At 49.7% G+C, this 61,437-nt stretch overlaps 1 long non-coding RNA gene across 1 annotated transcript; it reads left to right on the top strand.

Annotated features, from left to right (window-relative positions):
• Positions 1-25,431: 25,431 nt before the first annotated feature.
• On the top strand, positions 25,432-33,023 carry LOC118145134 (uncharacterized). The gene is made up of 3 exons (XR_004730306.3): positions 25,432-25,999; positions 26,142-26,331; positions 26,529-33,023. It is a non-coding gene; the product is annotated as an uncharacterized LOC118145134 (long non-coding RNA).
• The last annotated feature ends 28,414 nt before the right edge of the window (positions 33,024-61,437 follow it).

Raw genomic sequence — 61,437 nt, 5'->3', positions numbered from 1 at the left:
TGGCCTAGGGCTTGGGGTGGAGCCAAAGAGCACCATGGGTGGGTGTGGCTCTGCCCAACAGGAATGCCCCTACTGGAGCCAAACAATCTGAGCTAATCAGAGCCTCTCATGGCGGGGAGGGGCTATAAATATGCAGGGAAGGCTGTGCTAGAGCTCCCAGGGCACCTCCTTTAGGACAGTGGCTGTCCTGGGTCCCCAGCATGTGTGGGTGCAGCTCCCTGCCTTCCCCAGCGGCTTCTGGTGCCTGGCCAAAGTTCTGGGACTGAATTCACAGATCGTGCCACTGGCCCAACGTGAGAACTCAGAAGGTCCCTGGCCAGGGCCAAGGTTGGGCCTCTGGAGGTGACCAGAGAGAGCGGGGTGACAGCTGGTCAGATACAGGCTCTCAGTGCCACCCCTGGTGAATTTCTTGCTTCCACAGACTGTTGAAATTGTATATAGCAAGGCCTAGTGATATTGATCAGCATCAATATTTATAAAGGAGGCAGCTGAGGCTGGGCACAGTGGCTCATGCCTGGAATCCCAGACCTTTGGGAGGCCGAGGTGGGCAGATCACGAGGTCAGGAGATTGAGACCATCCTGACCAACATGGTGAAACCCCGTCTCTACTAAAAATACAAAAATTATCTGAGTGTGGTGCTGCACACCTGTAATCCCAGCTGCTGAGGAGGCTGAGGCAGGAGAATCACTTGAATCCAGAAGGCGGTGGTTGCAGTGAGCTGAGATGATGCCACCGTACTCCAGCCTGGACCATACAGCGAGACTCCATCTCAAAAAAAAAAAAAAAAAAAGGCAGCTGTTTCCATATTGGGAGTGCCTGTCTGTCTTCCAGCCCCATGAGTATTAATTCATACATAGGCTCAGGGATATCAGAGCCGAAAGCCCTGGAAACCCGAACTTCATATGCCAGAAAGTGGGCCCAGAAAGGAGCAGAGCCCAGGACCACCCAGCCTGTGCTCCTGCTTTTCATTGTATTGGCGTCAGCTGCAGAACCTGTCTCCTTCACCTAACCACGCTCCTGTCGGCGGAATCAGTCGAGGGCTGGCCACCAGTCTGCTGAGTGTGTCCTGCATGCCTGGCTTATGCTGGGGGCTTTATATGAACAATCTCTACAGTATGGAAGCCCTCGATGGCATGCCTCCTCATCTTTTTAATGAAGATAGGGGAACTGAGGCCCAGAGTCATCAGGTAATTTACCCAAGACTGGATCTCTAGAAAACAGTGGAGTTGCAACCTGTAACTCAGCTGCTGATTCCAAAGCTCTCGCCCCAACTCAGGGCTGCCTGCCTGGCCTTTGACTTGGGCGTTGGGGGATAAGGCTGGAAAGGATTCATTCGCCCATTCAACAAACGTCTCTCATGGTTCTAATCCTTTCCCTCTTCGTTTTCACGAGTTTCTTGTTTATCTACTTGCTTTCTCATTTGTCTGTGTCTTCGCCTAGAATGTGAACTCCATGGAGGCGGCGACTGTGTGTGTCTTATTCCCCTCAGTATCCACAGTGCCCAGCAGAGGGTTAGCCCTCAAGAAATGGTGGCTGATCAGCAAAGCAACACAGGATCAGAAAACAAAACACTGCATGGTCTCCCTTATTAGCGGGAGCTGAACAACGAGAACACATGGATGCAGGGAGGGGAACGACAAACTCTGGGGCCTGTCGCGGGGAAACAGGAGGAGGGAGAACATCAGGAAAAAGAGCTGATGCATGCGGTGCTTAATACCGAGGTGATGGGTTGAGAGGTGCAGCAAACCACCCTGGGACATGTTTACCTGTGTAACAAACCTGCACGTCCTGCACATGTATCCCAGAACTGAAATAAAAAAGAAAGGGTGGCCGAATGTTGAATGAATGACGGTGAAATCAGGAGGCCAACTCATCCTAGTTGTCGAATGATGTGTAAGTGACCAAGGCTGAATGAATACGTGAATGAGCGGATGAACTAGTCTGAGACTCAGCCTTCTCCTCTGTGAAGTGAGGAAGGTCCCATTAAGAGCTACTATCTTCCTGCTCTGGGGAAGGTTAGCTAATGTGTGTGGACGTCATTAGAGCTGGTCACGAATTTTCCACACCTCTTCTTGGTGCACATTAGGAATACTGTTCCCTGTCTCTTTGAAGTTAAGTATGGCCAAGTGACTTCTTTGGCTAATGAAATGTGAGTGTACATGATGAATGCCCCTTCTGGGTGAAAGCTTTTTTTTTTTTTCCCAGAGACAGTCTTGCCCTATCACTTAAGGTGGAGTGCAGTGACTTGATCTTAGCTCATTGCAACTTCCATCCCCTGGGTTTAAGCAATTCTCCTGCCTCAGCCTCTGGAGTAGCTGTGATTACAAGTGTCTGCCACCATGCCTGGCTAATTTTTGTAATTTTAGTTGAGACGGGGTTTCACCATGTTGGCCAGGCTGGTCTCAAACTCCTGACCTCGTGATCTGCCTGCCTCGGCCCCCCAAAGTGCTGAGATTACAGGTGTGAGCCACAGCGCCCAGCCCGTGAAAGCTTTAAGAACTAGTGAGAGAGGTTCACCGTGGTCCTCCCCTCCTGTGAGGACAATCGTGGAAGGAGGGATCCACGTGGAACCTCTGGTTATTCTAGGTCCCTGAAGGACCATGATGAGCCGAGCTCCTCTGCCACGCTATGTGGAATGGATTGTGTGAGTGAGAATGAGCGTTGTGTTAAGCCACTGAGAGTGTGCGGTTGTTTCTGCAGCGTGACACAACCCATCCCGACTAAGGAAGTATGTGGGCGCCGTGATCCTGGGGGCCAAGAGCAGAGGAAGTGTTTCACGAATGGCAGTAAGTGGGCCTTCTCTTTCCCAGATGCCAGGAATGCTGTCTAGGGACAATGGAGACGTTTTTCTCCAGCTTTTTCCCAGTTGGCCCTGGTGCAGGAAAGCAGAGAAACCCAGACATGAAGTCACCGCTTGTTTGCGGCGAGAGAACAAGAAACAAGCCGCAGCAGTATTGTGTTTGCCTTATTAAGGCTCATTTTCTCATTACAATTTTCCCTCCTAATTGCTAATTTTTCCAGCTTCTCCAAGAGCCATTTTACTTCCGCCTTGTCCCCCACCCCCCCACCCCCGACTCCACTCCAAGAGCTGGTGCTTCGAGAAACTGCCACAGATGGGCCAAAGAGAAACACACATGCTTGTTTTTAATTTACATGAAATCCTCTTCTCTTGCTGCTACTGGGATGGGCAGCTGCCAGGTTCTTCTGGCCACGTGGGCAGGGACTCAGCCCTGAGGACTGGCCCTACAGAGGGAGGGGTGTGGTCCATGGTTCCATGCCCTTCCCCAAGCCTCTTTGGCAGTAAGGTGGCCTTCTGGCCAGGACTTCTCAGCCTCATGAGCACCTGGGCACAGCAAGCGTGAGGACCCTGGGATGACTGACGAACTCCCTGAACAATGTGTGCACCCAGGGCGGTGCCTGGGAGCTCTTCACTGGGCCATTGTGCCTCTGCTGTCTCTTAAGTGGGAAGGAGCAGCAGTCACTGTCATTTCCAGGTGGAGAATCAGACTCGGAGAACCCAGCCACCTCCTTGGATGGCAGTGGCGGAGCGGGACTTTCGTCTCTGTCAGTCTGTCTTCCCTAGAAGCTTATTCCACACCACAGGCCTGCCCAGATCAGGGAGGGGACTGCTCTGTCCCTCCTTGAGGAGGGACGGAAACCTTCTCCTGTTCTCCTCTGAGCCAGATTTCAGTCTGATCTGTCACTGTTCACTGGCCGCAGAACCTAAGTCGATTCTTTTCCTCCTCAAGGGGCTTGGTTCCACTTTTGACAGTGGGGATAGCATCAGATGATACTGCAGGTCCTATGTTTGGGATTCCAGGCACAGTACTCTCTCAGGAGTCTTTAGCGCACTCTCAGGGACCTCCAAACACGTACGAGGCAGGGGAGACTGGGACTTCTGGTGCCATGTTACAGGCAGAGTCGGACTGACAACCCCAGACGAGTGGGTTTGCATAGAGGGGTGGTTTACAGTTGTCCTGCTGGCTCTGCCTCCGGGGGACCCGATCAACTTTATCGTCTGGAGAGGGAAGGCATTCATCTTTCCCTCACTGGTGTGGACTAAAACCTAAGCGTTAAGCTGTCCGCTCGGTGTCGGTCAACAAGTAAACGTTCCTGAAATGGCAGTTGCCACTTCTGCTTATCATCATCCCCGTCTCCATCTCATCACTGTTGTAGTTCTTATACCGATTTTTTTTGGAGCTGGAGAAAGCTACGGATGTTACAGGCCAAAAGGTCACCTGGTTTCACCTCTGATTTCTTGCAGATTGGGAAACCAGGGTCAAGAGAGGGGAAATGGTCCGCTTGGGTCCTGCAGAGCCTCAGCAGAGCTGACCCTGGCACCGGGATCCCAGCTCTTCCCTCTTTCCCTCTCCTCCTCCTCTCCCTGATGCTCTTTATGGAAAAATACAATTGTTTCCTTCCAAAAACAGCTGGACTGACTTATCAGAGCTCCATGGGAAAGGCTTCGTCCAGTGCAGTTCCTGCTGAATACCAGGCTGTCCTCATAACTATCAAGGTCACTAAAGGGTGAGGCAGCAGCAGAGGCCCCAGAGGTGGGTCCCGGTGGCTCTGCGGCTGCGTGTTCTGGGATGGGACTAATGTCATGGGGTGAGGAGGGGCCCTGACCAACATGCCTTCCTGGGACTGCCCGCCCAGCTCAGAAGCAGCTGTTCTCTGACGAACAGAAACCCACACCATCGCCGCTTATTTTCTTCCATTGCACTCACCACATCATGACATTTATTGGGGTGATCGTGTCTTCAGCATCTGTGTCTCCAGCCACAAGCTCCATGAGGCAGGGGCTTGAATTCCCTGCCATTATAATACCCAGTCTATCCAGTGTCCAGGGACTTGAAAGGATGAAGGAAATGAACAGAAGATTGCTGATGGTGTCCCTAGCATTTCCCACCAGTTTTTAGCTTTCGTTCCTTTATGTCCCATTATTATCCTTATTGTTTCATTCTGGAAGTCCCCTGAGAGGCAGAGGTTCATCGTCCCATTTTATAGAGTAGAAAATAGAGGCTCAGAATTTGAGGCTGTGTTGCCAGTATCACAGCTGTGAGTCACATGTGGCTATTTAAATGAAAACTAATTAATATTATATCGAATGTAAAACTTTTCAGTGCCTCACACGTATTAGTTACATTAGTGCTTAGTAGGTACATAGGGCTGATGGCTACTGTGTTGGACAGCACGGCACAGTAAATGTCTTCAGGTTGTGGGTGGTGGCTCAAGCCTGTATTCTCAGCACTTTGGGAGGCCGAGGTGGGCAGATCACTTGAGGTCAGGAGTTCAAGACCAGTCTGATCAACACGGTGAAACCCCGTCTCCACTAAAAATCATCCAGGCAGGGGAGGTGCCTGTAGTCTTAGCTACTTTGGGAGCTGGGGCAGGAGAATCGCTTGAACCTGGGAGTGGGAGGTTGCAGTGAGCTGAGATGGCACCACTGCGCTCCAGCCTGAGCAACAGAGCAAGACTCTGTCTCAAAAAATAAAAAAGAAAGAAAGAATTTTCAGTGTTGCAGAAAGTCAGATCACACCGGGTGAAGTGACTGCTGAAGGCTGCCTTGTCATCTGGTGGCAGAGTGGGGACGGGAGCTGTGGCTTTGCTTCTAGTCCGGGATGCTTGTCAGTTCCCCTGAAAATGGAGTATCAAGTGTGGGAGTGGAGGGCGTTGGGGAGCTCTCAGAAGCCCTCTAGCCTTGGGGTTCCCGCTGGGCACTTGGATATGGGGTCCCACCTTGCTGGAGGCACGTGGGGAGGGGTGGGTGCAGGAGAGCCTTCCATCTTCCATCTTCCTTCAGCAAGAGTGGCCTCCGTGTCCTGTTTTGTATCAAACCGGTAAGAACCTCTCTGGAAACTCCATCGCAAACGTTCGGGTCCTGTTTCTTTCTTGATGAAACATCACAAGCATGTCAATCAACAGATGTCCAGGCCCCTCTCCTGGGCTGGACTCTCTCCTAAGAACTGACCAGCCTGGGGCCCATGCACTCTGAAAGGGGCGCTCGTTCCTCGTCGTCTTCTCTTCCCCGCCCAGCTGAACAGTGTCTGTCTCTGAGCAGCGTGCTCCTGCCTGAGGTGGCCTGAGCCCTCCCTCACCGTCCTGTCTGTCTGATGGAGGAGCTGGGGTCACTGCTGCTCATGTCCTGGGCTGGCTCCGGAGCATCCAGGGAGAAGGCCTGTGCCACTTCCCCAGGTCAGACTTGGCTGAGAGTCAGCCTCCTCTGGGGCCACAGGATTTGGGTCTCAGCACTTCAGTCCCGTAGCTGGCATCATCCAAGGGCGCCAGGGCCCTGTGCTTGGTCAGAGTCTCGCTGGTCTGTGCCGTTGGGGGCCACTTCACTCTCTCAGCGTCCCTCTCTCAAGTGGCTTTCCCCCCACTTTCCTGCCCTTGAAACTGGAGTCCTGATGATCCCATTTTGCTCACCGTAAAGGTGCCCTAGGTGGAGGAGGAGGGGTCAGACACACCTTGGCCCTCAGGACAGAGGCCTCCCAGTGAAGGCGGAAGCGACTCTCATTTCCTCTCCCTGGGGCAGAGATGGAGTGCACCTTCTAGGGGGACCTTTTCCACGTACATATGGAATTTGACTGAGGGTTTAACTTCTTAACAAACACCCTGGAAAGCCACTGGCCTTGTCAGTCTACCTTGTTTTATGGAGGCTGCTCCAGATTGCGTGGGTGTGCCCGCCCCCCCCCCCACAAATTGAGATGTTGAAATCCTAACCCTCAAGGAGATGGCAAGGGCGGGGCCTTTGGGAGGGGATTGAGTCATGAGGGTGGGGTGACCTCATGGAGGGGTTACTGCTCTTAGCAAAGGAACCATGGCCGACCCTCGCCCTTTTGCCATTGGAGGGCACAGCAAGATGGGTGTCTATGAGCCGGGAGGCCGGCCTTCGGCACACGCTGCTTCCACCAGGGCTTTGACCTTGGACTTCCAGAACTGTGAGAAATCAATTTCTGTTTGTAAGTCACCCAGTCTAAGGTATTTTATTATAGTGGCCAGAACAGGCAACGACAGACATCAGTTGGAGGCTTAGTGAGGGCAGGGTCTTGTCCAAATTCAGGCAAGTGTCTCCGTCATACCTTTAGATTGTCAGAAAGGTGTTTCCTGGGGGCAGGCGAACTCCTCTTTCTGGAAAATTCACTTTCTCTCCCAACCTTAAGCCCTCTGTGTATAATTCCACCCATCCATTGGGCTACCCTGGGGTCCTCTGGCCCGAAGGGGCCTAGAATTCCTCCCTGGGATATGTGGGACTAGAGACCCAGCCCTGAGGCTTGGCTTGGAAACATAGCACCCTGAGGGGTCACAGGTTAGCTTCAAAGCTGTTATTGACCCAAACCAAATCCTGCCTCCAGGCCCCAGTTCTGCCTCCTCCTTGGCCAGGAGCCAAGCCCTTTTGCCTCCCCCGTCTCTCCTCTCCTGTCTCTGCCTCTCCACCTGGGCCATGGTTCTCTGGTTTAGTGAGTTGCCTCCTCCCTGGCACCTCTGTTGCTGCCTCCCAGAAGTCAGCAGTGCCCCTGCTGTCACCCACACAGGACCACGTCGTGCCCGGGGCCGGGGAGGGGGAGTGGGTGTGTGGAGTGGGCTTTCCTATCCTGGGCGACAGGGCTGGCAGAAAAACTCCAATCAGTTGGCCAGGGCTGCTTGCGTGGCACCTGGGGCTCTGAAGCTGCGCCCCACCTCGATGGGAAAGAATACTTTGACCCGTTGGAAGCACTGCCTGGGCCAGGTGGGAAGAGCAGTGTGGGCGGTACTCTTGCCGTCCTGGGCAGGAACTAAATGTTTGTTCCTTCTGTGATGCGCGGGCCTCTCCTGGTCCAGCCTGTGCACCTCCCAGGCCTCTTCCTCACTGTTCCTGTGCCCCGCTGTGCACCCCGAGCATGTGCTGTGCTTCCTGGGCCTCCCACCTTCCTGTGCTGGCTGCTCTGCTCTTCCTGCATGGACGCCCCTCCTTCCCTCCTCTGTGTCGGTGCTGGGGCCACCTTCTCCAGGCAGTGTGGACTTTCCCCATTGAAACTGGCTTTTTTCTGTGTGGAGAGTCCTCCCCACTGTCCCCCTCCACTGGCCAGCGAGGGGCAAGTAGAGCAATTTGGTCACAGTGACGACCATCTAACTGGAGCCAGTGGAGGCAGAGAAGCCTGTGGCCGAGCAGGACAGCTGGATTGTGGGAAGAGCGAGGAGTGAAACCAGGACCTGTCCCTCCATCTCTCATCTCTCTCTGTTCCTCTGTCCCTTATCTCTGTCCTTCTGTCTCTCATCTCTGTCCCTCTGTCTGTCATCTCTGTCCCTTTGTCTCTCATCTTTCCCTCCATCTCTCATCTCTCTCTGTCCCTCCATCTCTCATCACTCTCTGTCCCTCCATCTCTCATCTCTCTGCCCCTCTGTCTCTCATCTCTGTCCCTCCATCTCTCATCTCTTTCTGTCCCTCCATCTTTCATCTCTGTCCCTCTGTCTCTCCTCTGTCCCTTCTGTCTCTCATCTCTGCCCCTCTGTCTCTCATCTGTGTCCCTCTGTCTCTCATCTCTGTCCCTCCATCTCTCATCTCTGCCCCTCTATCTCTCATCTCTCTCAGTCCCTCCACCTCTCATCTCTGCCCCTCCGTCTCTCACCTCTGCCCTTCTGTCTCTCTTCTCTGTCCCTCTCTTGACCAGCCTCACTCTCCCTCCAGACTATCTTCTTCCACATGGCAGGAAATACGCCGCGGGCAGCTCGGAAGATTTATAGCTTACCACTCTATGCAAGGCGGCTCTTTCTTTCTCTCAGTTCTCATTAGCAAAATCTCAGGTAAGGGCAGATTGGCTACCTGGGTTAGATGCTCACCCCTAGGCCAGTCAGCTGTGGCCAGAAGGCAGGTTGCCCAAGAATAGGCTGCTCCCAGCTTAGCCATAGGGAAGGGGAAGGGAGCTTCTGGATACATGGGATGGAGCGCTGTTCAGAGAATGATGCCTGGTCCAGGCTTCCAGGTCACCAAGCCTCCTGTTTCCCCTCTGTGTGCAAATGGCTGTGCCTAGCACTGGCCAGGGGCCCAGGGTGTGAAGAAGGGAAGGGAGGTCGGTAGAGAGGGAGGGTGAGACCAGCTATGGGGGCACTGAGATTCCAGAGCTGCTGTGAGACAGGCAGGCTGGACGCTTCTCTCAGACTCCCTCCATGTAAGTCAGGATTCACTGTTTACTCAAGGCCATGCAGCCAATAGTGATAAGTCGAGAACTTGCTGTGCGCTTAGGTGACAGGTGCATAACTATCCCCAGGGAGGTGCTGTGATTACCCCCTTTTTACGGGCCAGGAAAATGAGGCACAGAGGAAGAAAATGACTTGGCCAAGGTCACAGGGTGAGTGGGCGACCAAACCTGGCTGTAAACCCAGGACTGTTTTGACATCCTGGCCCTTAGCTTGAAAGACAAAGAAGCCAAGATTGTAGCCTATTAGCTCCGTGGCCTTCCGGGCTCTGAGGGCTGTGGGCGACGGGAGGGTGGGATGGGGTTGTCTCCAAGTCCCGGGGTCACACTGGAGCGTCTCCTTGCAATTCTTGTTTCTGCTGCCCTGGACTTTTCTCTGCCTCCGTATGTTAAAAAGAAAGAAAACAATTTAACGAAAACAACACAGAAAAACTTAGATCATTTTCTGAAAAAAATACGAAAAAAAGTCTGACTTCTGTGAAATTTAATTTAATTTATTTTTATACCAGCAGCTGTCAGTTCAAAGAACAACAACAAAGTAGCCATCTGTGCCTAATTTCATCAATCCACTGTCGACGGTCACGTGAGCGTGGCTTTTGGACTGAGTCAGAGCACGTGGCCAGATCTCAGCACCCCCACGGGGCCTCTGTCCAGGCAAGGGGAGGGAGGAACTGGTGGCCAGCTTGAAGGTAGAGGGGGCTCCGCGCTGGGAGCAGGGAGCCACCGCACCTGGGTGCAAAGGGGCCACATTTGTCAAGAGCAGGGAAAAGCCGGCCGTCCCTTCTGGAGACATGATGGGTCCCTGACTCCTCTCCTCGGCTTGGTGCCTCATAATTTCATTAATTTCTTATGCCAGTGAGTGGGCTTGCCAGCTGGACAGATGGGGAAACTGAGTCTCAGAGCTGTCTCCCGCCCAAGCTAAGAAACAGACTCAAACCTTAGCTTGTTGTGCTCCCAAACCCATGTTTTTGCTACATGCTGTGGCCCCCTGAGTTTGAAGCTAAGGCCCAAATCCCTGTGGCTGGAGGATCCCTGGGGCTGCCTATTCTTGGACCACCTGCCTTCTGGCCGCAGCTGACTGGTCCGGGGGTGAGCATCTAGCCCAGGCAGCCAATCAGCCCTTCTCTGAGATTTTTCTCCAAATCCTGGGGTCACAGGAGAGGCCAGGTCAAAGTCAGAAAGGCCAGTGACTTGGGAGGTGAGGGGATGCTCCCGGTGACAGGGCTGTGCCCCCTCCTCTGGCTGAGCCGTGTACAGGGCTCATTACTTCTTGGCCAGACGTCCTCCTGCTGCCCTCTGCTCACCAAGAAGAGCGGCAGTCCATGGTCTGTGGCTGGCATCTCAGGGTCCTTCCTGTTCCCTGTTAGCAGGCCAAGCACCTCCGCAGATGGACGTGTTCATTCCCCAGGGCTTTGTCGAGTAGGTGGGCACCGTCGCCCTTCCCAATTTACAGACTTGAACCCATGGACTTGCCTAAGGCCATAGAAGGCCCATGAGGTGGAGGCAGGGTCCACTCTTAAACATTGCCTAGTTCCCAAAGGGGGCATGGTGCCCATCCGAACCACTAGAGAAGCGGTCCAGAAGAACCTGACACTCAACATCTAACCTCAGGACCCCAGGATCAGCCAGGCCCCTTCCCTCCTCCAGCCGGAGAACTGGAGGCCGGAGAAGGCGAGGGACCTTCCCCAGGTCATGCAGGGTCAGGTGCAGCTGGGACCCTGGTCTCCCCACCTTCCCTGACTGTGGCCTCGGGCTTTGCACCGCAAGGCTAGCTTGTCACCTATAGGCTGTCCTCTCTGAAGGGAGCTGGCTTGTGGGACTTTCCTGGGGCCTATTTCTTTGTGATTCAAGGAACAAACCCTGGGATGGAACGGGCTCTTTCTGATGGCAGATTCAGGAAGGTGTGACCCCTGCAAAGTCCTCCTGTCCCCTAAAAACAGACCCAAAACCCAATCCCCTGTTGGGATTCCTGGGCAAATCACAGGCATATCTGCTGCTGAATTAAAAGAAGTAAGAGTGAGCAAGTCGGAATCATTAAAAGATAGATCGCTAAAGTCACATTTTTCAATGTGCCACATTAAAGAGAGCGGGGGAGCACACCAATTGGCTTGCCATCTTCTCATTAAGTAACAGATGGCAGCTGAGTCACCGCTCCCGGCAGTCAGGACGCTGCTGGTCTGCCGCTCACTTGCTGGGGCCCAGCCACTCAGGATGAGGGGTCCGTGGGGGGCAGAGGAGGAGGGGGCCTCACCTTCTCCCACCTCTTCCTCTTCCATCCAGTCCAATTCCACCCCAATATCTTACAAAGATCTGCACGCCCGGTCCATTCCTTCTCTTGTTCACTCAGCATGAGCCCCAACGTGACCAGCCCTATGCAGGGCTGGAGGGCACAGCCCTTGTGTCCAGGGAAGCCCCAGCCTGGAGAGGGAGTCAGAAAATGGGCCAGGACATGGTATGGTGAAGTCAGGTTGTGGGAGAGGGTGCACAAGGGCTGTGGGGACCAGGAGAAGCTCCGGTCTCGGCGTGAGACGAGCAGGATCAGGGCCCTCCCAGAAGTTGGTTGGGGTTCTCCTCTCAAACCAACACCAAGGCAGATGATACCCGGGAACTCTACTGCTCCAGGGGGCCGGGCCTCCCTGCCTGGAATCGGCTCCTTCCTACCGCAGCCTTGCCACTGGGGGCCCTTCTTGCTTTCCCTGCTCCCGTCACAGTCTTCAACCCATCCACCTTCATCCCCTCCACAGAGGCTTGTGGGCACCTGCTGCCTGCCAGGCATGGGGGTGGGCAGAGGCTCTTCCCTCCAGGGGCTTCAGCCAGCAGCAGAGAGGCCATATCTGACCTATAGACAGCCACTCACATACCTTCTTCTGGACTCTGTAGACAGTCACCCACACGCCCTCTCCCTGACCCTGTAGATGGTCACCCACACGCCCTCTCCCTGACCCTGTAGATGGTCACCCACACGCCCTCTCCCTGACCCTGTAGATGGTCACTCACACGCCCTCTCCCTGACCCTGTAGATGGTCACCCACACGCCCTCTCCCTGACCCTGTAGATGGTCACTCACACGCCCTCTCCCTGACCCTGTAGATGGTCACTCACACGCCCTCTCCCTGACCCTGTAGATGGTCACCCACACGCCCTCTTCCTGACCTGCTGGCCCCACCTCTGCCGCTGTCTCCTGCTTTAGGGAGTGTTTCTCAGACCCCCTCCTTCTGGAACACTTGGGTGGCCGACACCCTCTCCAGAGCAGTGGCCATGGCTGCTGGGGATGGGGAGGGGCTGTGTTATGCTGATGACTTTTAATGAAGTCCCTTTTGAGGAGCGGTTTGACCAGTTGGGATTCCCAGCGCACAGCCGTTGGTCTCTCTTCTTGGGTGTCACAGGCAAATTGAAACCCAGGCCCAACAAGCTGGACAAGCCTCCATAGGACGGGAGACTGTGTGAGTCTGATGGCAAATTTTGTAACTCTAGTTGTATGCTCTTGTGTGAACAGCCAGGCTCCTCTTACGTTCCCGTCGTGGGCACCAGTCCAGCTTCACAGGGAAAACTTGGGCTTTGGGGTCCCACCTGGATTGTATTGATCAGACATTCATTCCTTAAACAGGTTACAATAATCCCTTGCTTAGTTCCGCACTGCAGCTTCAAAGCTGGTGCTGAAATGGGCTCCACCGCCTCCCAGCGTGGGGGCTGGGCACATTCCTACTTCTCCGCGCCTCCCGCCTGATGGGAACAGGCCCTATGCCTGGGTGTGGGCAGGAAGGCGGAGATGGGGGTGCCCAGGAGACCTGGCCCCTGGGAGGGCCGGGCAACAGTGCTTGCACTTGCCCGTCTTGAGCTGCGGGTTTCGGGTCCCAAGCACAGCAGAGAGGGGTTATTCAGAATGTCCGGGTCACCAGGATCCCTCCAGAAGCCCATCTTTGGGCCATTTGCATCCAGATGTTGCCACTTTTCCAGGGCGGTTTCCTGCCCTCAGAGCAGGCGTTGTGGAGGCGTGCGTCTGACACTGCCTGACACCAATTGGTAAGGGGCAACCTGTTCAGCTTCCCCCACTGCCTGAGAGTTCCTGTCGGACCGGGGACTGCAGGCCTCCTGCGCCGTCTGCAGGATGAATTATGGAATTCCTTGCATTTTTTGGTGTAGCAACATCTGGTCTCCTGGATCTGAGCCCCTGATGAATGGGTGTCAAGGTCTCTTTCTTGTCTACCCTCGCTGGCTCGTAGTTTCCACCTGTTTGAAATCAATATTCTCCTGTGTAAATTGTGACATGCCCTCTGCACCGCGAAGGGGCCTGGTTTTCCTCCAGACGGCTCCACAGAGCGAATGCGGGCTGGTGGGTGCACACCCTGCTGGTCCGGTCTGCAGAATGGCTTCTGGGATCTCAGACGGGGCAGCATTGTGCTTGGTGGGCATGTGGTTTCTCAGCTCTCTCCCATCACCTGGATGTCCGATCAACACCTTCCATTTGGCACGTCCAAAAAACTCAAACTCCTCAGACACCTACAATTCAGCATGTCCAAAAAACACAACCCCACTCCCCGCACCTGCTGCTCTCCGCTGTCTGATCTCTGGGAAGGTCACACCACCCAACCAAGAAAACTGTGTGTTAGATTCATGGACTTGCTTCCTGAAACCTTCTAGAACCCTCTCTCTTGTTTCCTGCTAGCACTTGGGAAGACTGTTGGAAGGACTCTCATTCCCCTGCCGTCAATCTTGTTCTTCCCTAAGCTCTCCCCTGCACGGCCACGGGAAGCATTTTTCTATGATACAAATCTCGTAGTTCTTCTCCCTGTGGCTTTTCTTTGTCTTAAAGATGGAGCCCGGGCCCCTACCTGTTCCCCTGCCTTCGGCACGGAAGCTCTCCCTCCTCCCGGCTCTAGGTGGGGAATGCCCTCTCTCTCTGCTGCCTGAGACTTCAGTGCCTCCCTCTTTCCAAACCTCTGTCCTTTCTGGACTTCATCAGGATTTCTCCTGTGCTTGCAGATACTTCTAATAAATTACCTACCTGCCGTCTGCAGCAGACAGAGCTGGGTGTGCACCAGAGCTCATGCCCTCCTGCTTCTGCACAGGGTTGTGGCTGAGAAGAGATTTTCCCAGCTCACTCTCTGCATCCAGAGGAGTCTGGTGACCAGCAACCCACCTGGGTTCTGCAGGGAGCAGTGGCCTCATGTCCAGGCAAGGGCTGAAGGGCCAGGCCTTCCAGCCTGTCCCTTGCCCTTTTACGGGTTTGATACTTCCACACACAGCGGGCGCAGCCAACTTCCTGGAGAAGACGCTGCAGCCCAGGGCCAGTGGGACTCTTGTGTCTGAATCAAAACCTAGAGGAGTGCTGTCCACTGCCCGGAGATGCCCATCTGGGGCAGCTGTATAGACTTCCGGCTGTACATTTTCAGCTGCGTTTATAGCAGCAGCTAGCCTTACCCTAAACCAAGGGTCAGCGAACCACAACCCAATGGGCCAAATCTGGCCTCCCACCTATTTTCACAGATCAAGTTTTATTGAGACTGAGCAGTGGCTCACGCCTGCAATCCCAGCACTTTGGGAGGCCAATGTGAGAGGATTGCTTGAGCCCAGGAGTTTGAGGCTGAGTGAGCCATGATCATGTCACTGTACTCCAGCCTGGGTGACAGACACTCTATCTCTAAAATAATAAAGAATAAGCCTAGGTGTGGTGGCTCATGCCTGTACTCTAAGCACTTTGGGAGGCTGAGGTGGGTGGATCATTTGAGGTCAGGAGTTCAAGACCAGCCTGACCAACATAGTGAAACCCCATCTCTACTAAAAATATAAAAGATTATCAGGTGCCTGTAATCCCAGCAATGTGGGAGGTTGAGGCAGGAGAATCGCTTGATCCCGGGAGGCAGAGGTTGCAGTGAGCTGAGATTAGCCACTGCACTGCAGCCTGAGTGACAGAGACTTTATCTCAAAAAATAAATAAGTAAAAATTAAAAATGAAAAAAATGCCAAATCAAGTTTTATTGGAACAGGCATCTATTGAGCTGCCTATTGTCAACGGCCACCATCACGTTGCGTGGTGGCAGAGCTGAGTAGCTGGGGCAGACCATGTGGCCCGCAGAGCCGAAAATATGAACTCTCTGTTTGCAGAAAGAGTTTACCAACTGCTGCTTTACACGAATGCCCCCTTCTGAATTACTGGTGGCTGTGTTTTATTCCTCTGCCGACTGAACTCTAGCAGTTAGGGGTCTCATTCACTAACTCATCTGCTGACAGCACTGAGCATGGTGTCGGTCACAGGAGAAGGGTTTGCGGGCACCGCTCAGGTGGTTGCTTTTGACTGGCACATTGCTGATGAGTCCCTGAGTAGAAATGTAAGCCTCATTCATTCAGACTTAGCTAGCTCAGCAAGTCCGACCATCCAGATGTGGGCTGGGTCTTCAAGCACCCTGTTTCTTGGTGAAAGAGGTCACAGGAAAGTGGAACAGCCTCTTCTCACCGTCATCCAAAACCTTCTGAGGGACTGTGAGGACGTTGCAGCTCCCGGCCCTCAGAGCCAGCAGACAGTACTGGCCAGGGAATGCAGTGGTGACCTGCAGAAGCGGTGGGGGCAGCCAGCACACTGGGGTGCCTCTCTGGGAGAAGGGTGATGCCAGGCAGATGGGTGGAAGGCCCCAAAGCAGGAAGGGGAAGATGGGGACACCCATGGCTGCCCACAGTGGTTGTTTTTGTGCGTAAAGTCAATGTAAGACCCTTCTGGGGAAGTCCAGATCTGTGGGCTGGAGGGTGTGTGGTGTGTGTATGCGTGTGTGGTGTGTGTATTCAGATACGCAGACGTCCTGGATGCTGTGCAGCACGGTGACTTCGTTAGGAGTTAGGAGCAAGAGACCGCAACTTGGGGCCCACGTTCGCTCATTACATGAATGTATCTGTGGCACGTCAGCCTTGGAGGTCTTGTGCGGGTCATCTTGGGGCCCAGTGAGGACGCAGAGGCTGCCCCTGCTCTCCGGGTCTCAGGATCTGGTGGGGTCTAGGATAAGGGTCAGTGGTTCCCTTTTGGTTTAATCCACTTCCACCAGCACCACCAGCACCACCACCAGGAACCTCATGCTTTGGGGAAAAAAAGTCTACTAAACACAATAAAATTTAAGGAGAATATTTGACTTGCTCTCTAGGATTTTTAAGCAAAGACACATATAATTAGTGGGTGCTGCTATAGATGGCGTGGCCAGACTGATGAAAACCGGAAGCACCTATTTGCGAGGATGAAACATGGTTGAAATGGAATCCACTCAGCCCCTTGGAATTTGGAGTGACGTCCTGGCCCCACTCTCTCCTTCATGAGGGTCTTGGTGCTGCCACCTGGCTGCGAGGCCTCTGCGCAGAGCCGGGCTTCTGAGGTGGGAAGAGGTGGGAGGAGGGGGTGACTGGCCTGTGACTTGTGGTGGGGTTGGGGGTTGAAAGAGTAAGAATGACGAGTGGCATGAGGAGGCGGATGTGGCAGGAAGGTAAACATTGTCGTTTCCCAAGTGTGCAATTGTAACTCCAGCAGTGGGTCTCCTTCACGAACTAATTTACGCAAAGCACTGGGCATGGTGTCGGGCACAAGAGAAGGGTCCATGGGCACTGCCCAGGTGGTTGACTGGCACGCTGTTGATGAGTAACTGATGTGATGAGTCCATCACATTCCGTAGGACTGAAGTCCCCAGGGATCTTTGATTGTCTTTGGGGGACAAGCACTTCCTGGCTCTTCTTCCCCTGCCTCTCCCCTGGCCTGGCAGAGCCCCTTCCTTCACTGTCTTCTAGAATGCTCTTGTCCCGCCCTCTCTGCTTAGACTTGACTCTGGTGTCTGCACCTACAGCTCAACCGAGCTTTTCCTCGGTGTTGGGTTCTGGGCCTGGCCAACTCTGAGCCCACCCTGGCTGCCCTCTGCATCCACCTTATTCAAAAGTCTGACTCTTCTTGGCTTCCCCAACTAATTCCCATCTGAGATCTCATGGGAGCTCTTCCCCGACTTGTAAAATGTCGGTGATCCCTCACCAGCCTTCCTGGAACCCCATCAGTGTCACCCAGGACATTGTGTGGAGCTCCAGCACATTCTGTAGGACAATAGCCAAGGTTATGAAACCCTGAAAGAATTTCACAGTCTTCTACAAAGTCTTGTTTTGTATCATCTCCCTAGAGGATAGTCCTCATGGGTTAAAAAAATCCAGTGGTTTGGGGAAAGGGAAGGATGGGGGAGATTTGTTAAAGGACACAACATCACAGCTATTAGGAGGAATGAGTTCTAGCCCCTGTAGCACTGTGGGATGACCAGAGTTAACCATCATACTTTGGCCAGGTGTGGTGGCTCACACCTGTCATGCCAGCACTTTGGGAGGCTGAGGTGGGCAGATCTCTTAAGCTCAGGAGTTTGAGACCAGCCTGGGCAACATGGTGAAACCCCATCTCTATGAAAATACCAAAATTAGCCGGGCATGGTGGCTTGTGCCTGTAGCCCCACCTACTCAGGAGGCTGAGGCAGGAGGATCGCTTGAGCCCAGAGGTTGAGGCTGCCGTGAGCCATGATCATGCCACCGTACTCCAGCCTGGGTGATAGAGTGAGATCTTATCTCAAACCAAACACAGCACAACACAGCACAACACAACCAAACAAAAAAACAACACAAAACCCAGTAATACGCTATGTAGTTCCAAATAGCGAGAAGGAGGATATTGAACGTTACCAACGCAATGAAATGATAAACATTTGGGAAGATATCTGTGCTGATTATCCTGACCTGATCATCCACATCATATGTATCAAAACATCCCCATGTACCCATGAGTATGGACAATTGTTGTCAGTTAAATAAATTGCATTTAGTTTGAACACAAAAATTAAAACTACGATGATTGAAAAGGGTGCTGGAGTTAAAAGGGACAGATGGCTTAGGATCCACTTTTCCACCTACCTCAAATGATTTACAATTCAAGCGGGCCAAGATGGACACATACATGAGCTACAGCCAGGATGAGTGAGACAGATGCCTCCTCTGGGAACATTGATTCATCACATGGTGCTGAGAGTCGAATCAAACACAAATACAATAGCTTAGCGGGTAATCCTAAATGCTACGACACAGCAAACCCTCTCCTATCTCCCCCATTACCACTGCAGAGTCTGAGAAAGAGTTGGAAGCATCAGCGCCTCCCCATGGCCAGTGCAGGGTCTGCGGCTGGAGGACTCAGGACTCCAGCACCAGCTCTATCAGCCTTCTAGAGCATCTGAGCTCAGGTGAGAGTCTATCCGGTTCATGGAAACGACAACACACGAGCTTCAAGGAGCCTTTGGGGTTATCTGGGGGTCCAGCCTCCTATGGGAACAAGGAGACACTGAGGCCAGAGAAAAGTGGCTCCTCCAAGATCACAACACTGGAGTCTGCATCTCTTGATTCTCTATCCAATTCACTAAAAGGGCAATTATTTAAAAAGCCCACCTGTGCATGGTGCTTAGTGTCTGACAGTTGGCAAAGCATTATGCTCAGATCCTAATGTAATCCTGTGCGGTAAACAGGGCAGGGATTTTCCTTTTCATTTTGCTGATGAGGAAACAGAGGCACGAGAGAAGACCTGGCTCCTTGGAGATGGCACCTGAGCTTCAGATACGCAGATGTCCTGGATGCTTTCTTCCTCGCCCTTTCCCGGTCCGGTGCTTCTTTCCCCATTTGGCTTGTGCCCATCCCGCCTGGCCTCTCTGCAGAGGAGACACCCAGAGCTGGATGGCACTTTGAGATCAGCTGGTCCAGAGGCTTCATGTCACAAATGGGGGCACAGACTTGAAGGGACAATCCATGAACTGCCCAAGATTCCTCAGGTTTCTAGGGTCTGGTCCTTGGGTGCCAGTCACTGTTTCTTCCACCCATCCACACGTCCAGCTCCATCTCTGGTTCCTCAGACAGAAATGGAGCCCTATGGGACACTTGGGTTGGCACTTTCTCCTCCAGGATAAATTGATTTGCCTGTCAATCATGGGACCACCTGGTCCCACCTCCTCATGCCTTCTACTCTGGTGGCCGCATTTGCTTTTCTGCCATTTTCCTTGTTTGCTGAATTAGGAGCTGCCTCCAGAGGTTGGAGCAAGCCTCTTGGAGTGACAGTCATCAGGGCCCTGCTTTCTTGGGGACTGGCTTATCTGTCTTTGAGAAGAATGATCTCCTATCATCTTCCTGGTCGAATGGCCACTGAGTTCATGTCCCATGTTTGTAGCTCTGAGACACTCTCATTGTTAGCTCCCTCTAGGGTTCCTAATGATGAATTCCATTGCTGTGCCACCTTGGCCGAGTCCCTCCCTCTCTGGCCTCATTCTTCATCTGTGTGTGTGTGTGTGCGCGTGCATGTGCGCATATGTGCACACGCGTGACCTTTTAGTGCCCACCCAGGTTTGGTAGTGCAAGGTCCCGGATGTTTCCACATCTAGGGTGAGCATCATGCTGGTGTGAAGGATTCACATATGCAAGTGGGTCCCAGTTTGCCCCGTCACGCTCTTTGCTGAGGATTCCCTGGAAAACAAGGATCTCAGGTCCTAGGAACATTTATACCAAGTTCAGTACTTCCTTAGACAGCCGATGCTTTCTCTTCCAGCAGCTCAGGATACAGAATGAACACATGTCTCTTTTAGTATTTAAACTAATCAGACTCAGGGCCCCTCTTCTCTGGGCACCATCCAAGAACTCTGGGTGCAGATGGAGCCCAGGCACTGGTCCCCGTGTTCCCACTAAATGTAACTCAGGCACTCCCCCTGGAAGCTGGAGGTCTTCAAAACAGCTGCTAGAGAAGGGTGGTCCCACACAGCAGGATTGGCTGGGAACCCTTGTTACAGCTTTTTAGATTATCCTCTTTTGTGCCAGGGTGGCTGAATCAGACTATTCCAGAAACAAACCCAGCCTCAAGAAACCTGTCAAGATTAACCTGGCAAGATCTCTTGTTCTATGATGCTTTTTCTCCTAGGAAGTCCCTGGAATCTTCTGCCAGCTGATCTTAGATGGCCATCTCAGCACCTTGATTTAGCTCTCACTTTAGCTGTCCAAAGAAGGAATACATCTCCTAGCTTTCCTTGTAGCTAAGTAAATAACTTCTGTCCAAGGAAGAGTAAGCAGAAGTGTCCTGTGGGACTTCCAGGAAGTTATCTCTGAAAAGGAAGAGCTTGCCCTTCTTCAATCCTTCCTCTCTCCTGCTACCTGGAATGTAGATGTGATGGCTGGAACTCTAGCAGCCATCTTAGATCATGAGGGTCACTCCTTGGTGATGGTGGAGCAGCAAGCTAGAAAGAGACCAGGTTCCTGAAGGGCATGTGTCTCTCGTATCAGGCCTGCATTTCATACTTCTGAATCTCTTTAATGTGAAAAAAAATAAGTTTTTCTTGTGTTTGAGTCACTGTTATTTTGGGGTTTTAGTCACATGTGGTTGAACATGATCCTAACTGATACACCAGGCAGGCAAGCTTGATTTCTAAACAGCGAGGAAGTCTGAGGGTATTTGCAGACCTCATATGTTTCCGTCCCTGTGGCAGCCATGGAGCCTGTCTTCTGTAGGGGATGCATAGATCGTTGTGTACCTTGCTTAAGAGCAAGAGACAATAGTGACAATCTGGTAATCCATCTGTTTTCCATAAGAGGGAAAAAGAGTTATATGTTGCAACAGAAATGCTAGGCTAGATAGAGGGGTCTTCCAAGTCCCATGACAGGGACATCAGGGCCTGAGGGTACATAAAGAGGATACACTCATGGAACCTACTTACAAGGGATTTATTATCTAGTGCTAACAGAGCTTGTGACTTTCAAAGCCCATTCTTATTCATTGTGACCACATTAACCCCTGCCTCTCCTTTGTCTACCAAGTACTTCCGATGACGACGTTGTGATCCCGGTTCCACAGGTGGTACATTTGAGGCTCGGGAGGTGGTGCTTGCCCAGGTAGGAAACAGTTCAGCTGGGCTGCCCCGCTCTGTTTTGTTTTGCTTTCTCTTAGTAAAGGAAGAATCATCTGGCAACCAAATATCTAAGACTTTCCAGAGAAATTCCAAGCTCATCAAGTTGGTTTTTTCCCCTCCCAAAACACACTTGTTCTGGACAGATCCCACACAGTAACTTTTAATTTGGAAAACATATTGATCATAGAAAAAAAATCTATAAAAATCATTATCCTACAAAGTAGCTTGTAGGATAGAGAAGGATATCCTTCACCTTTTCAGAGAAGGATAGAGAAAGTGCTGGGTTCAGAGGAAGGAGCAAGTCGGAGGACTTCTTGGAGGAGGTGATCTTTGATCAAGTATAGAAATAACACCGAACTGAGATGCAGTAATACTCTCTGGAGATAGAGAGTAGGTGATGAGAGGAGGTGATGGTGAGAAGATCGTCATGGAAGTTAACAACATTCTGGGTAGAGGGAACAGCATATGAAGTACAAAGACTTCATTGCAGTCCTCATGTTCCCGTCCCTGTGGCAGCCATGGGCTCAGGCATATATATCTAAAAACAATATGCACACACGTGTGCACACACACATTCAGGCACACACACACACACGCCCATGCATGCATGCACCCTGCTTCCACACAAGGAAAATATATGTCATACTAATCCAAATTTAAATAAAAAACCCCAAGATATTCAATGTTACTAACAGATTAAGTAGATTCCAACCACAAGGCAAAAAGGTCATGTAAATGACACAGAAGTTTAATCTACCATGTGGGTATAATCATAACCTCAAGCTTTGTAAGGCAAAACCACTAGAAATATTTGGAGTAAGTGACAGAAATTCATTGTAGGGAGAGCTTGGACACATCATTTTTAAGCAAAGAAAAATCAACTGAGAAAAAAATAAGGTAATGGGGATTTTAACAAAGTATTATCAACAACGTGTCTTCGTTTGCACACGGAAGTCAATAAAACACCTCATTGTGACATCTTCAGGCATCCAAGGGACACTGACCAGAACCGAGGAAACCTCCTATTGTGTTCTAAAAAACATACATTACACACATCGCATTTTGTGATCAAAACGAAATTAAACCATAAGTAACTGTAATTTTTAAAAAGCCTCTTATTGAAACACAGAGGAACAAAGTACAGTCTACAGAATATTTGAAAGTAATGAAAATGAAAACACCACACCCTATAAGAATACAGAAGTTCCTCAAGCCAGATCCATAGTATTTAATGCATTATTTACCGAAAAGAAAGCTAAAATGCGTATTTAAACATTCAACTCAATAAATTAGAGAAGGAGGGAAAAGCAATCCCAATAAAATTTAAAAAGATAAAGCCAAACTCAGTGTAGCAGAAAACAGAGTTGATGGATAAATGTGAGCTAATTTGAAAAATGAAGGAATTTCAATAAGCTGGTAACTCTAGTTAAATAAAAAGTTACAAAGTATAAATAACACAACTAAAGAAATATAATTGCAGAGTTGAGAGTTGATTTACGCAAAGGATAGCATGTATGTAATAATTGCGCTAATACTTTGAAAATATCAGTGAGGCCGGGCGCGGTGGCTCACGCCTGTAATCCCAGCACTTTGGGAGGCCGAGGCGGGTGGATCACGAGGTCAAGAGATCGAGACCATCCTCGTCAACATGGTGAAACCCTGTCTCTACTAAAAATACAAAAAATTAGCTGGGCGTGGTGGCGCGTGCCTGTAATCCCAGCTACTCGGGAGGCTGAGGCAGGAGAATTGCCTGAACCCAGGAGGCGGAGGTTGCGGTGAGCCGAGATTGCGCCATTGCACTCCAGCCTGGGTAACAAGAGCGAAACTCCGTCTCAAAAAAAAAAAAAAAAAAAAACACGAAAATATCAGTGAAAGCAGACAATTCTCTGGAACACTCTAAATTATCAAAAATCTTGAGATGGCAGGGTGCAGTGCTCTTGCTTATAATCCCAGCACTTTGGGAGGCCAAGGAAGGTGGATCACCTAGGGTCAGAAGTTTGATACCAGCCTGCCCAACATGGCGAAATCCCATCTCTACTAAAAATACAAAAATTAGCTAGGCGTGGTGCTGGGTGTCTGTAGTCCTAGCTACTCGGGAGGCTGAGGCAGGAGAATCACTTGGACCCAGGAGGCCGAGGTTGCAGTGGGCCAAGATTATGTCACTGCACTCCAGCCTGGGCAACAGAGTCAGACGCTGTCTCAAAACAAAACAAAACAAAACAGAAAACAACATCGACAACAACAAAAACTTGCGAAGATACAAAAAACTTCCATATTCTGTAACTGAAAATTTTCATGAAAATATTTTCAAAAGAAGGTACTTGTTTTCCCTCTCCTTTGACTCTCAGGTAGTTTAAAATAAGTTATTTAGAATATTCAATGAACAGAGCGTATATATCTATATGTAGCTGTGTGCGTATATATGTATATATAAATATAAATATAAATATAAATAACTCTTCCAAGGCATAGAAAAGATCAATAACCCAAATAATCTTGCAAAGTTAAAATTAGCTCATCCCCCAAAATCTACCAATGCCAACCCTTGAATAAAATGATGGACCCATCTCACCTGTGAACATAGATGTAAAATTTCTAAATAACATACTTGCCAGTCAAATTCAATAGCACGTTAATTGTTCATCAGAGTCCAGTAGACTTTGTTCCAGGAATGGAAGAGTGGTTTAATGTTAAAGAAAATCTACTAGGATAAGAAATCACATCAATAAATTACATAAGAAAAAACATGTATGATTATCTCAATAGAGGCCTAAAGGCATTTGATCAAAACGAACAGTCATTCCCAGTCTCAGATGATATCATTTAACATAGGGTAGTTTTTCCTAAGTGCTGGCTGCTGTGCTAAGTACTTGACATGGTTTATATTATTAAATATTCACAGCAATGATTTGAGAGGGGCCCACTCTCCTACAAACGATCAATCCTTCCATCTACACACTAAGCCCTGTCTCCCGCTCTTCCCAGGGACCTTATATTTAATGAAGGCCTCCCCTCCTACATGTTCATCTTCTCCTCCCCTCAACATCTGGCTCCTTCCTACTCATATGTATTTTTATTTATTTATTGAGACGGAGTTTCACTCTGTTGCCCAGGTTGGAGTGCAGTGGCACAGTCACAGCTCACTGCAGCTTCGACCTCCTGGGCTCAGGAGATCCTCCCATCACAGCCTCCCCGGGCACCCACCACAAGGCCCAGCTAATTGTTAAATTTTTATTCTTTGTAGAGACAGGGTTTCACTATGTTGCCCAGGCTGATCACAAACTCCAGGTCTCAAGCAGTCCTCTTGTCTCTGCCTCTCAAAGTACTGGGATTACAGGTGAGAGCTGCCACGCTAGGCTTCCCACTAATATTGTAATAAACGTAAGAACTTTCTAAAAACTCTCCCTCGACCCCATGTGATCCTCCCAGGAACCCCCATCCTTCTCCCTCTGCAGATGAACTCCTCCCGAATCTTCCTCCAGAAGTTACTGGCCACCTGTGTGCCACACATCCAACTTGCCGTTGTCATTTGCATCACCCACACAATGGTGCTCTCGGGGCTGCAGCACTGCCCTAGGGCGGTAAATATCAAAGGAACGTGTTTGAGTGCTGGGAAGGCTGAGCTTTGCTTAAAAGATGCTCCCCAAATGCAGTGACTTAATGAAGACGGCAGAGTGGCTTTCCTGCGTTGGTCCTGAGGGAACCGTTGAGTGTAGCGGGCAGTTCTCCTCCAGCTGGTGACTCAGGGATTCAGGATCTTCCTTTCACCATATCTGTGACTAGTGACAGCAATAATCCCTCCTGTACAGATGGTGTTTTTTAATTTTAAAAAGCACGGACATTTTACAAAGGCCAGGGATTCCATGAGCTATTTATTATTATCCCACTTATGTAGAGAGCAAGATTCGAGCTCAGACACGGTCAGCAAGCAGACCAGCCTCCACAGCCAGAAGGAGAGAGCTGGGAGCTGCAGCTGGTACGCAGGCCCTCTGGCTCTAGGTCCTGTTGCTTTCCCCTAGTCACACAGCTTCTGATGGCAGGTCGCAGGTTTAAAAGCCTGCCTTTTCATAACCCCGGTCGGTGGAACGCACCAGCGGGTGTTTTGGAGGCTCAGAGCATCTCCTTGGTTTCTGGAACTCTCTTCCCTCTCCCTGGAGCTTTTCCAGTGGGCTCGGCAGCCCCCTCTGATAGGTATTCAGGATCCTGCCAAGAACCTTTCAAATGTTCCATAGGAAAAGGCCAGGCCCGTTCACTGGGCTCCACGCTGGCCAGATACCGCCCTCTTACATGCTGTGTAGAAATAAAACACGAAGGTGACAAGCAGCTTGGAGAAGTTGAAATGTCAGCGCGACACTCTGAAGTCTCCTCCGAGCATGTAACTCGGAGATGGGAAAGGTTGCCCAGAAAGCAAACTGTTAGATAGGAACTGAGGGAAGGTTCCTCGTCTGGGTTCTCGGAGCCAGCAGCTCCAGGAGAGGCGGCTCTGATGCCAGGAGCCCACCCCGACTCTCAGGCAAGCTCAGTGAGTGCTGCGCGGCTGGCTCCCCCGCCCCCCGTGCTCTAGCCTTGCCAAGCCACTTGTGGATCCTGGAAGCTCTCGCCCCTCACCTCTGGCATCCCCTTCCTGAATGGCCTCCTGCCCTGCTGTTGGCTCAGCACCACTGGGGCAGCCTCCCCCAGACCTGGAGCTCCCCAGGGACAGAGATTACATCTTGCGACCCCCAAGGGCCTAGCTAGGGTTCTGGCACAGAGGAGCTCAATCAATATCTATCCAGTGAACTAACACCACTTCCTGGAGCTCAGGGTTCTGCGTGAACCAGAGGCCAAGCCTTCATGTCCTTATCACCACCTGCTGGGAGCTTGAAGAAGAGGCCGCCTGGACATAGGTGGCAGAGGTAAGGACAGTGGCCCGCTGCTTCGCTGGGCCTGGACTTCCTCATCTGCAGAATGTTGGGGATGGGTGACCTTAAGGGTCTCTCTGGGGACCAGCTCTGTGCCCAAATATGGAGCCACCTGAATCCTCCCTTCTCCTGGCAGGTGTTGCCATGGGAAGGCTCGCCCTGGCTCATGGGTCTCCTCTTGGATTTGACTTCTCCTAACTTCCCAGCCTTGACTTTGGCCGTTCCTCTATGTCCACCACCCTCTGTTCCTCCCAGACCTTAGAAGGGGCCCTGCAGGTGAGGAGCCCTGGAGCACAGGATCTGCCGGCCTCACAGAAAACTCGCCGGTGAGTAATGTCTACGCATGTATGTCTGTGCGGCAGGTGTGTGCATGTGTGTGCGTGTGTGTGCGTGCGTGTGCAGGTCCCACTCTGGGTCTATTCAGAAGCAAAAGGAGATATGCTGGCAGGCAGGTGAAGGTCGTGGTAACCAGACATCCTGCTGTCATCACTATTCACCTTTCCTTTTTAATCCATGTTTAAAGTATTGATCGTCATGTCTGAAAATGCTGGAACGGCAGCCCCGGATCTCTGAGCCAAAGTGCTGTGTGAACTGTGAAAACTGTCTACCCCGTGTGGGAGGCGGAGATGGCTTCCTATTTTAATCCTCTCCAAGACTCCAAAGGTTAGTGGTTTATGTAGATCAAACTGCAGGGTCGCACAGGAGCCCTTTGCAGACACTCTTGGGGGGCTGCCTGGGGGAGACTCCTTTTCAAAGGGGCCTGGGACCCCATGAACACATGTTCCCAACTTGGCATCTCTTCCAGCATGAGAACCTCAGCTGCAAGGAACCTTAGAAAGTCCCAATTCATGGCCAGGCGCAGTGGCTCATGCCTGTAATCCCAGCACTTTGGGAGGCTGAGGCAGATGGATCACAAGGTCAGGAGTTCTAGTCCACCCTGACCAACATGGTGAAACCCTGTCTCTACTAAAAACACAAAAATTAGCCAGACTTGCTGGCGTGCATCTGTAATCCCAGCTACACAGGAGGCTGAGGCAGGAGAATTGCTTGAATTTGGGAGGTGGAGGTTGCAGTGAGCTGAGATCATGCCACTGCACTCCAGCCTGGGAGACAGGGCGAGACTCTGTCTCACACACAAAAAAGGGAGTCCCAATTCACTGGGAAATCCTGTCTCTATAAAAAATCCAAAATATTAGCCAGGCATGGTGTCGTGTTCCCATGGCCCCAGCACTCAAGAGGCTGAGGTGAGAAGATTGCTGGAACCTGGGAAGTCAGGGTGCAGTGAGCCCTGATCGCGCCACTGCACTGCAGCCTGGACGGCAGAGTGAGCCCCTGTCTCCAGTGAGCCCTGATCGTGCCACTGCATTGCAGCCTGGACGGCAGAGTGAGCCCATCTCCAGTGAGCCCTGATCGTGCCACTGCACTGCAGCCTGGACGGCAGAGTGAGCCCATCTCCAGTGAGCCCTGATCGTGCCACTGCACTGCAGCCTGGACGGCAGAGTGAGCCCATCTCCAGTGAGCCCTGATCGTGCCACTGCATTGCAGCCTGGACGGCAGAGTGAGCCCATCTCCAGTGAGCCCTGATCGTGCCACTGCACTGCAGCCTGGACGGCAGAGTGAGCCCGTCTCCAGTGAGCCCTGATCGTGCCACTGCACTGCAGCCTGGATGGCAGAGTGAGCCCGTCTCCAATGAGCCCTGATTGCACCACTGCACTGCAGCCTGGACGGCAGAGTGAGCCCGTCTCCAATGAGCCCTGATTGCACCACTGCACTGCAGCCTGGACGGCAGAGTGAGCCTGTCTCCAGTGAGCCCTGATCGCGTCACTGCACTGCAGCCTGGACGGCAGAGTGAGCCCATCTCCAGTGAGCCCTGATCGCGCCACTGCATTGCAGCCTGGACGGCAGAGTGAGCCTGTTTCAAAAAAAAAAAGAAAGAAAGAAAGAAAAGAAAGGCTCAGTTCAGTGGGTATGTGTGACATGTCCAAGGTCATAGGGGAACAGAAATGTAAACCCGGATGTGTCTGGCCCCACAGGAGGAGAACAAGTAGAGGGTGTGAGGGGGTGGCTGGCAGGCACCGGAGGCGAGGCCAGGTGTGCAGACGGGGCTTCCCGCAGATGGGAGCCTCGACTGGTTTTCCCACAGGACAAATGCAAGCTCTTTGGCATATTTTAGGGAACTCATTTGACTTCCACGTCCAGAGTAGAGTCTGGAGCAGGAAGGTGAGACAGAGGCTGGGCCCTGGGCCCTCGGGGAGCCCTCACAGCAGAGGGGTATGCTGAAGACTCTTGAGCCAAAAGCTGGACTTCCGTGGGCGGGGAAGAGTGGGAAGAGCATTTCTGGCAGAAGAAACTGTGTGCAAAGGCGTGGGGGGAGCTAGGTGCACATGGGGGCTGTTCGTGGTGTGATGGAAGGTCCCTGTCAGCAGTGGAGGAGGAGGAAGCTGGGAGGCCAGGCGGGCCCAGAGTGGAGAGCCTCGAACGCCTTGGGTCTCCTGGCCTCGCTCCTGAGGGCCCCTGTCCTTTCCAGGCTGGGGTGCGTGCCCTGAGGTGCACGGGAAGGACACCCCACAGCAGTGGAGGGGCGGATTGCTCAGGACAGGGAGAAGCACAGCCAGGCGAAAGGTGAAAAGGGGAGCCCGCTCTCTCCAAGTGGCTCCTGTTCAGTGGGGACCAAGGCCATGAGAATATGCTGGGTGAGGAGCCGGTGCGATGCTCAGTGTGTGTGGGGAGCCGGGGAACTGGGCGGGTAGGCAGGCTAAGGGTAGGCCTTTATGCAAGCTTGTTCCCCATGAACACTCCTACCCTCCCACGCTGTCTTCGACCATGTGAGTGGGACCAGAGGTGACCAGCTGGAGAGGCCCTCACTCTTCCCTGCGAAGTCCATGGGGGGCTGGGGACCTGCAGCGCCCAGCATGCCAAGGTCCAGGGCACAGCTCAAGTCCCGGCTTCTCCTGAGCATGGCGATGGGTGAAAGACCCTTTCCCTTGGGCTTGCAAAGTCAGCCGCTGGATTTCAGATGCAGGGTGTGGTGACAGTGTCCACATCCCAGCTCTCCCCTGCCAGGGGTGACAGTGTGACGGCACCTGTGCCGGTGGCACATCTTCCCCACTGGCCCCTCTGTGTGGCTCAGATGGCCCTCAGCACAGTTGACCTTGTCTGAGAACCATCAGTTCACATGTCCTTGTCCTATTTGTCCCCCTGAGGGCAGGCTCAGTCCTGGGCACACCCTCTTTCCTTATCACTTCTTCCAGGAAGCTCCATTTTGTAGATGGGAAAACCGAGTCTCAGAGAGGTGTGTTTAAATATTACAGACAGTGAAAGGCAGAGCTGGGGCCAGCACACACCTGCTGACAAAGTAGGAGAACTTGTCATTTAGGAATGTGGGCTCTGAATTTAGGCCACCTGGGCTCATGCCCCACAGCCAGCCCCAGCCAGCCACCCAGCTGCAAACCCTCTTCTTGCATCTAAGTAGAGGGCGGTGCTCATGCCTGCCCAGCAGGGGCAGGTGAGCAGATCTGGAAGCCTGAGAGGATGTCTGCTGCGTCAGAAATGCTCAGCACCTGTGGTTATCAGCAGCACCTGAGTCCGAAGCTGCCTACCTCAAAGGCAAGATATCTCATTGTGCACGTTCAGCCAGCACTCATTCCCACCAAATTTCCACCCAAATCTGTATCCACTTGCTAAGGCTGCTGTATTAGTGCATGCTCACGCTGCTATGAAGAAATACCTGAGACTGGGTAATTTATAAAGGAAAGAGGTGGTTTTTTTCTTTTTTTTTTGAGTCGGAGTCTCGTTTTGTCACCCAGGCTGGAGTGCAGTGGCTTCATCTCAGCTCACTACAACCTCTGCCTCCTGGGTTCAAGCAATTCTCCTGCTTCAGCCTCCCAAGTAGCTGGGATTACAGGCACCGACCACCATGCCCAGCTAATTTTTTTTTTTTTAAGTAGAGATGGGGTTTAGTCATGTTGGCCAGGTTGATCTTGAACTCCTGACCTCAGGTGATCTGCCAGCCTTGGCCTACCAAAGTGCTAGGATTACAGCTGTGAGCCACTGCACCTGGCCAAGGAAAGAGGTTTCATTGACTCACAGTGAAGGCCTCAGGAAACTTACAATCATGGCGGAAGGGGAAGGGAAAGCAAGGCACCTTCTTGACGGGGCGGCAGGAAAAATCCCAAGCAAAGGGAAAAAAGCCCTTTATAAAAGCATCAGATCTTGCGAGAATGCAATCGCTATCATGAGAACAGCATGGGGAAAATCCCCGATTGATTCACTTACCTCCCACTGGGTCCCTCCATGAAATATGGGGATTATGGGAAGTACTATTCAAGATGAGGTTTGGGTGGGGACACAGCCAGACCACATCAGCTGCCATCACACAGTAGTGAACACTGGGCAGTGTAACAACAGATGGTCATTGTCCTGCAGTTCTGAAGGCTGGGGCTCTGAGACGTAGGGTGCAGCAGGCTGGCGCTGTCCTGCTCTGTCCCAGGCCTGTCTCCAGGCTTCTGGTGATCTGTGACATCACTTGGCTTAATTTCTGCCTTTTATCATCGTGTGGTGCTCTCCCAGGAGGCTGTCTGTGTCCAGACTTCCCCTTTCATAAGGACACAGTGTCCATTCAGGACCCACCTCATGACTTCATCTTTTTTTTTTCTTTTCTTCCTTTTTTGTTTTTGTTTTGAGATGGAGTCTTGCTCTGTCGCCCAGGCTGGAGTGCAATGGTGTGATCTCGGCTCACTGCAAGCTCTGCCTCCTGGGTTCAAGCAATTCTCCTGCCTCGGCCTCCCAAGTAGCTGGGATTACAGGTGCCCACCAACATGCTCAGCTAATTTTTGTATTTTTAGTAGCTGAGGAGTTTCACCATGTTGGCCAGGGTGGTCTCCAACTCCTGACCTCTTGATCCACCCACCTCGGCCTCCCAAAATGCTGGGATCACAGGCGTGATCCATTGTGTCAGCGACCTCATCTTAACCTGGTCAGCTCCAAGGACTCTACTGAGTCTTTGCCCATGAACACTCATGGTCCAGGGGGGAGAATGAGACGAGGCAGAGGCAGGTGCAAGACGGGGCAGTGTGTGCCCTGAAAGAGGGGGTGCAGGGTCCCAAGCACAGGAGCGTTCTGGGCCGCAGTGGCCTGGCACACAGTAGGTGCTCCCTGCCTTTTTGCTGGCAGAGGAGTGAATGAGAAGAGATCAGAAGAAGACCTGGGGCCATTCTGCTGGGCTCTGAGGAGCATGGACACTGCTTAAAGACACAGGAAAGCATTTCTTGCCCTCAGGCTCCAGTGCCTTGGGTGTTGAAAGATCAAATTCTTGGAATTCATCTCCTCTGTCTACTTGGGCTGTCCCTTCATCAAGCATGGAGACCTGGGGAGAGGCTGTTAGAGCCTGGAGGGGCTGAGCCGGCCTCATGTGCAGCTTGGATTCCAGATGCTGCCAAAACCGGCTTGATGTGTGTTTGTTCTCAGCATAGAATCTTTCCATCATCCACCTGTCCTTGTCTCGAAACTGGAGGGGGAGTCCCTTTGAAACTGATGTCTGGTTTTCCACAGCCATACAATTAATAGTTACTGGTGTGCAGAGTCAGCATCCTGCAGAGGTAAAGCTTTCCCCGTGGCCCAAAGCTGGGCACATGCGGAGACACTGGGGTTGCTGTTCCCCTCTCCCTGCACCGGCCGCTCCATTTCGCATTCTGTTGAAGCTGGTGTATTGGTGGTTTTATGGGGCAGGGGTCCCATGATGGGACCACATGGATTTCTTCAGTAGGTTCAGTGGCTAGAGCAGGGTTCTGCCTTCCTGTGCGATCCTGGAAAGTCACTTTCCCTTCCTCTCGGAGCCTCAGTTTCCTCGTGTACTGAGTTTCAGGCTTAGGTGATTTGTTAGATTTGAAGCCTGGGACTTGGATGAATTTCACTGCTGTTGTGAAGGGCATGAACAACTTATAAACTGCTCTTGTCGATAACGTGGTCACAAACTGTCATCTTGGGGTAAGCATGGTGCCGAGATGAGGCTGAGCCTCAGCAGGGGGAGGAGTGGACCGTGTGTCCACTCTCTCATATCCAGCAAGGTCCCCTCTGTCCCGCCCAGCACAGGCAGGAGACAGAGGCTGGTCAGGCGAGCCCATCTCCACCTCTCCCTTCCTCTAGTCCTCATTCTCTGATGGCCCCTCAAAACACAGCACAAATAAAATGGCAACACTTGAACTCCAGCCAATGTCAAGTTCAACTGGCTCCTTTTGGCCTTGGCCAGAGAGACCTGCTCGATGTCTAATCTTGGAAGACCAAATCACTCTCCCAGCATTATCCCTGCTCAACTGGCATCCCTGAAAGTCAGTCTTTATCAGCAGCTCAAGGGTGTGGATGATTTTTTTCTCAGCTCCATCCTTGGGCAAATCTTTGCTGTTTGTTGAGCAAATGGATGAATATTTATTCTGGGGCAGAATGGCTATGAGCTGAGCCTCTCCATGCTGCTAATGTTGACACCGGCCAGATCATCTGCTTTATCCATAAGCAGAGTCACTGGGCTTTGGGTGGAGGATGAAATGTTAGATGGACAAGCAGGGCCCTGGCGATGAGGAAACAGGCCCGAAAGTGAGGCAGATTGCTCAAGGTCACACAGTCACCTTGTGTAGCAGATGGGGTCCCACCTCTCGGTCCAGAACACCTGCGCCTTGTGACCATCTATCACAGGCCCTCAAGCACGTCTGCTGGGGTTCGAGGTTTGTAGGTCTCCTAAGAGAAGCCTCTTGCCCAATGGGTAGGCACAAAACCAGCACATCCACTGAAGGCTCCTCACGTCCATGGCCCAAGACGTCTGGCCCTCAGGAACCTTGGAGGCCACACAGATGCCATGGGAGGGATAACCCGGAGTGGCTCAGGATACTTTTTAGGAAACCAGGGCCACAAGCATCGTGGGATGGGCATGGATAGAGCGTGCTCCAGCAACGTGGTCTCATTCAAGAGCTGAGAACCAAGGGGATAAGGCATTTTGGTCCAGGCAGAGGAGAGGGGAGAGGGGAGAGGACAGAGGAAGGAGAGGGGAGAGGGGAGAAGACAGAGGAAGGAGAGGGGAGAGGGGAGAGGGAGGAGAGGGGAGAAGGGAGAGGAGAGAGGGAGGAAAGGGGAGAGGAGAGAGGGAGGAGAGGGGAGAAGGGAGAAGAGAGAGGGAGGAGAGGGGAGAGGGAGGAGAGGGGAGAAGGGAGAAGAGAGAGGGAGGAGAGGGGAGAGGGGCAAACGGAGAAGGGGGAGAGGGGAGAGGAAAGAGAGGGGAGAGGAGAGAGGGAGGGAAAAGAGGGCTCTGCAAAGGGTGGGAGGTGGCTCAGGGGCCTGGCATACACAGTAGGACCAGTGGAGGGAGACTCATGCAGACGGTAGGGCAGGGCAGGAAGGCTGGTCTCATTCCTAGTTTCGTCTATCCCTCTGAATCTGAAGGAAGTGAGGGAATCGGAAGGAAACAGAATGGTGGAAAACAGGATGAAGCCACGAGTGGGGCAGGCGCGTGGAATGTATGCAGTGATCACATGGGATATCCACTCGTGCCTTGCTCATCATTTACCTGAATTCAGATTGATCCTGAAGTTCTTTTATTTTTATTTGCTAAATCTGGCAACTCACAGAGGAGGTGGGGCGATGGCACTGCCAGCATCTTCAATCAGTGACACCAGGAACCTTCCCGGCAGTGTCTTATGCTGGGTTGAGCCATGACGCCTAAGTACAGGCCAGCAAAAGCCAGGCTCCTGGGCCAGGTCAGCAGGTGCTTGGATGCTGGGCTCTCACTTGGCCCTTGGCAGCTGTGATGGTTGATTTCACTGTGTCAACTTGACTGGGCCATGGGGTGCCCAGATATGTGGTCAGACAGGACCCTGGCCATGTCAGCAAGGGTGTTTCTGGGTGAGATGAACACTTGAGTCGGTGGACTGAGTTAAGTAGCTGGTCCCGCCCAATGCAGGTGGGCCTCCTCCAGTCCGTTGAGGGTCTGAATAGAACAAAAAGCTGACCGTCTTGGGAAAGAGACTCTCCCTGCCTGGTGGCCTTGGAGCTGGGACACTGGCTTTCTGCTGCCTTCAGACTGCAATGGCAGCATCAGCTCTTCCTGCGTTTCCAGCCTGCAGACTCACCTGTAGACCCTGGGACTCACGTGACAGCCAATTCCTTTGTGTATTAATATACGTGCTGTATATCTTTGTACCGTCCTGGTCCTGTTTCTCTGAAGAACCTAACACAGTAGCTATGGTTAGAGGCATTCGAAGCTCCTGTCCCTGACACCTCCTGTAGCTGCAGCTGTTCCCTGTGGCTGAACCACAGGCCTCAGTGTGCTGGGCACAGGTGGCCTCACTGCAGGCAGTGGCGGCAAAGGGTGGGCCTGACATGGGCCCACCCACGAAGTTTGTTGCATGCCTGCGTGGGGACGGATGGGCTCCTGGAGTCCGGGGTTCTCAGGAGGGAAAAGCGCTTTTTGTTTCTTTTAAAACTTGTTGGGATGGCACAAATCTGCTTTTCCCAGTGAGGAAATGTCATATTCCAGAACGGGGGGCAGGGAGGAGGCAGGACGTGCCTCCAGGAGCCATGCTCCCTGTCCTCATCCCTGCATTGTGGTTTTTAATTCTGGGGAGGACCTCAGGAACCCAGGATCTGATCACTGGCCCGGTGGGTTTGTTTTTCTGTGCGATGTGTATAATAAATCCTGTGAGCCCACCACCAACACGAGAACCAGAGCATTGTCCGTAACTCGCTTCTACCGAGGGCCTGTGCATCCCACACTCCTGAATCCTGCATTCAAATTGAAAAGACAACTATATAGTTTTTCATATGTAGGTATTTGAAAACGTACGATGTTTAGTCTTACTGTTTAAGTTTGTTTTTCAAAAAGTTTCTCTTTTCATCATTCCTGGTACCTCATTGAGTCACACTTGCTGTGAACTCCCACACGATGGGTGAGCAGAGGCCTCATGCAGTGAGGGGCAGGCTGGGGTCCGAACCCGGCCTGTGCAGCTCGGAGGCTGCGCTCCCTTGGCTCCGGGCAGCCGGCTCCCCGACCAGCTCTAGTGGGTGGGCTGGGTCTGCCCTGTCCAGCACAGAATCACCAGGGGCTGGGGCACGGAAGATGCCTGCTGTTGAGTGAAATCGTTTCATGAAGTCTACACACATTAGAATATCACATTGTACTCCATAAATAGATGCGATTGTTGTCAACTAAAAATCAAAATAAAAAAATTGTGGAGTAAGCAAACATCCTTCCTTGTGAAAAAAGGAAAACCAGCACCCGTGCCTCAGACGGCTGAGAGGGTGCTGGAGGGTCTTAACAGACGTCATCAAATTTCCCAATTAACTTTCTTTTTGGATAAGGAAAATCCAAACACGTTTCCCATTTCGCAAAATCAGGGGGTACAAACAGGGTCACGACTCTGGCCACAGGCAGTATTTCTGCTGTTCAGTGTCCCCTCCTGTGGCAGAAAGCAAAGACCCCCCAAGCGGGCTCCAGGGGGTTTCCGAAGCCTCTGATTCTCCTCGCTGGCCTGGTGCCCACCAGAGGCCCCTCGGACCCTGCCTCCCATGGTTGCCAGCCCCTGGGCCCCCAGTGTCTCTGGACCCTCAAGTTCCGCTGTTGGCCTCAGTCTCCCACAGAGGTGTGGGAAGGCTGGACGGGCTTGGTCCCTGTTGGGTGCAGCCATGAGTCCCTTAGGGTGAGAGGCACCCACCATCCTGTGCCCAGACTCACCTGTCTAGGGCCTGCCTCCCTGGGCAAAGCGCTGTGCCTTGCTGTTTCCTTAGAGTGAGCTCCTTCCCAGGAGGCTTCCCTGCCCCTCAGACAAACAGAGCCCAGGCAGCCTGGCCCCCCGTCTTCCAGACAGATAAGAGTAATGACAGCTGTACCTAGCAAACGTTTAGTCTCTGTGCCAAGCACTTTATGCACATTATTTCACTGAATCCTCACTATTATCCCCATCATACAGATGGCAGCGCTGAGGCCCAGAGAAGTTAAGTAACTTGTCTTGGGTCACACAGCGAATTCATAGGGAACTGTTCTCAAATTGAGGCCTGTGTTCTTAGTCACAACATGCGGAAGTGTGTTTGTCCTGGGGTGGGTGTGGGGTACAGCGGAGGTGAACAAATTGGGATGCCCATTCACAGCCAGTGTCTCCCCAGGCAGGGCCACTGGGTCATTGGGAGGGAGGGGCTGGGCACATGTGTCCTGTGGGCTTCTGCACCTGCACTGGGGTGGGAACTGCCCCCATTCTGCAGACGAGCACACAGAATCCCACGTTCCGTGGTGACATCACAGGGAGGCCAAGCTCAAATCTCAGTGTCCCGATGTGTGGTCTCCACTCTTCACTCTGACAGGGCTAGAAACCAGCCGTGGCCGAGACGATTTTCAAATGACGCATCGTCAACGTTGGTAGGGAGGTCCAGATGTTCTTTTTTGGGCAGGGCAGCCAGGCAGAGCATTGGGTATGTCTGGCCTGGAGTGAAGAGGGTTTGAATCAGGCTAGGACACAGCTCACAGAGGCCGGCGTCCAGCACCATCCACAGGGACAGGGACTGCATCCGAGTCGCAGCGGGCAGGAGCTTTGAGGGGCACCAGTACTGCAGGAGCCCTCGGAGGAGGAGGTCAGGAGCCAAGGACATCAGGGGGTGGGGAGGGCTGGGGACACCGGCAGATGGAGCCTGGGGCTGGCCTTGTCTCAGGCCAGCTAGCCTCCCAGACCTCCTTCCAAACCCTCTAATCCCCCAAGGAACTGGAGGCAGGGAACGGGCTGCCTGGGCGGGAGAACTGCGGTGGGGAGGGGGAGTCCCCTTCACAGAGTCCCCAGGAAGCTCCCCAACAGGATCCAAACTTCTTCCAGCAAGAGGATGCTTCCTGAAGCCTTGGAAGGAACAGAGAACCACAGTCCTGGAGTCGCTGCCAAGCCCAAAGTTTGCTGCTCAGGCAAATGCAGGGGTGGGAGGAGAGAGCAAAACACACGAGATCAGCGTCCTCCATGTTGCCGGGAGATGCAGCTCGGGCGACAGAGGCTCCCCCACGTCGCCTGGCCGTCCCTCCTCTCCTTCTGGTTTCATCCGGTGCCTTCCATGGATAGTGATGGGGGCTCTGAGTGGCTTTGGTGAGGGGCACTGGCGTCACACCAGCCTCTGCCTTCAGGGGGTCAGAGCAAGCAGGGAGAGACAGCAACAGGAGGTGACAGGGAATGATGTGGCCAGAGAGGGAGGTGCTGACTGCCTGGGGGATCAAGGAGAGCTTCCGGGAGGAGGTGGCAGTTGAAGTAAACCGGAATTAGATCAGAGTAGAAGAGACGACAAAAGCCTGTTTTCCTCTATGTGTTTGAGGTGTTTAAACGCCAAGAAATTGAAGCTCAGAAATGTTAGATGGGTTTTACCCAAGATCTTACAGTTAGTAACAGACTGGTGAGGACAGGATGTGAGCCCCGGGCCTCCACCTGCAGGCGGGTTCTCTGTCTAGGCGCACAGAACCACTTAAATTCCTGAAGGCGCTTCAGGAACCAGGCCAGGGTGACAAAAGGGTTTTCTGGGGAAGAGTTGTGATTTGGTCATCTTGGGGCCTGAACTGGGGAGGGTGTCATGGGACAGAGAGGAAGGGATTGTCCTTGCTCTCAGGGGTTGGGCCAGAGAGTGGGGAAGGCAGAGAATGCAGCTGCAGACTCATCCTCCATCAGCCCCTGAAACCCTTCAGAAGCTTCTTCCCCAGGGCTCCTGGTGTACCTGCAGGGGAGGGGTGTATGTGTGCTTGAGTGTGAGTACGTGTGTGAGTGCTAGTGAGTGTGAGTGCATGTGTGACTGTGCATGTTAGTATGAGTACGTGTGCATGGGGGTGTGGGAGTGTTAGTGCATGTATGAGTATGCTTGAGTTTGAGTACGGGTGTGGGTGTGTGAGTGCATTTGCATGCATGCCAGGGTGTGACTGTGAGTGCACGTGGGTGTGAGTGTATGTGCGTGGGTGTGTGAATGCACTGTGTATGGGTCTGTGGGGGTGCGTGAGTGCATGTGCATGGGTGAATGGTCACGTGCATGTGTGCATGGGTGTGTGGGTGTGAGTGCATGTCCCTGAATGCATGTGCGTGGGTACCTGGGTGTGTGAGGATATGCGTGCATGGGTGTGTAGGTGAGTGTATGCGTGTGTGAGTGCATGTGCATGGGTGCGTCGGTGTGAGTGTGAGTGCACGTGTGCATGTGTGTTCACCCTCAATAAACCTCGGGTGAGTGAGCAATGCGTGAAGGCAGGTCTTGCCGAGCAGGATGGGTGGCGCCCGGGTGTTTCTGCGTGAAGATCCAAGCCGAAGGTGCTGCGCAGGAGCCAGCCGCATGCCCAGCACTGCTGATCACAGAGGGTTGGTGGGGACGGCATGGGCACATCTGTGATTTGGTGGCAGGACCACGTGGTTGTGAAATCCACGCCCACGCTGGCTGAGAAGAGCAATGGAGTGCCCAAGGAGGTGGCCCGGGACCTTGGCATCACCGCAGAGCGTCCCGGGGAACAGGGGAGGCCTCCTCACTCTGGGCTGGCTGGGGGCTCCGAGCCCTGCACTTTGAACCATGACCTCCTGTTGAACCCTGGCAGGGTGGAGCAGGTGCAGCAGCCCCGTGGAGAAGGTGTGCCTGGGCGGGGGTGCCTGGGGCCTTGGAAGGACCTGCCCGTTGACCATCTGGCGTGTCTGGTCAGCGCAAGCTCACCCTCCCCCCGGACCCTCTCCTGGGACTCTGATAGCGTGAGGGGTCAGGGCCCCGACTGTTGACGGCTGTCGGGGGAGGAAGTGGACGCAGAGGTCACACGGGTGGGCGGAGGTGCGAACTCGGCCGATGCGCAGCGCAGGGGCGTTTTCTCACCTGCGGTCGGTCAGTCAGCCAGTGGCCAGGCGCTGACTCCCACGGGCCACCTCTCCTCGGCCGCCCGGTCCCCAGGCCTGCGGAGGGGGTGCCCCTCCTCGCGCCCCCCGTCCCCAGCCGCCCCCACCCCTCGCCGTGTGCAGGGCTCTGCAGGCAACGCCCAGCAGCTGCACCTGCGTCTCCGACCCTGATATCCCCTTGCCCCAAGAAGCCTCCTGACCTCCCTGGGACTGATCTTTTCCAGCCCATCTGCCACCTCAGTCCATTCAGCTCAGCCGATGGGGCGAGGCCACCTTGTGCCCCTCCGAGAAGGCTCCACGCCCACCCTGGTGCCCGGGCGCTGCCCGCCCCTCCGAGCAGAGCGACCCTGGTGCAACGTGGAGCAGGGCGGGAGGACCAGGGTTCAGCAGCTGGAGTGGCGCCCCCTGGTGGCGAGAGTGGGAAGAGTTTGCTGTGCCCTCGGCCACACCCACATTGAGTTAGCTGCTTTCTGCATGGGTTTTAAAATGGGCAGGGAGGGGAATTTCCCTGAATACCGATGCTGTGGGTTCACTGAGACTCCACGTTGTCACGCCACGCTGCAGGGAACCCTTAAAATTTGGGTTTCCACAACATGCAATTCACCTGTATGTTTTGACCTTTTATCTAAAAATCACAAGCCAAAGATTATTTCTTAAGTAGAGTAGAATGGCTATCTTCATTTGCTCAGAAACATTTCCCAGGTCTTCCTCCGACGCCAGGCTTTGTTTAGAAGCTAGCAAGGAAAATATGGCGGCGTCTGTGCCCCCAGAGGCCCAGGGCTTGTGTGGGGAGACGGATATTCCCAGTCATTCAATCCTCAGCGCAAGATGGGGATATTACAATTCCCATTTCATAGATGAGGAAACTGAGGCTCAGAGACATACAGAGCCACCCAGTGAGGGGAGGCTCTGGGCTTTTGCGAGAATTAAATGAGAGAACCCACGTAGAAGGGCGGAGTTTTCTTCCCAGCTTCACTAGTTGGGATAATTTTCCTCTATGCTTTTCAAAGCCTGCTCTGTAAACCAGGGGACCTGGCCCTTCCAGGTCTGTGGTGGGTTTACTGACTGGCTGCAGCTGGGCAGGGCCCTGACATAATGGCTTTGCCCTCCTCCCCTCTCTGCCTGACCTGGGGGATGTCATGTCTTCCCTTCTCACGAGTGTTTGCTCTTTCAGTCCCTCAGCCCCTTAGGCAAAATCCAGTGCAGCTAAACCCTCCAGTCTCAGGCCCAGTGTGTGGCTCCCCTTCCACAGCGGACTCGATGTCCCCCTGGGTGGCAGGTACCATCTCGACACCAGCTCCTGTGGCAGGACGAGTGCAGGGGCTGCCCCATGGCATAGCTTCCTGGTGTGGCAGAGCTGGTTCGATTCATCTTTGCCCAGCCCAGCAGCCTGGAACCTGGCAGCACTCCCACCCTCCCAGGCAGCCCTCCCACCCTCCCAGGCAACCTTCTCTGCTGAAGAGGCAGCAGGAGTGCCCAGACCCTGGAACCTTGCTCTGTGTCCTCCCTCTGCCACCGTCTGCCATTCTCTCTTCTTCTCCTTCCCCTCCCCAGGGAGGAACGCTTGGGGCAGGTCAGTGAGTGCACAGGCCAAGGAGTGACCAACTAGGAGAGAGCTCAGTCCTGGATCTGTGATTGGGTTTGGGGTGCAGGTGGGAGAGGGAGGAAGTCACCGCTTCCTCCCATGTACCCCAACAACTCCTGTTGTTGCCTGGGAGGGAGGTGGGGGTCTGGAGTGATGGCAAAGGCAACGGGGTGGCCCTCAGCCTCTCCGATCCCTGACGGACGAAGGCGGGCTGGTCCTCATCACGGTGGTTCTACCAGTTCGGATCCTGCACTGAACAGAATCCCAGGTGAGAAGGGAGTATGGCAGGGGTGCTTCTGCAGAGGTGGGAGCAGGGGTAAAGGTGGCCACACCCAGTGGTTAGCTGCAGTGGAAAGCTGTCAGCCCCTCAGCCTGAAGGCAAGGGGGAGTCCAGGGAGACTCCAAGAGGGCCCGCCAAAGGCTGGAGTCACAGGACAAGGCCACTGTCAGGAGATCGGTGACCTGGGCCACCAAAGAGGGAGCAGGGGGAAATACCCAGACCTCTTTCTCTTCCTGTCTCCAGTCTGGGCTTCCCATCTCTGAGCCCAACAGGTGCCAGAGGCTCAAGCCCCCCACATGGTAAGGTCGTGGCACACAGGGAATCCCCTCAGTGGCTTTGGGCCCTGGCTGCCAGTTCCAGGGTGCCAAGAGAAGCCTTACTCCATATCTGCGACACTCCCTCATATTTCAGGAGGACCCTTGGCAGGGGCAGCCAGGCCTGCAGGGCTCCAGAGTGAGCACAGAGATGGGGCTGTGTCTGGCCCTTGGCTGGGAGCGGCCTTTGGGAAGCCAGGCCTAGGCCTTGTCAAGAACTGGGTGATGGATTTCAGAGCACTGGGCAGGGAGCCATAGGTCTAATTAGCCCCCTTGAGGTCAGAGCACCCCCAGGTGCATTCTCACAGCGCCCCTGATAGACACTTCTCAGGCCCATTGCAAGGAGTGCTGTGGATGATCACAGCTGCCACCATTTAACACACACCTACTGTGCGCCACGGCTGTTTGGGCTCAGGTGGGTTATTCACAGAGGTGCACAGATTCACATGGCATGTGAAACCTTGTGGCGCAGTGACATTTTAAGCTATAAAGAATAACCCTGGACAGGCTGGGTGTGGGGGCTCACTCCTGTAATCCTAGCACTTTGGGAGGCCAAGGTGGGCTGGTCACCTGAGGTCAGGAGTTCGAGACCAGCCTGACCAACATGGAGAAACCCCCGTCTCTACTAAAAATACAAGAATTAGCTGGGCGTGGTGGCACACGCCTGTAATCCCAGCTGTTTGGAGGCTGAGGCAGGAGAATAGCTTGAACCCAGGAGGTTGAGGTTGCAGTGAGCTGAGATTGTGCCATTGCACTCCAGCCTGGGCAAGAAGAGCATAATTCCGTCTCAAAAAAAAAAAGAAAAAAGAATAAGCCCTGACAGGCTGCATTGCCCTGGACTGTCACCTGCCTGGGAGTGAGCTCCTCTCCCACACCTGGACAGAGCAGCCCTGGCCTAGAAGAGAACATACTTCACAGGAAACATCCAGGGTCCCGTCACTCAGCAGCTACCGGCCCGGGGCCTCCTGGCGGGGAACCCAGCTTCCCTGCCTCTCCATCCCTGGCTCGGTTCCCACCGTGTGGCCAGCACAGCTGTCGTTCCAGGGGCCACTGGTGGACTCTGGATGATCATTTACAGATTGGGAGGGGGCGATAAGGCTCTTGTGCCCTGTATGGGTCATTAAGAAATGGCACCACAGGGGCCAGGCTCCCATGCCAGCTCCCCCTCACTGTCTCTTTCTGCCTATCTTTTATTGTCCACTCTTATCTTTCTCCCTCCCCATGCCCCACCCTGGTGCAGGTCCCTAAGATCATAACCTTCTTCAAACTGCTGTTGGCTTTTCCCCACCTTCTGCCCCAGGCCCGGGAGGTAACTTTATCAGCAGGGCTGGTGAGGGCTTGGCTGGGGCCCCAGCCCTGTATGACCAGAGACCGGGGAAATTCTGCCAGCAAAGCAGAGACCCAGGGCTGCACAGTGATGTGGAGGAAAAGGATTAGAAGGCATCAGATCCGGACTCATCCCATCCTTGTCAACCTCAAACGCATTTCCCCCGTCCACAACCCAGGGCCTCGGGAGGTTGGATTGGCTCCGTTCCTCCTGGTTTGTTCTTCTTCTGCAGTCACAGCTGCTGTGATCAGAGAGTGAGGGAGCTGATGGGCACAGGCAACTCTGAGTCACCTGGGACCACTTAGGGACTCCTGGGTCTCTGTCTTTGCACCTTAAAATAGGTTCAGGTCCTGGCTCTGTTTAAACTTTCTCATGCTGGTGACAAGAATGGTCACCTATGAATGTGAATAGCCCTCCTTAGTTAAAGAGCAAGTAGGATGCACTGGAAATTTGACAGGTCTTGTGATCAAATGAATCAGGCTTCAACCAGAACCCACTCTTCCCTCGCAGAGGGGCGGAGCCTCAGTGTCCTTATCTGCCAAATGGAGCCATGATCCCTACCTCACAGCCACCACGAGTGGGATCAGTACCTGTTTGCAGAAAGGGCTCTCCACACACAGCCAGGTGGAGAGGGGATAGCTTTGGAATTGTGGAGACTTGGGTTCAGATCTCAGTGTCACCATTGGGCTGGTCCACTTCTCTCTGGTTTGCTGTTTGCTAAATGAGGACAGTGACACCCACTTCTCAGGTGTTGGAGAAATTGAAGAAAGGTACGTTCTTGCTAGTGGCAAATGATCAACAAGTGGCAGTGGCTGGCAATGACACTGAAAGAAGACATCAGTGTCCCCATTTCACAAGTGAGGAATCTGAGGCCCCAGGAGGGCAATCAGACGAATGGTGGAGCGGGATCAGCCTCGGCCCTGGGCCTGTCTGATGCCCAGACCGTACACTCCTCTACCCCTCTGGGCTCCTTTTACTCCTCCCTGGACCCACGCAGAAGCATTTGCTCTTGGAGCAAGCCTGGCCTTGGCTTCAGAACCAGGGGTGAGCATGGCTGGAGTGTATCACCCTCTTTCCCTGAGCCCAGGCATCCTGCCCCACCACCCACCAAGGGAGGGGTGCTCATGGCGTCGTGGTGGGTGGGCTTCAGACATGTGTTGCTGGCATTCTGACCAGCATTGTGCGTTAGGGGTGTCGGAAGGCTCGGCACGAGTGAAGGGGTGAACTAGCTCCCTCCAGCCTGCTTCACTTGAGTCAGTCTTCTCTGGTGCCCAACCCATGTTTGTTTTGTCTTTCTGGGTTTCAGCCCTTTGGCCAGCAGAGGTTAAAGATTGTTGAGGCGGCTGACGATAAAAGTGCCCGGCGCGCTGGCCTTTGACCACCCAGTAGAAGGCAGTGGGGTCAAACTCCCCACAACCGCCACAACGGCGAGAGCGGCGAGGGTGTGGGTGAGGGTGCGCCCTCCCTGCATTAATATTAAGGGGACAGTGCTCTTGCCTGGGCAGTTGGGCCAAGTTTCTCTTTTATTTGAAGCCAGGGCCACAATGTGACATTGTTCTACGTCTCAAAGGCCACCATGCGGCCTCAGAGTGGACCCTGGGAGGGACCCCACCTGGTAGAGTAAACAGCCACCCAGAGGTGGCTGGTAGCAGTGGGAGGAGTGTTCTCTTTCTTATGGAAGACATACATTTTTTCCCAGGGAGTCTGGGAATCAGAGGCCTCTAGGGGTCGTTGATCCCCCTTCCTGAACCTCAGTTTCCTCATCTGGAGCAGGGTGCTTTGCTTGGATCTGCACTCTGGGACAGGGACCTGAACCCTTCCAGTGCTCTGGATCTGAGGACGTCGAAGGACCCTCTTTTCAGAATGTTTTCTTAATGCATTAAATAAAACCAGAATATCACAAAGGAAACTAATTATATTGAAATACAGTGATCAAAATATTCAAAAACAAATTTGAGATAACGCGTGTTTCTTTGTGAGTGCATTAAATAACAGGTTGTAGCCATGAGTCTACCAACTACTACAATTTCAAAGGAGTGATGACTGAAAATTGCAAGATATCTACAGCAACAAAGCCATAGACGCTCCTTGTATTTCTGTTTTTTTTTTTTTTATGGCCTATATTTTATTTTTAAAAAATTTTAATTAAGATAGGCCGGGCACGGTGGCTCACACCTGTAATCCCAGCACTTTGGAAGGCCGAGCCGGGCAGATCTCTTGAGGTCAGGAGTTCAAGATCAGCCTGGCCAACATGGTGAAACCCTGTCTCTACCAAAAATACAAAAAAGTAGCCAGATGTGGTGGCACACGCCTGTAATCCCAGCTATTCAGGAGGCTGAGGCAGGAGAATTGCTTGAACCCGGGAGGTGGAGGTTGCGGTGAGCTGAGATGGCGCCATTGCACTCCAGCAAAACTCTGTCTCAAAATAAAAATAATAATAGAAATAAAAATTAAAAAATAAAAAATTTAAGAGAATTATTGATTCACAGGAAGTTACAAAAATAAGAGAGAGGTCCCATTTACCCATCCCCAGCTTTCCCCCGTGGCGACATCTTGCATAATTGTGCCCATTACCAAAACTAGGATATGACTGGCACGAAACAATGAACTAGATACAGACCTGAGCTCAGACTTTATACTTTTTATATGCGCTCCTTTTCCGGTGTGTCTGTGTGTAATTTGATGACATCTTATCACACATATAGATTCACATAACCCCCACCACAATCAAGACGCCAGTCTCCCCTATGGCTCGGCGCTGCCTCAAGTTGCCCCTTCACAGCCATGCCCTTCTGCTTTCCTCAGCCTCCCCCCGCCCACTCATCTATTCTTCATTCTGTACAAATAAAAATAGTTAGTGTGCACCAAACACTGACCAACCCTGTGGTCTAAAGAGGTAAAAACGGAGGCTCGGAGAGGTTGAGTCATTCCCCGAGAACACCCAGCAGGAGCTCGCACTGCCTGCAACCAGATCTTCTCTGTTCAGCCTCACTCAGGAGCCTTACAGTCCCTTACAGATGACCCCAGAAGCACTTGGGAAACGTAGGTATTTTCTAGCTCCACCACCTGCAAGCTGTGTGAATTGGGGCACATCCTGAACCTCTCTGAGCCTTGGCATCTTCAGGTTTCAGTGAGGGGAAGGAGGGACAAGCCTGCCATCATGTTGCATGCTAGGTGGACTTGGAGAAGACGGCCTCATACCTTTAGTGGAGCTCCAGGCATCTCCAGGGGGCAAGACGCCACCACCTAAGTGGACACACACACACACACACGGAGAGAGAGAGCGTTTGGGTGTGTAAGAAATGCATTCAGAGCCTGGAAAAGCTCAGCACTACTTGGTGGCACAATCATCCTTTCTCATCATCTCACAGGTCACTTGGAGGCCAGAGTGCCTGGCCAGAGGTCCCAAGAGTTGGAAGGAGGGCAGGAGGGAGGAGGGCAGGTGGAAGGAGGGCAGGAGGGAGGAGGGCAGGTGGAAGGAGGGCAGGTGGGAGGAGGGCAGGACGGAGGAGGGCAGGTGGAAGGAGGGCAGGTGGAAGGAGGGCAGGTGGAAGGAGGGCAGGAGGGAGGAGGGCAGGTGGAAGGAGGGCAGGTGGGAGGAGGGCAGGACGGAGGAGGGCAGGTGGAAGGAGGGCAGGTGGAAGGAGGGCAGGAGGAAGGAGGGCAGGTGGAGACGTAGTCTAGAAATTCTGTGCCACTAGCTGCCTGGGGAAATTGGTGCAAAATTGCATTTAGTCTACAATTGGCTGAATTAATAAACGAATAAGTGAATAAATGTCCTCAAAGTAACACACCATGCAGAATTTTCTGAATTAGCTAAAATCCTTTTGATTGCAAATGATTAGACTCTCAATGTAGATTGGCTTAACGAGGAAAAGAGTACCATTTATTGGATCATGAGACGAAACACCCTCTGGGGCAGGGGAAAAGTTGAGCTCGGTGCATCTGGGCATGGGGCATTGGACGACATTGAATCTTCTCTCTCTCCCTGTCCCTCCCCATGTTTTTCTCTCTTTTCCCCTCTGCATGCTGCCTTTTTGTGTGGAATGGGCTGGGTGGAGAAGAGTTTACAGCCCAGGCAGCTCCAGAATCATCCCTTTCCTGCTTCACGACTTGAGTAGAGACATGACTCTTGTTCACCAGCTCCACCTAGGAAACATTCTAGAGAAGTGTCCGACTGGCCCCGTGCATCCCGCAGCCACACTGGGACCAATCACCACAATCAGAAACCTCAGGCTGAGTCTTGAGCTCATCCCCATAGTTAGGGGTGGGCTGCGCTCCTCAAAAACAATTGACCTGGGGAAGCTGCGTTGGGTTGTGAGATGCACGAAAGTGAGACTTGTTATGAAAGCAATAGGATGTGTAGGCATCTCATGGAATGTCTGGAGAAGCTCTTTAAGGACAGGAAAGAAATTCTGGGGTTGCCAGTGAGTAGTCAACGACAGCACGAGTGGGGCAGGGAATCACTGGATGCTGCGTGCTTGGTAATTTTTATGAAAATTATTTAATGTCCAGTCCAAATATGTCCGGACGAAATGAACAGAGCTGTGCTCTCTGGATTCCTCAATCTAGAGAGGCCAGGAGCATGGCGTCCTTCAGTTACGTATTCGCCAGATGCTCATGGAGCGGCTGCAGTGTTCTGGGTGTTGCACATAAATGAATGAGTGAAGAGAGATTGTCTGCCTCAGTCTGCCTGATTGTGTTACTCCTCTGCTCACAAACCTGCAGGGGCTCCCCAGTGCCTGAGGACAGAGTGGGAACTGCGAGCCTGGCTAACAAGTCATCAGTCATCCAACGGCAACCTTTCTTTCTTTTCTTTTATTTTTTTTGAGATAGAGTCTTGCTCTGTCACCCAGGCTGAAGTGCAGTGGCATGATCTCGGCTCACTGCAACCTCCGCCTCCCAGGTTCAAGTGATTCTCCTGCCTTAGCCTCCCGAGTAGCCGGGACTACAGGTGCGTGCAACCACACATGCCCGGCAAATTATTTTTTAATTTTTATTTATTTGGCAAGTTGCCATCTATAAGGATTGTGCCGATTTATGGCCCCACCCACAATGCACGAGACTGCCTATTAAATCTTTATAAGTGTTATAAAATGTTTTGATCTTTCCCAGTCTGTTAGTTTTAAAAATGGCATTTTTATCTTACTGGAATTTTGTATATTCACTTAGGAGTAAGGTTGGGGACTGGGCGTGGTGGCTCACACTATAATCTCAGCTCTCTGATTTTCAAGACTCTTAATACCCCGGGCAGGCAAGGATAGAAGCCAATTTGAGGATGGGAAAACTGAGGTCCAGGCACTTCTGTTGCTGGCAACACTGTGAACCAGATAGATAACCATCTTACTGGAAACAACTAAAAATCTTGGACTGAAAAACTCTCAGAAGTATCCACAAGCTGATGAGGCAGCAAGGCAGTCTCAGGCCCGGAAGCAGGTGAAGACAGAGACCCAGAAACGTCGGCAGTGGGCCGAAGCCAGCTTTTGACTTGGAGTATTTGCTGAACCATGGCAACCTGAGCATTGATTTTACGTCTCCTGAGGCTAGGGAGTAAGACAGCGAAACAGAACCTGCCCAGTGGAAAGTCCAACATGGAACCATGCGAGAGTGAACTAAAAGTCAATGAATGCCCTCTTCCTGGGACTGCAAAGAAAACTACCTGTCTTGAAGCTTGCTGCTGGGTGAAGGTGAAGATAAAACCTCCAAGAGTTGGTGACTAAGGCCAGTTTGTAGCCTGAGTTCACACAGCCTGGGAGCCCTAAGAACTTGAAGCCAAGACTTTAGCTTAAACTGACCTCAGTACAGGGGAAGATCCCAGGGGTCCAACAGAAAAGAACAGGAATTCTCTCTAGAGGAAGTCACCTTTATCCCAGGCTTTAAAAACTTCCTACAGTTAAAGTTCCATAGAAAACAAGCAATTCCTAAGTAAAAATCACCAGACAAACAAGGAAATGGGGGAGAAAGAGAGAAAGCAGAATGAGACGTCATATAGTCAGATTTTCAAGGACTTCAGATATTAGGGTTGTTATGCGAAGAATGCAAACAATTCACTTAAAACGTAAAAGGCTTAGGATGAGTAAGAAGTGAGTAGATTAGCAAATGAACTAGAAATGAAAAGCATAAGTGGAGCTAAAAATTCAATGGACAGATTTCACAGTAGTGTGAAAAAAGCTTAAGAGAATTAGTGAATTTGAAGACAGAAATAAGAAAATGATTTAAAATCAGTCGAAAGAGACAAAGATATGGCAAATATGGACAAGAGGTAAAGAGACCTAAAAGAAGGAGTGAGAAGTTCAAATGTAGTCTAATCACAGCTACAAAAGGAGAGGCAAGAAGAAAAAAAGAGAGTGGGAGGAAAGACGGGAGATAGAAGTGTGTGACAGGGCAAAGCCAATAATGTGAGCAGACAACAGCTGAGAGCTTTTCAGAATTGAAGAAAGAACAATCCTCAGAGGCCCAATACGTTCCAAGTTAAATTCAAAGAAAAAAAATAAGTGAAACTGCAGGGAACCAAAAATAAAGGAAAGATGTCCTGAGGAGGAGAGAAAAGATAGGCTATACACAGCTGAGGGACAGGCTGACAGCTGACTTTTCTGCAGAAACGAAAGGAGCCAGAAGACCATGGAATGCTATCCTCAATGTGCTGAGAAGAAAATCACTGTCGACCTGCAAGTCTATACCTAGGGAAAATATACTGCAAAGTGAAGATTCCATTCAGTCATTTCACACAGACAAAACAGAAAATTTACCACCAATAGACTCTCAATAAAGGAATTCTAAAGAATATGCTTTAAACAGATGGAAAATAATCCCAGATGGAAGGCCTAAAGTGCAGGAAGAAATGAAGGACTAAGAAAAAATGGTAAATACAGGTGCAAAAATTGCTTTATATCAACTATATAGAACAAGGGCATATACAGTCACATACATGATACCTGGTGCATGTATATTGAATAGGTGCTCATAGGTGATAGGGATGAGTGAGGATGGTGATGATGGGTGCATACAACTTGCAGGATGATGATATAGAAAGACTGAAGACTCATGTAAAAAAACTCAGGTTTAGATGATAAAACTTTCATTTATTAGCTGAATGAGTTCGAGAAAGTTACTTCAATTCTCTGAGGGTAGTTTTATAACATGTCAGGTAGGGATAAAAAGAGTGTTTATCGGGTTTTTGTAAGAAATAAATTAAACAACGCGTATCAAACACCAAGCATAGGGCTTAGCATGCAGTTGATACTTTGTATTAGGTTGTTCTTATATTGCTGTAAAGAAATAACTGAGACTGTCTAGGCAAAACCATTCAGGTCATAGGCATAGGCAAGGACTTCATGACTAAAAATCCAAACACACTGGCAACAAAAACCAAAATAGACAAATGGGATCTAATTAAACTCCAGAGCTTCTGTACAGCAAAAGAAACAATCATTAGAGTGAACTGGCAACCAACAGAATGTGTCACCATGCTCAGCTAATTTGTGTGTGTGTTTGTGTGTGTCGGCGTGTGTGTGTGTTTATATATCTTTTTTCTTTTGGTAGAGATGAGATTTCACAAATTTTGCTCAGGCTGACCTCAAACTCCTAGGCTCAAATGAAATGCCTGCCTCGGCCTCCCAAAGTGGCTAATATTTATCAAAAATTTTGTGTAGTTTTCTAAGGGATTTGGTCTATAGTTTCTTTTTCCTGTAATGTCTTTGATTTTAATATCAAGGCCTCACAAAATGAGCTAGAAAGTATTTCTTCCTTCTGTATTTCCTGAAAAAATTTATGTAGGACTGGTACTATCTACTCCTTAAATCTTTAATAGAAATCACCAGTGAAGTTGTATTTACCAGGGCATGTTTCTTTGGGGAAGAGTTTTAAAATCACAAATTCGATTCCTTTAATAGTTCTTGGGGCCAGGCATGGTGGCTGATGCCTACAATCCCAGCACTTTGAGAGGCTGAGATGGGGGGATCACTTGGGCCCAGGAGTTTGAGACCAGGGTGGGTAACATGGGTAGACCCTGTCTCTATAAAGAACAAACAAAAATTAGCCAGGCATGGTAGCATGCTCCTGTAGTCCCAGCTATTTGGAGGCTGAGGTGGGAGGATTGATTGAGTCCAGGAGGTCAAGGCTGCAGTGAGCTGTGATCATGTCACTTTGAGTTAGTTTTGGTGATTATGTTATTATAGAATGAATGTTTATGTCTCCCTGTATTAGCCTGTTTTCACACTGCTATAAAGAATACCTGATACTGGGTAATTTACAAAGAAAGGAGGTTTAATTGACTCACAGTTCTGCATGGGGAGGCCTCAGGAAGCTTACATTTGTGGCTGAAAGTGGAGGAGAAGCAAGCATCTTCTTATATAGCTGCAGGAGAGAGAGAGAAAAGGGGGAACTGCCAAATACTTTTAAACCATCAGATCTGGTGAGAACTCATTATCACGAGAACAGCATGGGGGAAACTGCCCCCATGATCCCATCACCTCCCAGCTGGTCCCTCCCTTGACATGTGGGGATTACAAATCAAAATGAGATTTGGGTGGGGACACAGAGCCGAACCATATCACCCCGCAAGTTCATTTGTTGAAGTCTTAACCCTTAATGGACCTTTGAGAGGCAATTAGGTTTGAGTAAGGTACGAGCATGGGGTCCTCATGATGGGATTAGCATCCTGATGTGAAGAGGAAGAGAGACCAGAGTGCCCATGCCCTTTCTCTCCAACATATCAGAACACATGGAGAAGACGACTGTCTGCAGGCAAGGAAGAGATCTCTTACCAGGAACTGCATCTACTGGCATGTTGATCTTGGAATTCTTATCCTCCAGAACTGTGAGAAATAATGTCTGTTGTTTAAGCCACCCCCTCCATGGTATCTTGATCTAGGAGCCTGAGCTAACATGTCTTTCAAAATCTTTGTGTATTTCACTTAACTAGTTGAATTTATTGGGGTAAAGTTATTTGTAGTATTTTGGTAAGCATTTTTATGTCTATTTTTGTGAGGGATATTGATAGATGGAGTCAGATTGCAAAGGCTCATGGGATTTGATGTGAGCCTCTCTTTCCAAGTCTGCACTCAGTGATGTCACATTGATAGTTTGAATGCAGCTATGATGGGAGTATTTACAACAGGGAAATTGGCAAACACTACGAGTCAAATCTTTCTCTCCTGCCATAGAGAGCTGACTTATCAGCACAACACTGCCTGTTTTTTGTTTGTTTGTTTTGTTTTTAACATCTGTAGAATCTGTATTTGTGTCCCTTCTTTCTTTCTTGAAATAGGTAATTTTTTCTTTACTACTTTAGCTAGAGGTTTATCCATTTTATTGATTCTAGAAAGAACCAACTTTTGGTTTTATTTATTTTCTCTACTTTTCATCTGATTTTTAAATTTCAATGATTTCTGTTCTTTATTATTTCTTTTCTTCTGCTGACTTTTAATTTCTTCTTTTTGAAAAAAGTTTCTTAATATAGAAGCTTTCAGCATAGATTGTAGGCCTTTCTTCTTTTATACTACATGCTTTTAAAACTGTAACTTTTCCTCTTGGTACCACTGCATCTGTATCTCACACCTTTTCTTTCTTTCTTTCTTTTTTTTTGAGACAGAGTCTTGCTGTTACAAGGCTGCAATGCAGTGGCACTATCTAGACTTACTGCAATCTCTGTCTCCTGGGTTCAAGTGATTCCCCTGACTCAGCCTCCCAAGTAGCTGGGAATACCAACCTGGCTAATTTTTTATATTTTAGTAGAGATGAGGTTTCACCATGTTGGCCAGGATGGTGTCAATCTCCTGACCTCGTGATCCACCCACCTTGGCCTCCCAAAGTACTGGGATTACAGGCATGAACCACTGTACCCAGCCATACCTTTTCTTATATCATGTTTTGGCTATTATCCACTTAAAAATATTTTCTGTTTTGATTGTAATTTCTTTTTTTACTGATAGATTGTTCAGGTTCCAAATACTTGGGGCTTTTCTAGGCATCTCATTGTTATTGAAAACGAATTTAATTTCATAATTTCAATTTAATCAGAAAATATGCTCTGCAGGAGTTCAATCTTTTGAAAATTATTGAGATTTATTTTAAGGTCCAGTGTAGGATCTATCTCGGAGAGCATTTCATGTACACTTGAAGAGAACCTGCACTCTGCAGATATTGGGTATACCATGATATAAATATCAATTAATGTGCTTGGTATTATTGTTATATCTTCTAAATCCTTATCGATTTTTTCCTTGGTGGTTCTATCAATGATTTTAGAAATATGTCCTAAAACCTCTAACTGTGATTGTTGATTTGTCTCATCTTCCTCTTAGTTGTATCAGTTTTTCTTGATGTATTTTGAAGTTCTTTTTAAATTTTTAACTTTTAAATTTCAACTTTTATTTTAGGCTTAGGAGTACATGTACAGGTTTGTTACATAGATATTTTGATGCTGAGGTTTGGGGTATGAATGGTCCCATCATCCAGGTAGTGAGCATAGTACTAATAGGTAGTTTTGAAGCACTTTTTAAAAACACACACATATTTATAATGTTTACATCTTCCTGCCCTATTGATTATTTTATCATGATAAAATATCCCTCTTCTCTCTAGTAGCACTTCTTATTTGAAATTTATTTTGTCTAACATTAATGCAGCTGCCCCACCTTTCTTATGCTCCTTGTTTACATAATACATCTTTTGACACCATTGTACTTTCAAGCTGTTCATGTCATTGTATTTAAAGTGTAACTCTGGTAAACAGTATTTAGCTGGGTTTTGTATTTTTATCTGGTTTTACAGTCTTTGCCTTTTGATTTTAATGTGTGGTCCATTTATAGTTAGCCTAATTATCAGTTGGTTAGGATTTGTGTCTATCATTTTGTTATCTTTTCCTATACATTTCCTCTTTTTAAATTATTCTTCTGTTTGTCTACTTTTGTGTTAATTATATTTTTGGTGTTGTATTTATCCTTTATTGGCTTTATAGCTATATGTTAACATTTTTAATGATTGTTCCAAAGATTACAATAAGTATCTTTACCTTACCACAGACTTTATCTGAAGTGAAATACTTCAGATAAAATGTAGGAACTCTCCAACAATGGTTTCATTAAAAGTTATCATCACATATATTACATCTATATTAACTATAAACTCACAATATAATATTGTTAATATCGCTTTAAACAATCATATGCCTTTTAAAGATATTAAGAGAAGGAAAAAAATGTATATATATATCCATAATATTTATCCACATATTTTGTGTTTTGGTATACTTTATTCTTTTCTATATATTCAAATTACCATCTGGTATTATTTTCCTTTGGCCAGCTTTTTAGCATTTCTTGTAATGTAGGATTAATTATCTCATGTTTTGTCTCTTGTAGGCTTGCATTTTAAAAGGGTTATTTTGCTGGATATGGAATTTTTTGTTGACAGTTTTATTTTTCTTTGAGTTATTTGAATATGTAATTTAAATACATCCTGGTCTTCCCTGTTTCTGATGAGAAGTCCGTGGTTAATTTTATTCTGTTTTCTCTCATTTTTCTTGGCTTCTTTCAATAATTTATATCTATTTTATGTTTAGCCTTTTGCCTCTGGGATGTCAAAGTAGCATTTTCTTTGTATTAATCCTGCTTAGAATTTGTTTAGCTTCTTGGTCTGTAACTTAATATTTTTCATCAAATTTGGGAACTTTTTGGTCATTTATTTAAGCATTTTTTTTTGTCTCTGCTATATTTTATATCTCTCATTTTTATATCTCTCTGCTATATTCATGAATTCCAAGTACAGCTATGTTGGACTTCTTGATATTTTCCCATAGTTCTCTGATGTTTATTTTCCTTCAATCCGTTTTTTTCTGCTTTAGATTGGTTTTTATTCATTTATCTTCAAGTTCACTGATACTTTTCCTTCTTCCATCTCCAATCTGTTTTTAAGTATATCTAGTAAATGCTTCATTTTCCATTTCAAATAGAAAATAAAAAATTATGTACTAGATTTTCTGCAGTTTCATTTTCTCTGTAAAATTTTCTATTTATTCACTCATTAAGACCATGTTTTCATTTAATCTTTTAAAACACTACATTAAAAATTTTTTTCTTTTTCTTCTTCCTCCTCCTTGTCTCTTCTCTTCTTTTTTCTTTTCTTCTTTTTCTTTCTTTTCTTTTCTTTTTTTTTGAGACAGAGTTTTACTCTGTTGCCCAGGCTGGAGTGCAGTGGTATGATCATAACTCACTATGACCTTGAACTCCTGGGCTCAAGTGATCATTTTGCCTCAGCCTTCTGAGTGGCTAAGACTACAGGTATATGCCACCATGCCTGGTTAATTTTTAAATCTTGTGTACAGACAGGGTCTCACTATGTTGCCCAGATTGATCTTGAACTTCTGGCTTCAAGTGATCCTCCTACTTTGGCCTCCCAAAGTGCTGAGATTACAGGTGTGAGCCATCATGCCTGGCCCTATTTTTCTGTAATATTTATAATAGCTGCCTTGAGGTCTTTGTTTACTAATCCGACATCTGTGCCATTTGTTTCTGTTGGTTGCCATTTCCCTTGAGTGTCTGTCACATTTTCTTATTTATTTGCATTTCTGGTATTTTGATGATGTTGCAAACTCGATACTGAGGACAGTATATCACAGTGACTCGATTCTGTTATGTTCTTCTAAGGATTGTTGATTTTTTTCTTCTAGTAGGTTGTTAGTTTGCTGAGACTCAGTCTTTAAACATCATCTTTTCTGTCCTGGTTTTTCAGCTTCCAGCTGCTGTGTTTCTGGCTTGTCTTGCTGGGGTCTCCCTTGCAACAGCGTGTGGCCAGCCGAGGTTTGGACAGAGTTTCTATTCACATTTTGGCATCTACCCTTGTGTGACTTCCGTGGTTCTATGGTTCCTCTCTTAAATTCCTGCTATTCTGCCAGTCTGGAGCTCTGACCTCTCATGCCTCAAGCCAGTAAGGATTCAACCTTCTGGTACTTGAGCTCTTTATGTTGCAAAATGCCCTTAGTTAAAAAAAAAAAAAAAAAAAAAAAAAATGGAGCAAACTTACAAATCTCTCAGTGAACTTCTATCCTTCATGGGTAGACTCTTCAATTTCTGCTTCCCTGGGTTCTCCTTTATGCATGTGTACATAGGCAAAGTTTATATGCAGATTTTTGAATCTTGTTCTTCCAGGAATGCCGCTCCGCCCCCGCCCCCCGCCATCCCCCAGGCCCCACTAAGCTTCCAGCTACTCTGCTAGCCCTGAAATACCTCCTCTACATCTTCAAGCCTATAAAAATGAGATTTCAGCCACAGGATTTGTGAGGATGGAGATCACTCTTGGTCACCTCAAGGAAAAAAGCCACAAATTCAAAATTCTTTTCCAGTGGCCTCCTGTGACAAATTTGGTTTCTGCCTTCTTTTGCTTGTGTCTTCAAATACGTTTTCTCTTAATAAATTTTGTCTAGATTTTATAGTTGTTATGTTTGAGAGTATTTGCCTGGCTAATTACTCCATTATAATAAGCCTGAAGTCTAAATCATATCATTTTCAAAATTTTATTTTCTGAATATTTGCTGCTGTTATATTCGAATGAAAATGACATTTTAATAGTGATCTAGTGTCTAGCAATCTAGTTAGCGTTGCGAACTTCACTTAGTAATTCGAACAGTTTGTGGATTGTTTTGGATTATTTTACATACGCTATTATGTTGTCTGAGAAAATGGCAGTTTCATTTACTCTTTCCCAATTCTTATACTTTTATTTATTTTTATTGCACTGTCTAGGATCTTCAGAACAATGTTTGTATAAATGGTGATATTGGGAATCCTTGTCTTTTATTGATCAAGGAGAAAGCAAAAGGTGATGATTACTGCAGGTTTTTAATATATATATATATTTAAAGATAGGGTCTCACTCTTTCTGCCCAGGCTGGAGTGCAGTGGTGCATTAACGGCTCACTGCAACCTCCACCTCCCAGGCTCAAGCAATCCTCCCACCTTAGCCTCCCAAGTAGCAGAGACTACAGGCATGCACCACCTCACTCAGGTAATTAAAACATTTTTTTCTAGAGTCAGGGTCTCACTATATTGCTAAGGCTGGTCTGGAATTCCTGGACTCAAGCAATCCTCCTCCTACCTCAGCTTCCCAAAGTGCTGGGATTACAGGTGTGAGCCACTGTGCCTGGCCTAAAATAAATATTATTTATAGGAGTATGGAAGTTCATTTCTATTCTGTGTTTGCTTAGAGGTGTTTTTTTGTTTTTCATTTGTTTGGTTTTTTAATTAGGAAAGGATGCTGAATTTTTGTTTTGTTTTCTTTGAGATGGAGTCTTGTTCCGTCACCCAGGGTGGAGTGCAGTGGTATGATCTCAGCTCACTGCAACCTCCACCTCCCAGGTTCAAGCGATTCGCCTGCCTCAGACTCCCAAGTTGCTGGGATTACAGGCATCTGCTATCATGCCCGGCTAATATTTGTATTGTCAGTAGAGATGGGGTTTCGCCATCTTGGCCAGGCTGTTCTCCAACTCCTGACCTCAGGTGATCTACCCACTTTGGCCTCCCAAAGTGCTGGGATTACAGGCGTGAGCCACTGCGCCCAGCCAGGATGTTGAATTTTATCAAATGTCTTTTCTGTATCTATTGAGGTGATAATATAGTTTTTCTGAATCTTCTGAGCATGTAGGGAGTTAAATTGACTTTTTCAAACATTAAACCAGGCTTGCATTCCTGAAATTAATCAATGTAGTCAAAATGTATTATCCTTTTTAAAAAGATCACTGGATTCAAGTTGCTTACATTGTGCTTAGAATTTTAGCATCTGTGTTTGAGAGAGCGTGATCTGTAATTCATCCTTCTTGCAATATGTTTAACAGGATTTCAACATCAAGGTTGTACTGGTGTCATAAGATTAGTAGGAAAACATTTCTTTTTTTACTCTCTCGAAGGGTGTCTAACATCAGCATTACTTCTTCCATAACTGTTTGAATGAATTCACCAGGGAAACTGACTGTGCTTGGCCATTTGTTTTGGGGAAGATTTAAAATTATAAAATAATTTAAAAATGTTTGTATATTAGATTTTCTATGTCTTCTTGCATGAGTTTTGAAAAGCTGTGTTTTCTAGGACTTTTTATGTCAGCAAAATGCTTGAATGTTTTGGAAAGTAGTTGTTTATAATGTGCCCATAGGGACTGTAGTGATGTCCATGTTTCATTTCCAATACCGGCATTTCTTTCTCTCTTTTTATCTCGGTTGGGTTTTCTGATGTTTATCAATTTAGTCATCTTTTCCCAAGAAGTAATTTTGGTTTTTGCTAATTTTCTCTATTCTGTTTTCTGTTCTCCTCATTTGTTTCTGCTGTCTTCTTTATTATTTCCTATTTTTATCTTTCTGCCTAGTTTGCTTTTATTTTTTTCTGACTTGACGTGGATACTTAAGTCAATAAGTTTCAGTCTTTCTTCTTTTGTAATATCTAATATATATATATTTTGAGACAGAGTCTTGCTCTGTCCCCCAGGCTGGAGTGCCGTGGGCTGTATTTGGCTCACTGTAACCCCCACCTCCTGGGTTCAAGCGATTCTTGTGCCTCAGCCTCCCTAGTAGCTGGGATTACAAGCACACACCACCATGCCTGACTAATTTTTGTATTTTTTGTAGAGACAGAATTTCACTGACTCTGACCAGTTGGCCAGACTGGTCTCAAACTCCTGACCTCAAGTGATCTGCCCGCCTTGGCCTCCCGAAGTGCTGGGATCATGGGTGTAAGCTGCCATGGCCAGCCAATATCTGCTTTTAAGGCTGTGTATTTTCCACTAATCACAGCTTTAGCTCTAGATTATATTTTAATACATTGTATTTTAGTCTCATTTCATTTAAAGTATTTTGTGACTTTTATTTTGATTTATTCTTTGACTGATTGGTTATTTAGAAGTGTGTTCGTTCATTTCCAAACATTCGGAAACTTTTTCTTTTGATTTTCTTTCTGTTATTGATTTCTGGCTTCAATACCACTATGGTCTCAGAACAAATTCTGAATGGTTTCAATCTTTGGAAATTTGTTGAGAATCCCTATATGGTCCAGCCTATGATCCCAATTGTTTCTAAAACGATTTTTAAAATTTACTTGATCTGAATTTTTCAGTTGTTCTTTTTTTTTTTTTTTGAGAGGGAGTTTTGCTCTTGTTACCCATGCTGGAGTGCAATGGCGCGATCTCGGCTCACCGCAACCTCTGCCTCCTGGGTTCAAGCAATTCTCCTGCCTCAGCCTCCCGAGTAGCTGGGATTACAGGCACGTGCCACCACGCCCAGCCAATTTTTTGTATTTTTAGTAGAGACTGGGTTTCACCTTGTTGACCAGGATGGTCTCGATCTGTTGACCTCGTGATCCACCCGCCTCGGCCTCCCAAAGTGCTGGGATTACAGGCGTGAGCCACCGCGCCTGGCCCTTTTCAGTTGTTCTTAACAGATATTTTGGTCTTCTATAAGCTACTCTATCACACTGACATAACAGTTCCAGTGCATCGCAATTTAATTAAGCACGCCTCCACTGGGAAGCGTGAAGTTCATTTTTGGTTTTGTGATACTGAAAAGTGCTGCAGCGGACATCCTTGCAGCTTCTTCTCGTGTACTTGTGTAGCCCTGTCGGAGAATCGGAAAAGCAGAGCAGAGTGGCTGAGGGCGTGACCTCTGAGCAAGATCCTTGGGTTCGAATCTGACCTTTCATCTTGTTAAAAATGCAGATTCCTGGGTGTGGTCGCATACGCCTGTAGTCCCAGCTACTCGGGAGGCTGAGGCAGGAGAATTGCTTGAATCTGGGAGGCGGAGGTTGCAGTGAGCCGAGATTGCGCCACTGCAGCCACTCTGGCGCCTGGCAAGAGAGCGAGACTCAGTCTCAAAAAAAAAAAAAAAAAAAAGAAAAAAGCAGATTCCTGGGCGTCACTTCAGATCAATTGAATCCATTTCCCAGGCAAGGTTCATGATTCTATGAATTAGGGAATCATGCTGTAAAATAAGAGACAGGAATGATAAGGACCCACTGGCCCTAGATGACAAAGAACTGCAGATGGTCACAAATTTCCCAAGAGGGGTGGAGAGAGGAAGAGGAGGGAGCAGGCATTCCTCTCTGCTGCCTTCGTTTCCTGGAGCCCCTTTGCCTCTTCGCAAGTTATTCCTAAACTTGTGTTAAAAACCAGGCATTAGTGGATCTGCCTTTGCCCTCCCGTCTTGCCTAGGAAAAGAAGGACTGAGTATATGCAGCGATAATGCTTGAGGAGCTGTGACTCATAACCCTGGCATTGTGATGAGCTTTGAGTGGGTCCTGCTGGCTGCCGTAGAATTGTCTCCTCAGCCCTGGGGGCTAAGGTGAACTACATCTCAGGCATATATCTCTTGGGGCCGTGCCAACAAGTGTCACTCATTTTGGGGGGTGGGAATAGACTCATCTAAACCAGGTTGGGTTCACAGCACAACACAATCAGTTCCAGGGTTAGGCTGTGAGGATGCTCTCTCATGGTATCCCTGTTAAAGCTGACCTTCAAATATGCATCTTGAGGCCATGAAAACTGCACCTCCTCTAAGAAATGTCTTTGGCAAGAGAGGACCCCATCTTTCAGGCCAAACTCGACATTAATTTTTGCCCCATTAATTCACTCATTCATTCAACAAATATACTCCAGGCACAACTCTGTGCAAAGCATTTATTTAAGGACTACTGTTAAAACTCTGTGGGAATTATTGCTCTAGTGGCTGGGGACAGCAATGAACAAAGTGGATACAACTTTCTGCCTTTTTGGAGTTTATATTCTGGTGGGTGAAGACAGGCTATAAAAAAGTAAGTAAAATGCATGATGCTGATATGGCGATAAAAGCTACAGAGAAGATCAAAACACAAGCAGGAGGTAGGAGGTGCCAGGAATGGTATTGTGAATCGACTCTACTGATTGATTCCTTTTTGGATATAATTTCAGACTTTATAGAAAAGTTGCAGGAATAGTCCAAATAATTCTTGATTGTCCCTTACCCAGACTCCCTGTATTAGTCTCACACTGCTAATGAAGGTATACCTGAGACTGGGTAATATATAAAGAAAAGAGGTTTAATTGACTCACAGTTCCACATGGTTGGGGAGGCCACACAATCGTGGTGGAAGGCGGAAGACTTACATGGCAGCAGGTAAGAGGGCACGTGTAGTGGAATTCCCCTTTATAAAACCATCAGATCTCATGAGACTTATTCACTATCATGAGAATGGCATGAGAAGAACCTGACCCCATGATTCAGTGACCTCCCATTGGGTTCCTCCCACAGCATGTGGGAATTATTGCAATTCACGGTGAGATTTGGGTAGGGACAGCCAGCCAAACCATATCCCTCCCCAAATGCTAATATTTTACTACATACATTCTCTCTCTCTCTCTCTCTTTCTCTCTCTCTCTGTCTCTCCTGAACTATTTAAGACTAAGATGCCTTTATTTCAGCATGTGTATTTCCTAAACGCAAGGATTTCTTTTGCATGACCCCAGTGCAATCATCAAAATCAGAAACTATATCCTTTATACTGCAAGAAAGCCCAAGGTCATCTGCTGCTCTCATTTGTCATGCCTCTTTAGTTTCCTACTTTATGACATGGATACTTTTGAAGAGCACAGTCCAGTTAATTTGTAGAATGGGTTTTTCTTTTCTTTTCTTTCTTTTTTTGAGATGGAGTCTCACTCTGTCACCCAGGCTGGAGTGGCACAATCTCAGCTCACTGCAACCTCTACCTCCAGGGTTCAAGTGATTCTCATGCCTCAGCCTCATGCACAGTTGGGATTACAGGTGTGCACCACCAGAGTCGGGTAATTTTCATATTTTTAGTAGAGACAGGTTTTCCCTATGTTGCCCAGGCTGATCTCGAACTCCTGGCCTCAAGTGATCCATCCGCCTTGGTCTCCCTAAGTGCTGGGGTTACAGGTGTGAGTAAGGTGCCTGGCCTGGAATCCCAGAATGGGTTTCCTGATGGTTTCTCATATGTAGATTCAGTTAAGGCCCTTTGGCTGGAGCATCATGCGGTGATGCTGTGTCCTCTCAGTGCATCCCATCAGGAAGCACGTGTGGCCCATTAGTCTCATGGCT

Source organism: Callithrix jacchus, chromosome 8, assembly GCF_049354715.1.
Source record: "Callithrix jacchus isolate 240 chromosome 8, calJac240_pri, whole genome shotgun sequence".
In the NCBI taxonomy this organism is placed as follows: Eukaryota; Metazoa; Chordata; class Mammalia; order Primates; family Cebidae; genus Callithrix; species Callithrix jacchus.
Note: the sequence above shows the minus strand (reverse complement) of the source record. Positions and strands in the feature narration are given on the sequence as shown.